Below are 72089 nucleotides of genomic sequence, written 5' to 3' on the forward strand. Positions count from 1 at the left end.
ATCCTTTCTTAAAACAATAACTATCTAGTATCTTTCTAAAACCAAGAGCAAACATTATCTATAGAGGAGATAAACTTGAAGCTTTCTCCATGAAATCAAGAGTGAAGTAAAGATGTCCATTATTATCACTACTTTTCAATATTATATTAGAATTGGTAATTATAGCAATAAAACAAGAAAAAGAAATTAAAAGAATAAAAATAGACAATGAGGAAACAAAACTATCATTTTGCAAATATGATGGCATTTTTAAAGAACTCTGAAGAATCAACTAAGCTGAAAAAAATCAACAACTTTAGTCAAGTTGCTAGATATAAAATAGTCACATAAATCATCAGCATTTCTATGTATTACTAAGAAAAATCAGCATTAAGAGATAGATATTCCAATCAAAATTAATATTTTTGACCACAATATCATATTGTTGACTTATTCACGAAATTATCTAGGAAAACTGCCCTGATCTCATAGAAACAGAGTACCATAGCTTGGATCTTTGAGTTTATCAAATACTGGATGACAATGGTCATTTACTGGAGTCTATTATATGACTTATCTATTCCATGATCTACCACTCTATTTCTTAGCCACAAGAAGTTTGTTTTGATGATTATTATTTTACAATATAATTTGAAATCTGGTACTGCTAAGCTGCTTTCCTTAACATTTTTTCATTGATTCTCTTGATATTATTGACCTTTTGTTTTTCTAGATGAATTTTTTTATTATGCTTTTTTTCTGGCTCTATAAAATAATTCCTAGGTAATTTGATTGGTATGACATAGAATGAGTAAATAATTAATCTAGTTAGAATTGCTATTTTTATCATATTCACTATGAGCCAATTAATGTTTCTTTAGTTGTTTAGATCTGACTTTGTGTGAAAAGTGATATGATATTCATATAATCCCTGAGTTTGGCTTAGCAATGAGATTCCCAAGTGTTTTGTATTGTCTGCAGTTATTTTAAATGGTTAATTTTTGATTAGTTCAGAGGAGACATGATAGCTGTATTCAAGTACTCATATGGAAGAAAGATAGGTGCCAGAGTCAATATTAGGAACAAGAGATAGAAGTTGCGAAGAATCAGATTTGGATTTGATACAAGGAAAAACTTCCCAACAATTAAAACTAAGGAACAGTGGATTTGCTTTGGTCAACAATGGACTGTTTCTCAGTGAATGTTTCCCCAACTGATAGGCATCCATTCAATTTCCAGTTCAAGGATTTTTTCAAAGATACAAATTGGACTAGATTGCCAATAAAGTCCTTTAAAAATTCATTAATTTTGTGGTACTTAAAATTGACAAAGTACTTTTCTCAAAAGAACTCTATATGACAGGTAGGTTCCAGTACCATTAGCCCCATTTTTTAGAGGGAAACATTGAAGTCACTTGTTCAGGCTGCCAGAGTTTATGTGTTGAAGTTAGAATTCAGTTCCAGGTCTCCCAAGTCTGTACAGCACTTTTTTTTTCCACACCAGATTGTCTCTCATAGAATCATTGGTTAAATCTTCTTAGAGGATATTTAGTCCAACCTATTCACCCACTCATTTCATTTTAGGGGAAATTCAGGAAATTCTGAGATAGTCAATAGTTTAACCAACATCACATAGATCATTAGTGAAAGAGCTAGGAAGAGAGTTCAAGTATTTGAACACTCATCTGAGCTCTTATTTATTTATTTATTTACTTACTAAGAATGCTAACAATAATAATAGTAATAATAATAATGTCAACTCAAATTTATATTTCACCTTAAAACATTTGTCTTATTCCACTCCTATAAAGGAGGTGCAGCTATGTAGATAATGCTATACCCAGAAATCTTGGAGCTAGCATCTTCTGAGTCTATATAAAGTCCATTTGTATTATTGCTTGATCCTCTATGTTGGGAACACCTCCTGATTTAGCAACATCTGCAAATTTAATTAACATGCTGTTTATCTTCCTGCTCAGACAATTAATAAAGATATCAGGCAGAACAAGGTCTAACACAGCTTCTTGTAATGCTCTGCAAACATCCCCTCCTGTTGGTTGAGGGTCATAATCATTTATCATGTGGATGATAGAGACATTTGTCTGTAAGGACCTGGGAAACAAGGAGACAAAAAGGTAGTCTGTAGAAACTGGCCAAGGTTTCCAGGCTTCAGATCCTGATTCTACCACTACACATGGGTACAAGTATGGAAATAACAATTCCTTAGAGTCACTAAATGATTATCATACATAGCATGGGCTTCTCATTGATGGCCACTCAAATGTCCAATTTCCTCATTCTCCATTGTCACTAAACTTTAACTTTTCTTATACTTTCATTCAGTCATTTCTTATTCTTTATGACCCCATGGATTGTAGCATGCCACACCCTTCTAATCTACACTATCTCCCAGTCTGTCCAAGCTCATGTTTGTTGTTGCCATGACACTATCAATCTCATCCTCTATTTCCTTTTCCCTTTGCTTTCAATATTTCCCAATATTAAAGACTTTTCAATGAGTCTTGTCTTTTCATTATGTGGCATGACACTTAAGCTTTAGATTCAATATTTGACCTTCCAGTGAATTGTCTGAGTTATTTTTTGAGGATTATTAAGTATTAATTGGTTTGTTAAATATCAATTGATTTGATCTCCTTGCTGTCTAAGGGACTTTCAAAAGTGTTTCTCATCACTGTATCAATTCTGTAGCAGTCAGTTTTCCTTATAGTTCAACTTGCACAGTCATATATTCTAAGAAAAAACATAACTTTGAATATAGACCTTTGTCAGCAGGGTGATGTCTCTAATTTTTAGTATGCTTTCCAGATTTGCCATAGTTTTCCTTCTGAAGAGGAAGTGTCTTTTAGTTTTATAGCTGCAGTTGCTGTCTGTAGTGATCTTTAAATCCAAGAATATAAAATCTGGTACCCCTTCCATTACTTCTCTCTCCATTTATCAAGAAATAATGGGATCAGTTATCATGATGTTAAGCTTCCAGCCAGCTTTTATACTCTCTTCTTTCACTCTCATCAAAAAGCTTCTTAATTCTTTATTTTCTGCCATCAGAGTAGTGTTTACATATCCAGATTTTTGATATTTTACCCAACAATATTAATTCTGGCTTTTGATTTGTCCAGCCTGCCATTTCCCATGATGAACTCTGCATATAAGTTAAATAAGTTGATTAAATTAATTAGTTGTTCTGTATTTGGTTCTAAATGTTGCTTTTTGGTCTGCAAAATGGTTCTATAGGTTTCTCAGGAGACAAATAACATGGTCTGGCAGTCCCATATTTTTGAGGATTTGTAATAACATTTTGTTGTGATCCACACAGTCAAAGGCTTTAGTGTAGTCAATGAAGCAGAAGTAAATGTTTGCTTTTTCCATAATCCAGTGAATGTTTACAATTTGGTCTCTAGTTTCTCCGCTTTTTCAAAAACCAGCCTGTTCTAGTAATTTTTGGTTCATAGATTGCTGAAACTAAGTTTGCAGAATCTCAAACATAAACCTTGCTGATGTGAGAAATGAATTCAATTGTTTGATCATTTGAACATTTTTTTTGGCATTGCTTCTTTAGGAATGGAACATAAACTAAATATTTCTAATTTAGTGACCATTGTTGAGTTTTCCAAATTTGATGGCATATTGAGTGAACCATTTTTATTTCATCATATTTTAGGATTTTAATTAGTTCAGCTGAAGTTCTGTTATTTCTACTAATCTTATTGTTAGTAAAGCTTACTAAGGCCCATTTGACTTCGTTTTCCAGGATGTCTGATTCTAGATCAGTAACCACACCATCATAGTTATCAATGATATTAAGAATTTGCTTATAAAGTTCTTCTGTATATTGTCCTTCTGTATGTTTGTAGCATTTTTTCTTAGTCTCTTCTACTTCTGTTAAGTTTCTACCATTTCTTGTCTTTGATGATGCCCATTTTTGCAAGAAAACATTCCCTTGATATCTCTAATTTTTTGAAGAAATCACCTGTTTTTCCCATCTATTATTTTTCTTCTATTTCTTTGTGTTACTCATCAGAGAGAATGTTCTTATTTTATTTTGGTATTCTAGGGAATTTTGCTTTCAGTTGGATATATCTTTCTCTTTCTCTTTTCCCTTTCATTTTCCTTCTTCCCTCAGTTATTTGTAAAGCCTCCTCAAACAGCCATTTGTCTTCTTGCTCATTGTTTTTTCTTTGTTATTGTTATTATTATTTTGTTTATTATTGCCTCATACAATATTGTGAACCTTTGTTCATAGCTCTCTAGGCACTCTATCTAGGTAAGGTAAGATTCCTTAATTCTATTTGTTACTTCCATTTCATATTCATAAAGGGTTTTATTTAAGCGATATTTGTATGGTATGATGGGCTTTTCTATGTTCTTCAATTTAAGTATGAATTTTGCATAAGAAGCTCATGAACTAAACCTCAGTCTGCTCCAGATCTTGTTTTTAACTGACTATTCAAAGCTTTTCTACCTTTGGCTGCAAAGTATATGAATAAACTGATTTTGATATTGATCATCTGAGGATGTCTAAATATACAGTCACCTTTGGATTGTTAAAGATTGTTTGCTATGACCAGCAAGTTATCTTGAGAAAACTCTATGAGTCTCTCCTCTGCTTCATTTTGGACTCCAAGACCAAACGTCTATTATTTCAATTATTTTTTTGATTAGCTAGTTTATCATTTGAATCCCCTATGAAGAATGTGACATTTTTTCCTGATGTTATTTCTAGAAGATTGACTTTGACTTCTTTGGCATCAGTGGCTGGAGCATAAACTTGTATTGCAATGATATTGAATGGTTTGCCTTGGATTTGAACAGATATCATTGACATTTTGATGATCTTGCTTTTCCTCACGCCTTTATTGACTATCAGGTATAGTCCATATATTCTTAAGGAGTCTTGCCAACTAATATTGTAATGATCACCTGAATTACACCCATCCATTGCCATCCATGAGACTTTGCTTGCTGTGGCAAAGGGCCTCCATAGTTCCCTAAGACTATGAGCTATGCTACATAGGGTTACCCAAGACTGCCTAGTTATAGTGAAGAGTTCAAACAAAACATGATCCCCTGGAGAAGGAAATGGCAAACCACTTCAGTATCTTTGTTAAGAAAATCACATGGACAGTATTGAAATGATAAATATGTGACATCAAAGATAAGTCTCTCAGGTTAAAAGGTATCCAACATACTGCTAGGGAAGATCAGAGAACAACTTCAAGTAGATCCAGTACTAATGAGGCAATTGGCTCAAATTTGAAAGGAAGCTCAATTATGGATGTGTTTGGTGACAAAAGTTCAATGCTATTATGATCAATATTGCATAGGAACTTGGAATATGACCTATCAACCAAGATAAGCTAGATGGGGTCAAATAGAAGATAGAAAAAGCTCTGACTAGGATATGGTAACTTAAATTTTGGTGAGTGGAGCACCAAAATTTAAAAGATGATTACAGCATGTATATTCAGTTGTAAGCATAGAAACAATTGAGTTTAGCACCTATTTAGAAAAAACAATTATTTAAAATAGGTTATATCAGTACTTCTCATCTAAAGACTGTACTCAGGTAAATTTGTCCCTTTCTCAACAGTATTCCAAGTAGTCATCTCAGAATCTCCCTGAATCTCTCCCAGGTGTCAAGGTTCCTTTTTCCTCTAGGGCCCATTTCATGCTGTCTTCCTTTAATTTGCTTTGTGAAACTATCCCCAAGAGGCAAAATTGTTTAATAGAGATATTTTTGTTTCATTGTGAATAAAGGATGTGCATTGAGAATAGAAATGGGGGCCAGTTTTACTATAGGCAAAGTATATTAGGTCAGTGCTTTCCATGCTGTTTTTTTATAGAAACCTGGTATGAATAGATTTCATGAGAAAATGTTCATTTCAGGGAAATTTTTACCTTTAAAATATTAGCAAAAAAATTATGTATATAATGAGGAATGCATACTCCAGAAGTTGTTCAGAATGAAAGATTCCATTTCTTCTACTTTGCTTCTAAATTTTTCTAATTACTTTTTCAAAATACGGAGATTTTTATTTCTACGGATATTTCCAAGCCTTAGGCTCAGTGTTTATAAGTTTCATTAATAAATTTCAAATGGCAGAAATATTCTGAGACCAATTTATTAAAGTTTTGATGATAGTTAAATTTTAAATTTCTCTTGGAGTGGGGGTTAATTTTAAACTGTTAGTCATTTGCAATTCAATGTGAATGAAAGATTTGAGCTGAGGGGAGAAAGAAAGTGTAGGAGTATATCTAGGATTAAGAAAAGAGTTCCACTAAATAGAGTCAAGAATCTATGAGAGGAAATCTGGGAATATAGAAAACAAAAGTCAATAGCCACACTATTTTATCAAAGGACAACTTACTAGTGACTGTGGGGGAGAAAAAAGGGTAGCAACTATTTAGTATGTATGTGACAGAGATATCAAGATGAAGAGAGTGATGGACAGAAACAGGACAAGAAACAAAGAAAGACAGATACAGAGATAAACAGAAGTGGAGAGAGGCAGAGAAACAAAGAAAGAGATAGATAAAGAGAGGCTAAAACAGAGAAGGTGAGATGGAGTGAGATAATAACACCCAAAATCTTCAGTCAGAGAGAGAATCAGACAGAGTTATGGAAATAAGGAGACTAAGAGACACACAAAAGATAGGGGAAACCTCCTAACTAGTAATTTTTTTTCATATAGAATGTGCCAATCAATTTGCCTCTAACTCATTTGAGGGTAACAGAAGTTCTAGAACATCTAGAAACCACTTTTAGGAACATCTTTTTGGAGCTGAGTGGTGGTGCTTAGGGGAAAAAAGGATAACACTGTGTAGGTGTTACGCTTAGTTGTTTATGTGCTACTGAAGGACTGGAAGTATGTGGCCAACGTTTCTCAAGGTTTCATCATCCTGGGGAAAGACCCTAGAAGGGGAGAAAGAGAAGGGGCGGGAGTGAAAAAGAAGAGAGAGGAGAGAGGAGAAAAAAAAGAGGAGACAGGAGAGAGGAGAGAGGAGAAAAAAAAGAGGAGAGAGGAGAGAGGAGAAAAGAAAGAGACAAGAGGAGAGAGGAGAGAGGAGAGAGAGGGGGGCGGAGTGGAAGGAGGGAGAAAGAGAGAGAGAGAGAGAGAGAGAGGAGAAGGAGAGCAAAAGAGAGGGAGAGAAAGGGAGAGTGAGGGAGAGAGAAAGAGAGGGGGAGAGAAAGGGAGAGAGGAGAGAGAGAGGGAGAGAAGGAGAGTGAGGGAGAAAGGGAGAGGAGAGGAGAAAGTAGAGGGAAGGAGAGAGGAGAGGGGAGGGGGAGAGAGAGAAGGAGGAGGGGAGGGGGAGAAAGAAAAGTGGGAGGGAAAGAGGCAGAGGGGGGAAAGGAAAATTAATGAATTATTTGAGGGCTAAGGTAAGGATTTGAATGGAAAGATAGAGAGAAGGGGGTATGACTATGGTGAGTGTTGGGTTATAAATTGCTCAAGAGAATTAGGGAAGTACTGCTTTGACTAAATTCTGAGTTTGAATTGTCCACCAGACTTGTCCTCAAGGGCAGGGACAGATTATCCAGGTCAGTCACCTAATAGAATCATGATTTATGCATTCCTTTTTTTTTCCCTTCTTTTTTTTTTTTCTGCTAAAGGGCTGTATCTGCTCATTCTCTTCTCTCTGGGTCAACGTTCTTGAAACTTTTTGGTTTTGCAACTCTAACATTTGAGCATTTCCCCCAATATATACATATATTTATAAATTAATGAATGAAAAACAGCCCCAAGTATTTAGTGGGGATTCTTAGCACTGAGGATACATATAGAAAAATCAAGACCATCCTTGCTCTCAAGGAGCTCACCATATAGGGGAGAGATAACTCATGAAACATTATAGCTGCAAATCAGATTGTGCCACAGTAAAACAGCTGGGAATACCTCTTCTTCTGTTTCATTTCCACTGATAAAATCCTATCAATTTCTGATGTTGAACCATCAGACAGTGGCAAAGACTTCATCAACATGAAATTTCTATAATTTCCTCTATATATAATATATATATATATATAAACAGTAACTGGGCTGCATGCTTCTAGAATGATAACTGTGGACACTAGATTTAGATTAGTTTAGATTCAGATTCCTGGACTACCTCCATCAGGATATGAGGGTAAATGATAGTTAAAATAGTGGAGGTGTTTTACTTGGTACATGCTATCTTTTATATTTCCTTCAAGATACCTTGGTGCTTTGGTTAGATGCAGATGCAATAACTCCTATCCAATTCTTATTATGTAGAAATTCTAGTGATTCATGAGGGTTTATTTTATATACTGTGGCTTTGTTGAAGTTATGTCTCAATTAGTACCTTTCTTGATTCCCTAAGATTTCCAAGTATGTAGTTGTATCATCAATAAATAGGGATAGTTTTTATTCTGGGTATATCTACGATTTGATGTCCATTCTCCCCTAAAGAGAACTTTAAATTACCTACCCTCTGTATGGGTGAGTGTGATTATGGGTCATTGTGCTCCTGCTAAAAGGCAAGGTGTTAAACTGGGTGCTTTCTATGGGTTCTCCTCACCCCAATTTCCTAACCCTTGACCACATGACTGCAATATTTATCAGCACACAATTAATTAATAGTAGTTCTGGAGATGACCCACAATTGCAAGTAATAATAGAGTATAATTTTTTTTGAGGGAGAGATGATGTCTCTCTCTTTTTTGAATTTTGCATCTCCCCACCTAGCATATTGTTTTGTATATAGTAGGCACCTGATTAAAGATTGTAAAAAAAAAAGAATGAATATTAGAGATGTCATATATGGAACTGTGTTGGAATCCTTACAAAGTGAAAAGTCAGTTGCCTAATTTAACATGGTACTTAGCAAATCCTCTAGCTCACTAATGTATTGAAGTACTCATTGGAGTTCACACTTTTGGGAGATTTACAAGCCAGAAACCCATAATCTCACTCTCAGATCCCATAGTCCCACTCTCTTGGAGAAGGAGTCAACCTTTTTTTTTTTTACACTGAGCATAAAAAGAGCTTCAGTGAGCCAGTCAGGTCAGTTCAGAAGAAGCCCTCCCTCGGAGGTGGAGTCAGATTCATTCCAACTTTCACCTTGGTGCTGGCTGGAGATATTTGGAAGAAGAGAAGCCGAAGCTGGCAGAGGCAAAAGATTAGCTGCAAGAGCTCTTGGAACCAAGCAGAGAGATAGGTCTCTAAGACAGCTACCTGGGCCCAAGGAAGGAGAAAATAAACATTTGGATTTGATCAGCTGGCTGAATTTGAAGTAATTATTGATCTGAACTGAAACTAAGGCTGTCTCCAGAAAACCTCCCCAAGAAACCTGCTCAGAGAGAACCATTATATTTTAAAGAAGAGAACACCATAGAAATGCTGTTTCAAAGCCCATTGGCATGGGGTTCTGTATTGGCAAAGATTAATGTCCTGGTGGAACTGAGTTGGTGAGAAGCAAGAAAATCCCAACCTTCAACAGGCCTTTTGGGGGATCTTCAAGCCCATCCCCTTTGGGACTCATCAAGAGCAAGTCCCTTTAGGGACTTGTCAAGTTTCAAATTTTCTTCAGAATTCTTCAGCCTTCAGGACTCTTCAAATGAAGAATCACTTCAGGAGCTTCTGGTATCAAGAGAGAATATGCTAGAGACCAACCCAGCCTTGCTGAAGGTAAAGACTGATAAGACAAGAGGAGAATAGGAAATGTTTATTGTATCCCCATATCCAGCTGGCTATCTAGAATTTTCCCTTGGATGAGATCCAGGATACACTTTCTTGATTGAGTTATCTCTTTCCCAATGGGAGCTGTTTTATTATGATTTGGATAAATGGGTTCCTTTGCCATTCAATCTATATATTTATTGTGGAACTAATATTTGCTGGTGGGAAAGTGTTCAAGCCTTGAATAGAAAGCCTGGAATTCTCCCTTCCTCCCCCACAAATATCAAACCGATCAGAATCTAGTTCATAAGTACTTCATAAATCTAGTTCATAAACTCAATCATATCTCCTCAACAAACAATATTTAAGGCAGCAGAAATATATTTCTAGCTTAGTGTCCCTTAGCTAAGGAGAGCAGAGTGGTCAAGTTTCTGCTTCCCCTTCTGACTGGAAAGAAAGTCTCCCTTGGAAAAGGGTAGAAGGAGAAAAAACTAGAGGTTTTTGTTTAGTCATCCTTTAAGCCACACATGGGGCTTCAACCTATGTGAGACCCTTCATTTCACTTACATTTTCTCTTTGACTTAGAACCTACTATAAAGCTCAGGACAAAGATGCTCCTTAATGTATGCTTGGTGAATGACTTGAATGCCACCTATGTTTTGTCTTTATATTCTTTGCATCTCGTGCAGTGCCTGACACATAGAATGCACTTAATAAATACTTATAAATTGCAATGTTCAGCAACCAAGTTAAAATAAAAAAAAATCAGTCCAACAATTATTTTGCATTGGAAAGACAAAAATAATTCATTTCACAATTGAACTTTTGAAGGAGGTGGGTTTATAACGAATTAATGACTTGATTCAATTTAAAATGCAAAAGTGGCTTTTGAAACAGGTGGTTATATATGTGTGAATAGGTGAATTTGAGTAAGGGGAAGTATAGAGGACTTCTAATAGGATTTAAAAAGTAATAGAGGGCCAATCTTATTTGCGTCTTGGGTTTTATGCTTTTGACTTTTTGTCCTGAACAGGGAAAGAAGAAAAAAAATGGGGGAAGATGAAAGTTCATCTTGAATCTCCTAGTTTGGAGCAGGTTGCTATTACCTTTTAGTTAAAAATGGATGTGAGTAAGAGTGGGAAAGGAGGTGGAAGAGAAGGCAGATTTTGCCACCCCAGTAAAAGCAGCTGCTGTAGACTAAGCAAGAGTCCATTCACCAGTCCATTTGCATTTCAAACAGCCAGTTTGTTTTATCTGTTAATTAGCATAGGAAGACTCTCCCCAGTCGCAAATGACTCCATTAAACAAACTGTGCTTCAGGCCCATCTCCTCCTTTAAATATTTTTAAAGTGCATGATTAATACACTTCCCCAGCACCAGTCTGGGACTGTGCAGGGAGGTCAGGGAGCAGGTAAATGAAAGAAAATGGCTTCACTCAGAGATGACTGGGCTATTAATCACTGCCCATTTTCTATAAATCATGGCAGATGGCAGGAGCCGGGCAGGCACTCGTGGGAAATGGAGGCCGATGTGCATGATGGGATTCATGGGTAGGTAGCAGCCTGAAGCAGGGAGAGAGGTCACCCTCTGGGCTCCGGACCCGCCCCAGAAAGCCCTCTGAGATCACACCTGTGCTTCACCTCCAAGATGCCAGGATGTCCTCTTAGCCCTGGGGTCTGGGAAACTTCCCTCAGTGGCCCTCATTATTCCCTTGCCTCTGCCCCGCTCTCATCCCTCCAGCCTCATCCATCTGTTCCAGCTGTCCTGAGATGGATGGCTCTGCCTGCCATCAAATTGGGAAGACAGCCCTTGTTAATATTAGCGGCATGTGCTGGTGGGCCTTTCCAGTGGAGAGAGGGGGGCATCAGATGGATGGGATAACGAAGTTATCTCCTAATCAGCAGCTACTCTGGGTGAAACAGGAGGAAAATGATCAGCTATGTGGGTAATGAGGTCATGAACACCTTGAGTCTCCAGGCTAAAGCTGTGGATAGGTCCTCCCTCACTCATGTGGAATTTGATACCTTCTTCCCCATTGCTCACATATTTGGAGCATGTTCACACTGGACATAGGTGATTCCTGAGGAAAAGATGGGAAGATTGTCTTCCGAATTTTCATGGCTTTCCATAGCTGTAAAGGGAAATTCAATTTAAGATCACCAGCTTTTTAAAATTCAGGCTTCTAGAAATGGAGTACACCCTCAACTAATTGAGGCATCCTAGAATGGGGTATATGTTAGACACCTTGCATTCAAATCTCTCTGCCCCCTTATTAGCTTTGCGACTTTGGAAAACTTGCTTAAACTCTCTCTTAATTTCCTCACCTATGAAACAAAATGTTTGGAACAGATGTCTTCTAAAGCTTAATTCTAAATCCAGATATATTATGTGTTCATAGTTATTTGGAATAGGATTTTTCTTTCTATTACTGTCTTTTGAATTTTGTTATTATCTAGAAATAAAACTGCTTTTGTGTAGCCTGCAATTTTTCTGAAGCTATAATTGTCTCAATTAATATCTTTGCTGATTCTCTAGGATTTTCTAAGTAAAACATCATATGATCAGTAAATAGTAACAGTTTTCTCTCCTCTTTACCTACCTTTAAGACTTTGATTTATTTTTTAAAAATTCTCTTGTTAGCATTTTTTCTTAATAGTTTTTATGATGTTTGCCTGGTAGGTCTTGACCTTTTGCCCCCCTTTTTTCTGCTGTCTCATACTTAGAACTAATAATGTCTATAAGTGATAGAGAGGCTATTATTACCCCATAGTAGGAATAGTAGTGATTATGTAATTAATTATTGACTTTTGCTTTCAACATGACAATTTTTTCCCCCATTTGCCTTGAAACCTCTCACTTTTGTGGGTATAAGTTTTCCTCAGGAATGCTGATTCCCTTTCTCTTATGGTAGGATGAATGGTTTAAGCACCAGATTCCTGAAGATTATATTGTACGCTTACCATCTCCCTTTTAAAAACATTTCTCTTTTCCCATGGGAATATTCTTTAGTGTTACTTCCTCCAACCACTGACATAAGAAATCCCCTTTCTTTCCTCTTTCAATACCTCTTTTTGCTTCCTTGCTCATTGTTTTGTAGACTCCTCATCCTTAGAGACCATAAAAGTTGTTTTCCTATCCTTGTTAACCTTTGACTTGATTAGGGTATATTCTCTTTTATCTTCTTTCTTCCATTCCCCCGTTTATGCATTCTTCCTTTCTTTAACCTAGACCTAAAAAATACATTGATTCATCTACAGGTTGAATGTTACAAGGTTTAGTCCATGATGTTTCAGGTCTGTTTCTCCACTATTACTTCTATTTGGCTTTGGTTTTCATGCTTGCTTCCTTGTGTACTTTTAGAAGAAGTTTCTTAATAGTACCTCTATTGTTTTTCTGTTGTTTTCCCTTGATGGCTATATTTGTTTACTTTTCTTGTATTTCTGTTTTCTGGGGTATTTGAAAAGGAATATGTCTTGCTTATATGAAGAACATGTTTTCTTTTAACATTATGGTTTTTAGCTTCTCTTCTTTCAGATTTTCTTTCATTTCTGTTTATTTGCATTCCCAATAAATTATTTTCTCTCTTTTTCCTTTGGTGGTATTTATTGCTGTAAATTCATTTTTTTTTCTAATTTGCCAGTTGTCTCCAGAGGAAAGGCCATAAATTCTCCTTTCACTCTCCTTATTTCTTTTTTAGATCATTCAGGAACATGCTGCTAGGCTTCCATGCTCTCTTATGAATCCACAAGATTCTCTGCCTCAGTAGGTCTTAATTGACTTTCATTTTTCTTACAGTTTATTCCAAGATTTGTGGACTCTTTTAGATGCTCTAGAGGTTGCATTATCTTCTATTATTAACATCTTCCTAACTGCTTATGCTCAAAAGTTTTGAATTTTCTTCCTCCTGAGATCTTTGGTAATTTTAATCCTTTTCTCTCCCCACCACCTCCCCCATATTGCTTACTTTCTGTCTAACCCTTTTTGGAAAGTTATTATTTTATTTTTTAATTAGCAAGTATCCACAGGATTTTTTTTAAAGATCCTGATAACAAATAAGCATTGTCAAGTGAAACAAATTTCCACAGTGGCTATTTCTCATTCTCCATATTGAATCAACCATCTCTTTTCCAGCAGGTAACTATCATAATTTTTTTTTATTATATCAACTACTTGGCACCATGCCTAGTCATTATATTGTTCAGAACTCTTAAACTTTATAAAGTTGTTCATATTTTTAAAATGTAGTTATTGTATAGATTGTTCTTCTAGTTCTGCTCACTGTGAATCAGTTTTTTCAGGTTTTTCTGACGCCATACCCTTCCTCATTTATTATAGCACAATGGTATTTTATTCCATCTATCTACCATAATTCATTGAGGCATCCCCCAATTCCTTAGCATTCAGTTTCTAGTTCTTCATCACTACAAAAAAAAAACTGCTATAAAAATTTTTATGTATATGGGTCCTTTTTCTATGATTTCTGAGACACAGACAGATCAATTATTGCTGGGGCAAAGAACATGCACTTTTTGGGGATAACTTTTGAGGCATAATTTTAAGTAGCTTTCCAGAATGGCTGGACCAATTTATGAATTCACTAATAGTGCATTGGTGTCTTTCTCTCCCAAAACTCTCTTTAACACTTGTCATTTTCCTTCCTTTCCATCTTTGCCAATCTGAATTTCAAAATTGCTTTAATTTACTTTTCTATCTAATTATTAATGATTTGGAGCATTTTTAATTTTTCTTTCTATTTTTTTTTTCAATTTCAAAGTATCTCTGTTTCTTCATCCTCTCCCATACCCTCTCTGTTCCTTTTGATGGTAGTTTCTCTTTAAGGGATTTACCTTAAAGCTCTCAGCCACCTTCCACATTGAGAAATCCAATTTTTCAGACTTGTCTCTGCCCCAAAATGACTTGTAGAGGAGACAGAATTGGCCTGAGCTGGATGCTAGAGTCTTTCCTTAAGGTTTAATGGAATGTCACTCTGTTTTGCTCCAGTTCTCTGACTGAGCTCTGTTGCAGCAGATTTCTGGTATGCCCTTATTGCAGTCTGGTCCTTTCCTACCATTTGGATTTCTAGGACACTAAGAGAGTTTTTGGGAAGGAAAAGGGATTAGCTGAGTTCTGTTGCAAATGAGCGGGTCAACTTGTGTATCCCATTGCTTGAATCAAGGTGGTAGTGATAAAAGGGTGCATCCTATCTGCTATTGTAATGTATCACATACCAAGAATGTGACAATAAGCCTATAGAAGATGAGCTGACATTCTAATACTTTTATTTAAATCTAAGAAGCAGTTATTTCATTTACCAATGCAGTAATCTAGAGAGTATGAAATATTTTTTTTTTTGGTTTTTATTTAATAGCCTTTTATTTACAGGATATATGCATGGGTAACTTTACAGCATTAACAATTGCCAAACCTCTTGTTCCAATTTTTTACCTCTTACCCCACCACCCCCTCCCCTAGATGGCAGGATGACCAGTAGATGTTAAATATATTAAAATATAAATTAGATACACAATAAGTATACATGACCAAAACGTTATTTTGCTGTACAAAAAGAATCAGACTCTGAAATATTGTACAATTAGCTTGTGAAGGAAATCAAGAGAGTATGAAATATTAAAGAATAATAATCTATCAATTTATCCTAGGACATTCTTATCTGTACTCCGTTATAATGAGGTGAAAAGGATGAGATAATGATAAGGATAAAAATTTATAAATTTTCAATAACAATAACATAAAAACATTTTAAAATTAAAGCACTATATAAATTTTGTTGTAATTACTATTTTCTCCCCTATGAATTTAAAAAATAGAGATGCTGTCCTATTTCAGTGTGCCCCATGGTACTTGGTAGTATTTTGAGTTCACAACAGTTGCTCCAACAATACTAACTGAATGATTGATCGCTGATTATCATAATTCTTGAAAGAAATTATTTAGAAAAGGTTTGTGGTTTCTAAGAAATAAGGTGCTGAGTCACTAATCCAAAGATACTAGCTGTGTAACTCTGGGCAAGTGACTTAAACTCTGTCTGCTTTAGTTTTCTCAACTATAAAACATGGTAATAGGTACAATAATTATATCATCTATCTCTCTGGGCTATCATGAGGATAAAATTAGAAAATACTTATAAATTATTTTGTATACCTTAAAGTAGTCTATAAATGTCCATCCATCCATCCATCAATCAATTAATTAATTGCTATTCTAATATGAATACAGGTTAGTGGGACACTCTCCCCCATGCCCCACTACTAGGAAATTTCCCAAACATTCCACTAGTTAAGAGATTCATTTGAATTACTGCCATTACTACCACCACCACCAACCATCCCCATAAATCACTCCATTAGCTGTTAGATGATAAGTTGAAAGTAAATTCTTTGTAGCAGTCCTTGGGTTTTACTTTTATCTTTACATCTCTGGAGCCTAGCATGGTGCCTTGTACATAGCAGTTGCTTAGTAAATGATTGTCGGATTGAATTGAGTGGTAACAATTTAAGCAAACTCTGATGGGCCATGCATCATAATGTTCGATCCTCACAATAACCTTCTGAGGCAGGTGGTGAAAATATAATTATCCTCATTTTCCAAAGGAAGGAACATAAGCATCTTTTTAAATAAGACCAATAAATATTTATTGATCACTTATTACCTTTAGACCCCAAGAATAAAACAAAGAAAATGTTAGATATCATTGGTGCCTTCATGAAAGTCAGGAAGTCAATTCAGCTGGGGAGACAAATCTTAAGGATAAGAAATGAAATAACAATATCAGGTTTTTTGACAATATAGTAAAGATAAAATAACAATGATAAAATGAAATATAGATAGGGATTAGAACAGGAATGGTTTATAATATTGCATAATAATGTATAACAAAATATATAATTTTGCTTATTTATATTCAGTATACATATGTTTCTATACATATACATTCTTATCTAAAAATCTAGTATATATGTAAAAATCTATGAACACTACATATGTGTAAATGTCTAGTGTTTATAAGAAGTATATAAGCATGAACTTTCATGTGTAAAAGATGAAAGGACAGAGCTATACCTGTGTGGGTGCTCCTCATCTCCTCGTCTTTCTTTTTCTTTCCTTTTGTTTGTTTTATTTTGTTTTGTTTCAAGCAATTGGAATAGAATTAGATTTGAAAGGGTTCTTCAAAAGATAACAAAAGTGTGAGCACTAGCTTCTTTTGGTCCAGCAGCCTAGAGGGAAGAGGGAGAGAGAGAGAGACTGGTCATCTGTCTTCCCCAGCTATCTCCCAATAGTCTCTGCTCATTCCCTTAGCTCCCACCTTTCAAAGTCTTCCTCAGCAACCAAAGAACTCAGACCAAAGTGTGTCACAAAGAGAGGCAGAGGGACAAGGGTGCTCAGAGCAGGTACATCTTTCTGATTCTCCCTCTACCATTACCATGGTTCTTCCCACAAATCTCTGTACCTTCAAATAGCTCAGCAAAAAGTTCTATTTCTGTGGCATCTTCATTCTGATTTTCATCTTCTCTTTTCCCCAAGCTCTTTCAAAGATGAAAAATCAGAATGAAAACTACAACTTGGGAATCTGGGTAAAAAATGCCCCTCCTTCAATTCTCTGTGTTCCCTGTGGACATGGCCAAAGGTAGATTTTAATATACATATACCTTTTTTTCTTATCAGATTTTTTATTTCATTGGAATAGGGAACACTTAGTAAGGAACAGATTAAGTGATTTGCCCAGAATGGTCATAGAATCAACATGTGGCAAAATGGCAGAATTTGAACTTAGGGATTTCTGACTCCAAAACCAACTTTCTACCTACTATATAGCATGCTACCTTATAGCATACATACACACACTTTCATGTATGCATCTATGTATGCATGCATGTACACAAAAAACTCTCATGTTGCCCCCAATTTTCAGCTGCCCGGGAGAAAGAAGGAGCAGAGACTCCGTTTAACAAAAAGTGAGAATTCGGGACATCACGAGGGTCTTGAGAGTGGGCTGCATTAGACTGAGTGGGGAGGTAGAAGAAAGGCAGCAATATAAACTTCTTCCTCTTGCAGTTTTACCTGAGATTCTGGTGGCAAAATGAATAGAGTGCCAAGCATGGAGTGAGGAAAACCTGACTCAAGGATTTCTAGCTGTGTGATCCTGGGTAAGTCACTTACCCTCGTTTGCCTCAGTTTCCCTTTCTGTAAAGTGAGCTGGAGAAGGAAAGGGCAAACCGCCCCATTATCTTTGCCAATAAACAAACAAAAAACCTCAAATAGGGTCATGAAGAGTTGGACACGACTGAGCAACAGCCAATTCCGTAGCTTGACCAGTTTCCACTTTAATGTGTTGGAACATTTCTTTCTTCCACGAGGTGGCACTGTTGGGCTTTTTGAGCAAACCCTTACTTTTGCTCTCCTTCCCTAATTAGTGTTTTATGTATTACAAAACGCGCAAGCAGAAAGACTTGAAATTCGCTTTCAGAGAAACTTTGGAGGAGTTAGTTCAAGCAAGCAAGAAAGCCCACCTCGGTAATTGTGGGGGCAGGAGGAGGGTCTCAGTACACAAAGTGCCTGGTAATAAGCCCCCTCCCTTCTCATCACACTAGAGAGTCCCAGCCCTGTCTCAGTACCTGCCTTCCAGCTGCTAAGCATCCCCTCTCCACCTTGTCATAGCATCAGCTTCTCCCTTTGGCGCTGTCAGTAAAGGCTCAGGATGCTCATTGCTTTCTTACCTTTGGCTCTTCCCTGAGTGGAAAAAGGCTACTACCCAGCCACATCTGTTACCCTGAAGAGCCGGGAACAGCACAAGCCTTCATCCCACGCACCCTGGCATATGTGCTCGGGTGATGAGAGCCATTCCTACACTTTTAAACAAACACTGCTGGGGAGATGAGGCAGGAAGCTGCCTTAATGTTTCTCTCTCAATTTGCAAACTGCTGCTGAGAGTCCCCAGGGACTCTGTCCGGGATCAGGGAATGTTAGATTCGGAGGAGACTTGAGAGATCTCTGACTAGTTCACCCCTCATGCCCGACCCCCACTCAGTTCATAGATTCAATTCAATTCAGTGCAATGCATTTCATATTTCTTAAGTGATTCCTCTACCTAAAGGAATGTGCTTAGCACTGGATGTAAAAGGGGGTGGGCAAAGAGCTGGGAGAAAAGATGTATGAATCAGAAAAGATCTTTGATTTAATCAATACCAGGAACTTCCCAGAAGGAGGCCTTCCTCCTGCTACCCAGATTGAAACCTCTTTATAATTTAGGGGATATCAGGGCACATGTCTATGGTTAATGCTGGGAGCAGGCTTCCCATGCTCCAAGCCCAGCCTGCTATTCACTACGCTGCTGATAACAAGCACACCCAGGGTTAGGGTGGAGGAGTGTGGGTATGGATGCGGTCCCCAACTGCAAGGAGCTTTTAACCTGAGTGAGCTGTACAATACAAAGTCCACAGGCTAACTCTGAAAGCTACCTTAAAAGTTATGTAGTATATCTAATATATTTAACATGTATTGGTCATCCTGCCATCTAGGGGAAGGGGTGGGGGGAAGGAGGGGAAAAATTGGAATAAAAGGTTTCGCAATTGTCAATGCTATAAAGTTATCCATGCATATACCTTGTAAATAAAAAGCTATTAAAAAAAAAGTTATGTAGTATACTCCTCATTTTACAGGTCAAATTGGGGTCCAAAAAAGTGATGTCTTGCCCCAAATCATAGAGATAGGAAGTAGCAAAACTGAGATTTAAGTTCAGTTCTTGCAACTCCATGTTCTGTGGGATATGTAAATGAGGGATGGTACATTGTAGAGAAGAGAAAAGATAGAACAAAATTTAAACTTGGGTCTTTTGACTGCAAATCCAGAACTTAAAATTTTGAGGAGGGGAAGATCCTTTCCAGGATAGAGATTAGGTAAGGAGGCTTCATGTAAGAGCCATCAAGTCTTCTGACTCTCCCTCGAAGTGTCATTCTACTCCTCCAGGATAGGATGTCTGCCAAGAGAATACAGGAATGTTGATTCCTCTGGAGCCAGGCTTTTGGTTGAGCCTGAAGTGTTGAAGGCAAGAGTCTTCTTGATTCCAGGATCATCACTCTATCCATTATGTGGATAGGGAAGAAAGAGGAAAGGAAAAGACACAAGATCCTAAAGAACAAAATGGGTAGGATGGTGCCTACATTTGGAGATTCCTGTGAAATTATTCCCTCAAAGCTCCTGCACCACTCAGCTAAGAGAACCCCCAAATCTGCTAGCAGTATGTTCTCCCACACCAAAGGCAAAGAGCAAAAAGAAGATGAAAGGTTTCCTATAGTTATACCAGCTCCCATATGCTGCTCAAAGCCAGAGTTGTCCTTATAAGTGAGTAGAGTGGGCTGTATCCGTTCCAGTTTTATTTTAGAGACCTCAGGAAGCTCCACCCCATCCAAAAATTTCTTTCCCACTAGTCTTTTTCAGATTCAAAGGATGTCATTCTGAAAGGCCAATAGGTTCTTTAGACCCCAATTTCTTAAACTGTGGTTTGTAACCCCATATAGGGTCTCCTAACAGAATGTGGGGGTCATAAAATAAGGATTTATTATTATGTTTGATTTGTATACTTATTTTATATATGCATACTAATATTTGTATATTGATATATTATTTATATTATATTTTATATACCCAAGGTCACATAAAAATTTCTCAGGCAAAAAGTCACAAGCGGAAAAAGTTTAAGAAGCCCTGCTCAAGAGAAAATGATATTTCAACAGTATTTGGCCTATCATACTGCAGCCTTTGCTTCAAGATTTCCAATGATGGAGAGAGAATTCTTTACTGGGAATAACTTATTCCCCTTTTGGACAGACCTTATTGTTAGGATTTTTCCTTTTATGGAATTGAAATCCTCCTAGAAACTTCTAGCCATTTTTCTCTTTATGTTCTCTAAACATACCTAATCCCTCTTCGGAATGATGGCCCTTCAAATACTTGAAGACATATTCATTCTAAGCCTTCCTTTTTTTCAAGTTAAAAAGCCCAGTTATTTCAACAGACACTCTTATGGCCTGAACTTCCATTCCTTTAATTACCTTAGTTGCCCCTCTCTGGATATGATCCCATTTGATAATATTATGTCTAAAATGTTCATATACATATTTCTAAGTTTCTCTAAGACTGACAAGACAGACAGACAAGAAAAGAATAATTTCTACCCTTATAGCAACATTTCAAAATCAAACAACTTTGGAAAACTTAAGAACTCTGATCAGGGCCATGACCACCATAGTTCCAGGGGCCCAAAGATGAAGAATTCTATCCATAGCCTCAATATAAACAGCAAGATATATTTTTGGACATGGCCAATATAGGGATTTATTTTGATTATGCACATTTGTTTTAAAGATTTTGGGTTCAGGGGGTGAGTGAGAAGAGGAAGAAATGAACATTTCTAATTAAAAAAATTTTTTTAAACTATGATTACCCGAACCAAACACAATATAGTAGATATGGCCTGCACATGGTAAAATATTATGAAACTGTCATTTCCTATGCTCTATATGGTGTCATGGAACACTGGGGAAAAGGGCTACATTTGGAACCAGAAGCCCTAAGTTCAAATCTCAGTTCTGACATTGAGTGATTTAGGTAAGCCACTTATTTCTAGGTCTGAGGAGAGGGGACAGCAGCTAGATTGCCCAGTGGATAGAGCTCCAGCCCTGAAGTCAGGAGGACCTAAGTTCAAATTTAGGCTTAGACACTTAACACTTTAGCTATGTGACCCTGGGCAAGACACTTAGCTCCAATTACCTTGCCAAAAAAATAATCAAATCAAATCAAATCAAATCAGGTGACTGGGCCCCAATGGTCTATTACTGTGCCTTTAAAATCTAAATCTATGGTCCTTTGATCCAAGGTATCTGAAGTATTCTTAGGCATTTGTTTCTTTGGGGCCTTGAAGCATAAACCCAATTAAAAGGCAATTGCATCTTGGGCCATTGTCAACATTTTGTGCAGTTATGTCAGTTGTGTCTGACTCTTCATTTGGAGTTTTCTTGACAAAGATACTGGAATCGTTTGCCATTTCCTTCTCAAGTTCATTTTCTAGATGAAAAAATTGAGACTATTGGGGTTAAGTGACTTGCATAGGATCACACAGCAACTAAGTGTCTGAGACCACATTTGAACTCAGAAAATGGAGTCTTCCTGACTTCACACTTGGTGCTCTATCCACTGGGCCACCTGACTGCCCCTTAACCAACACTAGGCAAGATGTATTCATACTAGCTCAGACCTTGGGCTTATCCCTTAAATTCTATGAGCTCCAGTTTCCTCATATGCAAAAATGATAAGTTTGGGTTCATGTCTCCTCAGGTTGTTTACTTCCTACCCTCCTACCCCTATGTTCCCCCTTCTAATATTCTAAGATAGTTGCTTCAGTAGAAGGAAGCAAGCCCTCTAGAGTGGGTTCTAGGCTGTAGAAATTTGGTGTTAAAAATAGACTTCATAATTTTACTTAGAGCCAACCCCATACTTTCAGAAAATTAGACATATACTCTACTTAGATTGAGGCCCTAAGACAGCCCAGACTATTCTAGGAGCTTAATGCTTTAATAGCTATTCATTAAGATTTTTAACAGATTTAATATTTCTTCTCTTCCAAAAGCAAGACATAACACTATGGAGATATTTTTCCTCTCTGAATATGATGAGGAATATCATATCCCATTCCCTAGTTTCTTTACTGGGCCAGAAGCAATAACAATATGGAACAAGTCTCTTGACAGTGATGATATTGTCACCCCTGGTCAGTCAAGCAGGATTTCACCAAGAAAGTCCTGGACAAATAAAAACTTCCATATCAGCAGCAGCAGAAGGAGGGAGAAAGCTGGATTTTCCAAGTCAGTAACCAAAGCAAGGCAGTAATTGTTTAGACTGAGAATTCCACTAGATGTTCTTGAGAGTGGAAGAGCTAGTCCAAAACATGACAGCAGAGAAGGAACAGGAAGCTGTAGGCTGGAACAGAGTGACTAGGAGCAAAAAACAGTAGATTACAATCAGAGATCAGGTTGCAGGAATCAGATTTTTAATTTTGACTCTTCTGCTCATTTTGACCTAGGTGATAATGGACAGATGTTGCTACATTTTCTTGTTGTTTTTTGGATGCAAGAATCTATTTCATAACAACTATATGATAGGCAAGAACGATGTCAAATCCCATTAACAATGGACTTCTTTTGACCTGGAAATAATACTCTCCTTTCCCATCTACCTTAGGTGTCCTTAGTTCTACTTTGGGGATCGCAGGTTTGGAAAGCAACATAGAGGCCAATAGTCCAGCACTCTTACTACACAGATGAGAAAAAGAGATTAAAAAGTCTGAACTCAGATGTTCCTGATTCCAAATCTATTTGCCTTGTCCACCATGCCAGGGCATCTTTCATTTTATTCAATGATGTCTGCAAAGACATCCTCAGCTTCTCTTCTTTGCAAGAGTGAGCCATGTCTACTTTTGTCCTTTACCCTTCTGTGAGCACTTGTTCAAATTTCCCAGGGAGTATGGCTTTCTGGACACAGCACTCACACACAGTGTGAAGCAAAGCATTGACATGTTCATCACCATCCTTTCATGCTTTCTTCCAGAGGCTAGCTCTATTCCCAACATCTCCAGCTCTTTTCTGGATTTCTTAGCATTTTAGTTGGTGAGAAGATAGAGTGTTATCCCCAAATTCCTCTTTCTTGATTTTCACTTTAAAGTTTTGAGACTTTAGATTGGTCATCTTGCTTATGGTATCATTACTTAGCAGGTAGCTTAAACCTGCCTAGCTTTGGCAAATTTTCTTATCCTATGTGGGATAGGATACACAAATAAGCTGGGAAAATTGCCAGGCAAGTGGAAACTTTATAGATACATTTCATTTTAGTCCTACTGTTACCTCCCAACTTGAAGGATGGATTCCCTAAAGAACATTTATTTCAAGTTTTAAGGTGTTCTGAATATCTGCTTTTCTAGAAAAATATAGCTCATGAGCTTCCACTGATCTATTTCCTATAATTGTCAGACATGTAATTAATTATAGACAAGGACATTTAATAAAATGGCATAATAAAAAAGTGATAAAACATTTTTCCTATATCATCCACATTATAATTCCCACAAATACAACAATGGGAAGAATGAATATTAGGAGGAAATACATGGGATAGTACTTATGCAAAGAACATGTGTGGCCCAGTTTCAGCACAATGAAGAGGTATATATGTATATATATGGAACACATGTGGCCAGGGCACAAATATAGAAGAGAAACTTGCATTTCAGATGCTGCAAGCCCACTGAAGTTTTTAAGGCTGTTGCCATTATGCTCTTATGCTGGACTTGTTCACCACTGTTCTTGCAGTCTCTGATCTATGTTGCTTCGCTAGATGCTGCTCCTCTTAATGCTTTTCAGCTGGACATGATAATTGCCAGATGCTAAGATGGGGTGCATGCTACTACCTGTCTCCAGCTTCTAGGGCTGAAACTCTTCCCCATCTCAAGGAAGAGACAGGAATTGCCAGACTCCTTAAACTTACAGCTCACAGGGTTTTTGTTATTGTTTTTTTTCCTGTTTCACTTCTTTTAGAAGAAGACAAAACCCTTTTTCCTATGGGGAAAAAACCTTGGCTTTTTCCCTTACAGAGTAAACTGCCTATTTCTTATATTCTTGGCTATGAGACCTCTCATGTTCCTAGAAAGAGATCAGCTCTAGATGCCTATCTCCTTAAACAAAGAGCAGAGACAATGTTAACTAAGTAGCTAATGCTCAAATCTCTCTGTCTCTTGGTCCTTCTCTGTCTCTCTGTGTCTCTTTCTGTCTCTCTGTCTCCCTCTCCCCCTCCCCACCCACTATAGTTCTTGGTTGCTGAGCTTAAAATCTTTGTGGGTGAAATTAGTGTAGATTATAATGAACATTCCATATACTTCCCAAGTTTAATTTCTGAAAGTTACACCATAATCCAGATTATTATTATTTTTCTAAAAACTACCAAACAGCTCTTAGGGGTGTGGGATTCACAATTCTAACCCCAAACCTTTTCCATTCACTATTGTGTATAAGTGGGCCCAGGAACAGGTGCAGAGACAAAGCTAAACCCAGGGGGCAAGGTCATTTTCTCTTTTACCTGTCTATCTACATTCCTGGCTTTTCATATGGAGATGTGGTCAGCCAAAGACTGAAAAGGGATTTAAATTACACTCTTACAAACCTAATGATATACATTTATTTCTTTTCTACAAGGGAGAAGGAATCTCCCAAATGGATTTGCTTCTATGGTCACACCAAACAAGGCAAAACTTAGTTAAATTGCATGGTACAGTGGAGTATTTGTGCATGTAAGTATGTTTAGAAATTCTACAGGCTTTTTTTTTTTTTAATAGGCAGGGAGAGGGCTGGAGAAGGTATGTGTGGGGAAAACCTCCCATGTAATTTACAGATGTTACTCCTGTTTTACAAGTGAGTACATTGATTTCTCAAGAGACTTAGTGCTTTGCCCATGATCACACAATAAGCAATCTTCAGATCCAGGACTCAATGTGGTTGATATGGAAGCACAGTATGGGTCACCTTGTTTATTCTTTTAATAGTAAGAATGCACATTTTAAAAGTCTCTTTCTATAAAGTCCTTAATCTGTCAGGATGATGGAACCTTACTCTTTTTTTCTAAGCCATCAACTGTGAAGCAATGTCCTTCACTGAAATCTTTTGACTTCATTCTTATTGATGCAAATTATTGTTATTAAATTTCTTTTCAATTATCCTTAATGACTTTCTAATGGGAAGAGGGTCTGTTCAACCCAGGAAGAACTCTTTCCTGAAAACTGATCGAAGTAATGATCAAAGAAGAAGAATTCTTTGATTAATTCAATTCATAGGAGTATCTCTTGAGTTTTACTTTGACCAGGTTGAAAGGGAAATCCTTAAAGGGATTGAATGGTTTAAGGGAAATGATGTCTTGGTCCACAGTGGTTCTCAAAATGTGGTGCAGTGAATCCTGGATGGTCTCTGAAATCCTTTTAGAGGGTCTACAAATTCAAAATAAGGTTTTTTTCTATTTATGATAAATTATCTATTATGTAACCCATATAAACAAAAACTCTTTGGATATATTCTCTATAGTTGTTAATACCATAAAGATACTGAGAAAAAGAGTTTGAGAACCACTGGTATAGGAGAAAGTTGTTGCGATTGTTCTGTTTAACCAATCAAAACCAATACCGGTTAATCTTGATTAAAGAATTTGATCTTTTGTTTGGGAATTTTATAAACTGTGAATAGAAATGGCTCTCATGAGAGAGATTCTCAAGGCAGGATGGATTTCCATCACTTTGGATTTTTTTCTCTCAAAGTAGAAATGCTTATAATTATTTAATTAATAAATTAATTGCTGGAATATTTGTATCTAAAAGATGATGTTCTGAGACTTTCTTCTGTGATGAGGAGATATGGCTAGACAAGTTTGTATGAAAAAAGGTATGGGGATTTAGTAGACTACAAGCAAAATATGGATCTGCACTATACATAGCAATTAAATTAAATTTAAAATGCCTCAATACAAATAAATTGTGCAGAACACAGAACTTGATATATTCTGCTGCTGACATCATTTGGAGTATTATCTTCTATTCCAAGTTCTGGATAATCATTTTGTTGTATCACTGTGCAGTAAAAAATTTATTGCTCCCCCCTCAAGATGTGGATTGCCATTTGGGGGTGGGGGAAGGGAAGGATCATAGACAGAACTAGAAGGACTTCAAAAACATTCTAGACTTTTCTTCTCATTTTATAGTTGAACAATATGAAACTCGGAAGTTATGACTTGTCTAAAGTAAGTTACAAGTTTTTTATTCTAAACATAAAAAAATAGCATGAACATTTCCATATATAAAGTAGAACAGAAAAAAAATTATACATGAAACTGAGTTTCTGTAGGGTATAATTTCCTTTTCCTTTTAAGTACACAATAAATTCAATATATAAATTTCAAAACTAATTTTCTTGTCTGTGTTTTCTTCTGGCCTTTCTTTTGTTTTTATCTGTATATATTTAAAATGACTTTCCTATTTTTCCTTATAACTTCTTTTTTCACCTTTTAATTACTTCGTTGAGAACCCCATTGCTTTCTCTTCCCAATTAGAAAAATAAAGAAAAACAAAATCTTTATAGCAAATATGCATAGTCAAACAAACAAATTTCCACATTGTTTCAAAGGAAGAAATCCAAGTTTATTAGCAATCATATAAAAAGGTTACAAATAATTAATAATTAGAAAAATGAAAATTAAAGTAACTTGGAAATTCCACCTCACACCTATCAAACCTGCAAAGATGACAAAAAGGGAAAATGACAAATGCTGAAGGGTATGTGGTTTCCCACAATTCTACTAGTACATTGTTGGTGAAGCTATGAATTGTTCCAGCCATTCTGAAAAGCAATTTGGAACCATGCCTAGAGTTGTTAACATATTATGTATATCCTTTTATTCTGTTATACCACCAGTGGTACTATATCTCAAAGAAAACAAAGGAAAAGGAAAAGGACCTGTATCTACACAAATATTTATAGCAGCTTTTTTGTGATCACTAACAATGAGAAACTAAAGGGCTATTCTCCTATTATGGAGTGATTTACAAACTGTGATATGTAAATGTAACAGTAATTTTGTGTCATAAGAAATGATGAAATGACTCTTTTTTTGGTAGGAAACTCAAAAGACCTTTACAAACATGCAGATGAAAGTGAACAGGACAAAAATAATCCCCAATTTATGTAATGATTAAAAATTATAGAGAAAGCATCTATTGATGTAATCATATGATTTAAATTTTTTATTATGAATATGATTAATTAAGGTTATCATTTAAAGTAATTCCTATCATATTAAAGTAATTCCTGTTATAAATCCAGCCTTGTCATAATCATAATTTTTGTGATATATTATTTTAACATCTTTGCTAATAACTTATTTAAAATTTTTGCATCTGTGTTCATTAGATACTTCGTTTTACAGTTTTCTTTTTTAATTTTAATTCTAATTTCTGTGTCATAAAAGGGATTTGATAGGGTTCTTTCTTTTGATTTTTTTTGCAAGCAGTTAATATAATATTAAAAATTAATTATTCTTTAGTATTTGATAAATTCACTTGTGTCTCAATCTAGTACTTAAAATTTTTCTTTGAAAGTTCATTTATCCCTAGAGTATTCAGTTTCTTCTTTTAAAATTGGATTGTTTAAATTCTCTATTAGGAGTAGCTAGGTGGTGCAGTGGATAGAGCACCAGCCCTGAAGTCAGGGAGACCTGAGTTCAAATGTTCAAATCTGGCATCAGACACTTAACACTTCCTAGCTGTGTGATCTTGGGCAAGCCACTTAACCCCAATTGCCTCAGCAAAAAAAAAAAAAAAAAAAAAAAAAAAAAAAAAAAAAAAAAAAAAAAAAAAAAAAAAAAAAAAAAAAAGATAAGTAATAAATTTTCTATTTCCTATTCTGTTAATTTGGACATTTTATATTTAATAATAATTGCTAAAATTTGTTTAGTACCTATTGTGCTAAGATTTTACAAATATTATCTCATTTGATCCTTGCCCTGGGAGGGGTATGTTATCATCATCCCCACTTTACCACTGAGAAAATTAAGGCCAACAGAGGTTAAATATCTTGCTCAAAGGTGCACAGCTAATAAGTTCTTGAAGTTGGATTTGAACTCAGATCTTTCTAACTCCATGTCCAGTATTCTATCCATTGTACAACTTACTTGTCACTTGTAAATATTCATTTAATTGTTTATGTTGGTTTGATATTAGGAAACCTATAAACTAAATTACCATATGAGTAACAAAATCAACGAAAATAATATACCCAATCAATAGATTTAGAAAAAGCTTTCAGAAAAATATAACACCCATTTTTGTTTAAAAAATTAGAAAATATAGAAATAAATGAGTCTTTCCTTAAGTATATATATAGTATAAAACTAACTACTACCAATATATGTAATGGAGATAAACTGGAATCCTTTCCAAAACATTCATGTGTTGAATAAGGATGTTCATTGTCTCCATTCTCTGTTTAATATAAGATTAGAAATGCTGGCTAAACCGATATACCAAGAAAAAGAAGAAGGTAAAAGAAAAAACATAAGGAAAGAAGAACTAAAATCATCACTCTTTGTAGAAGATATGATAGTATATTTAAAAAACTAAAGAATCAACTAGTTATGAATTCATTGAAACAAGCATTAATTTCAAAAAAAACTTGTAGGATATTAAATAAATATACAGAAATGATTAACATTTATTTATGAAACTAGCAAAATCCAGTAGGAAAAGATAGAAAGGAAAATTCTATTTAAAATAATTAGAATGTATAAGATATTTGGGAGTCTACCTACAAAGGTACAAGAACTATATATCTATAACTAAAAGTTACTGTTTGCAAGAATATGGATCCAAATAACTGGGAAACTTTATGTAATCTAAATTATACATTTTATTTTCTGTGAGCATCTCTGTCATTCGTTTCATCATGAACTTTTCTTCTATTGATATATTTGATAGGCATTTTCCCACCCCCCCTTTTTTTTACAGCAAATTTCTATTATAAAGATCTCATTTCTTTTTTATTATTATTAAAGCTTTTTATTTTCAAAACATATGTATGGATAATTTTCTAACATTGACCCTTGCAAAACCTTGTGTTCCAAATTTTCTTCTCCTCCCTCTTCCCCCTTCCCCTAGATGGCAAGTGATCCAATATATGTGCAATTCATATGTTTGTGTGTGTGTGTGTATATTTCTATAATTATGATGCTGCAAAAGAAAAATCATCAAAAAGGAAAAAAATGAGAAAGAAGACAAAATGCCAGCAAACAACAACAAAAAGAACAAAAATATTATGTTGTGATCCATACTCAGTTCCTACAGTCCTCTCTCTGGATGTAAATGACTCTCTTCATCACAAGACCATTGGAACTGGCCTGAATCATCTCATTATTGAAAAAAGCCACATCCATCAAAATTTATCATTTTGTATAATCTTGTTGCTATGTACAATGCTCTCCTGGATCTGCTTGCTTCACTTAGCATCAGTTCATGTAAGTCTCTCCAGGCCTCTCTAAAATCATTCTGCTGATCATTAAAGATCTCATTTCTAAGATGTATAAGAAACAGATCCAAATTTATAAGAATGAGAGCCATTCACTAAGTGGTAAATAGTCTAAGGATATGAATAGGCAGTTTTTAAGCAAAGAAACATAAACTATCTATAAGCATGTGAAAAAAATGCTCCAAATCACTACTAACTAGAGAAGTAGAAATTAAAACAGTTGTGAGATTCTACCTCACACCCATTAAATCAGAAAAGATAACAATATACAAAAATGATAAATATTAGAGGGGATGTGGGAAAATAGATATATTGTCAGTGGACCTACAAATGGCTTCAACCATTCTGGAAAACAATTTGGAATTATACATTCCAATATATAACTAATAATAATTATATATATATATAATATATAATAATATAATAATAATAACTTTGAAAAATTATTAAACAGTTACTACTTGAACCAGCTAAACCATTGGAAGACCTATACCCCAAAGAGGCAAAATAATAAAGGCTCCTATATATACAAGAGTATTTCTAGCAACTCTTTTTGAGGTGGCAAAAAACTAGAAATTTAAAGGATGCCCATCAGCTGAAGAGAGCTCAATAAATTATGGTATATGAATGTTTTGGGACATTATTTTTCTTTAAAATATGAGGAAATCTATTATTTCAAAGAAACATGGAAGAAGTTGTATGAAGTGATGCATAGGGAAGTAAACAGAATCAGAATAATCTGCACATCAATATTATAATAATGAATAAAATTTTTGAAGACTCATATACTCAGGGTGAATGAAATGTGCAGAACCAGGAGCACAATTTATACAATAGCAACAGCCCTTGTGAAGACAAACAACTTGAAAGCATTAAGACTATGATTAATACTATGATCATCCATGATACCAATGGATCAGTGATGATCCAAGACACTGCCCACTTCCTGACACAAAGGTAACAGATTAGAGATATAGAGTGAGATATACATTTTATATATGCAAATCTATGTATCTATCTGTGTGTGTGTGTGTGTGTGTGTGTGTGTGTATGCACCCATAATGTATATATAGTCAGTGAGGGAATTTCTTTTACTTGACTGCAAATTTGTTATTGGGAATTTGTTTTTCTTTTCCTTTTTTTTTTTTTTTTTTTTTTTTTTTTTTTTTTTTTTTTTGGTAGAGTAAAAATAGAAAAGGAAGAAAATATGTTTAATAAAAAATCTTTTTAAAAATTGAGAGTTGCAGGGTGCTACAGATGTGGAAAGCTGTATGTACTTTCAGATTGTTTACTACATTGTTAGTTTTAATTAATTGTTTTATTTTTTTACTGGAGAGTTATTACAAAGTAATATGGAATGTTAACTAGCAATATGGAAATGTGCTAGTTACCAATTAGTGCAAATAATGAATTACTTAAAGTAGTCATGTTATTTAAATATGTAGATCCAAAGATGATGGTTTACATAATTGTAACTTTGAATATTGCAAATTGAATATTTGGGACTACTTCACAGTGTTCATTATTTGTACTAATTGGTACCTAAGTATAATGTAAAAGCAAAACATGTCATAAAACAGTTTTTTAAATTTTCAAAAAAAAAAAGACTTTTATACTCTGATAAATGCAATGATAAGACAGAATTCCAAATAATTTGCTATTTGTTTCTCGACAGGGAGGTGATGGATGTGAAATATAGAGAAATATATTTAAATATGGCCACTATGAGGTTTTGTTTTTATCAAACTATATAACTATGTAATGAAGACTTTCTTTTTCCTTAATTTTGTTTTTTACTCAGTGGCAGGCAAATAGTACCATTGGGAAGAAGTTCAAATCAGGTTTTTAATGCCTGTTAATTGGGAAAAAACCCTAAAAATAATAAACTATTAAAAACAATTTCCACTCTGACAGCCTGAAAACATACATTGTATTCTGTACCTTCACTCATAGATATTCAATTGCAAATCTAGAATTAGAATCCAAGTCTTTTGTCTCCATTATTGCCACTATTTCACAGGATTTCTCATGATTATGAAATTCTATCCCTTAGACCAAAGTATATACTTTAAAACTTCTAGAGGGGAAAGAGATATTAAAGTACAAATACTAAGGCTGAATTTACACTTGAAGAATATTTTGATTCATGTTAAAATAAAACAAATCACAAATGAATGAATTCAGTTTCAAGTCAAACCAACAATTTTCATGATTTATGGTTGTTGGTTTTATCTATCTAACACCAAATAAAATCTTTGGTTGGATCTGTAATTCTTCAGGTAGTTGCTTTGGTAACAGATAGATCCTTAATGATTCAGTTTCTCATATTTGACCCTTGTGTATATAATCATCTCTGAAGTAAAAATTTTGGTGATGTTTATGTTCAAGTCAGATCCCCATAAATTCTCCCTGACTGTCCCAGAATGACATCCTCTTTTCTTATTTTCAATTTTTAGGGTATTCACTGTACCCTTCATTTAGTATTTGTTTTATGTTATTTTGTATAAAAGAATAAAAAAGTTGGAGAGTTAGAAGGAATTCCAGTGGTCAACTAGTCCAATCCACACACAAAAGGACTCCCCTACTATTAGATACCACACAAGTTCTCATCTACTCTCTGTTTGAAGACCTCTAAGAAGGAAGAATTCACCATTTCTTGAGGAAGTCCATCCATAGACCTAATTTTGAGGACATTAATTTACTTCCCCCCCCCTTAAACTCATTACTCTTTTTTGGTCCTTTTAGGGCCAAACAGAAAACAAAAAGAATTTAATCTATTTTTTTATAGAACAATTTTTAAAATACTTGAAGATGGCCATCCTGCTCACCCTGCTTTTCTTTCTAGGTTGAATATCTTCACTTCCTTCATCTCATCCTCATGAATCAGGCTCAACACCTTTTATCATCTTGGTTTTCCTTTGTGAAATGCCAATGACAGACCAGTTATATAAGCTCTCGCAAAGACCATGAAAGCAAGAAAAGAAAGAGTCACCTGTATTAATGGTCAAGACAAGTTTATTATTTCTTTGCTCTCCATATTTATACCTTAAAACTGCAAAATTACTAAGGAAACATAGAAACATAAAGCAAATAATCAATCAGTGCATGAAGGGGCAATGTTTTGTGTACTAGTAGAAACTAGGCATTCTCTATAGAAACAGCTTTACTCCCTTGCCATCCTGACTAATGATACATGCCCAACGCACCCATTCCTTATTCTTCTCAATCTTTGTTGGTCTGCTGGCTGACATTTTAGGGGGGCTTCAGGGGGAGTCCAAAGTTAGGTCAAGATGACCTTGAATCCTGCAGCAAAGCAGATGATACTAGGTAGGTGTCATTGCCTGGAGAGCACATCCCTTCTCTGGAAACTTTGTACTTCATCAAAGTACTTCTTAAATAGTGGTACTTAGAAATGAACCTGTCACTCTAGTTAAAGTCTGAGGAGTATGGAGTAGAGTGAGATTGTCACCGCCCTATTTCTGGGAGCTATGACCTTCTCCTTTTTCTCCTTTTTGTGGGGCATGGCAATTGGGGTTAAGTGATTTGTTCAGGGTCACACATCTAGAATGTGTTGTATCTGAGGTCAGATTTGAACTCCATGCTCTATTCATTGCATCATCTAGTGGCCCCAGAGTTATAGCCTTCTTAATGAATCATAATATCACATTAGATTTCTTTGGCTACTGCATCATATGGTTGACTCATATTGAACTGAGACCATTTTCCAAACAATTGCTATCTAACCATTCCTCTCCTATATTATATTTGAGAAAATTTTTTTGGTACTCAAGTCTAATATATTACATTTATCTCTACTGTTTTTTTTTTTTCTTATTAGATTAACCTAGTTCTTTAGCTTATCAAGATCCTTTTGTATTCTTCTTCCCTTTATCATCCACTTTGTCTGTCTCAGCTTGGAGTCATTAGCAAGTTTAATAATAAACATGTTATGTTACATAAGACCAAACACAAATTTGGGGAGTAATTTACTAGAGACCTCCCATTATGTCTGTCTATATTGAATGATTAGCAACTTCTCTTTGATTCCAGCCACCCAACTAGTACCAAATAAATCTGATTATATTATTATTTAATCCATATCTTTCCATCTTCTCCAGATCAGTTATATAAGATCCTTTCTTTTTTTTTTTTAAAGAATTTAGATGCTAATTGATAAAGGGTCAAAGGATATGAACAATTTTTAGATGAAAAAATTAAAAATATTTCTAGCCACATGAAAAAATGCATTAAATCACTATTGATCAAAGAAATGCACATTTAGATAACTTTGAGGTACCATCACATACCTCTCAGATTGACTGAGATAAAAGGAAAAGATAATGATGAATGTTGGAGGGGATGTGGGAAAACTGGGACACTGATGCATTGCTGGTGGAATTGTGAACTGATCCAGTCATTCTGGAAAGCAATTTGTAATTATGCCCAAAGTGCTCTCAAACTGTGCATACACCTTAATCCAGCAGGGTCTCCACTGGGCCTATAGCCCAAAGTGATCATAAAAAGGGAGAAAGGATCCATATGTGCAAAACATGTTTGTGGCAGCCCTTTTTGTAGTGGTAAGGAATGGGAAACTGAATGGATGTCCATCTGTTAGAGAATGGCTGAATAAGTTATGGTATATGAATGTTATGGAATATTATTGTTCTGTAAGAAATAATCACGAGGATGATTTCAGAAATTCCTGGAGAGACATGAACTGATGCCAAGTGAAGTGAGTAGAATATAACATTATACATATAAACAACAGGATTATGCAATAATCGATTCTAATGGACTTGGCTCTTTTCTACAATGAGGTGATTCAGACCAATTCTAATAGACTCGTGATGGAGAAAGCCATCTGCATCCAGAGAGAGGACTGTGGGAACTGAATGTGGACTACAACATAGTATTTTCACCTTTTTTATTGTTGTTTTCTTGCTTTTTATTTTTTTTTCTCATTTTTTCCTTTTGATATGATTTTTCTTGTACAACATGATAATTGTGGAGATATGTAAACATTGTGGAGATATGTTTAATATATACTGGATTGCTTATTGTCTATGGGAAGGGGGAGGGAGGGAAAAAAGATTTGGAACACAAGGTTTTACAAGGGTGAATGTTGAAAACTATTTTTGCATGTGTTTTGAAAATAAAAAAGTATTATTAAGCAACAAGAATAACAAAGAATTTGGATGCTATTATCATTTGCTATGTATATTTAGCATTGATATCATTCATTATCTATTGTACCTTTTAGCAAAATGTATTTTCCCTGCTTTTCTCTTTTAATTAGACATATTTTTGCTTTTGCTTTGCCTGAGATCATGATTGCTATTCCTGCTTTAAAAAAAAAAAAACTTCAACTGAAGTATAATGTATTCTGCTCTAGCCACTTAATTTTTACTGTTTGTGTCTCTTTACTTCAAGTATATTTCTTGTAAACAATATATTTTAGGATTTCTGTTTATAATTCACTGTGCTGTCCACTTCCATTTTATGGGTGAATTCATCCAATTCACATTCACAGTTATGATTATTATGTATTTCTCTCCATCCTACTTTCCCCCCATTTATTGTTTTTTTTGTCTCTCCTTTCACCCTGTCCCTCCTCAAAAGTGTTTTGCTTCTGACCACTGCTTTTTTCAAATCCCCCTTCCTTCTGTTAACTCCCCGTCCTTCCTTGTTTCCCTGCCTTTCTACTTCCCTATACAGTAAGATAAATTTCTATACCCAACTGAGTGTGCATGTCATTCCCTCATTGAGCCAATTCCTGTGAAAGCAAGGTTCAAGTGTTGCTCAGTCTTCCCAATTTCCTCCCTTTATGGTAAAAGCTCTTTCCCTTGTCTTTTATGTAAGGTAATTTATTCCATTCTATCTCTTCCCTGCCCCTTCTTTGAGTGCATTTCTCAGTTCTTTTATTTTTTTTTTTTATATCATTCCATCACAGTCAACTCATACCCCTGGCTTTTGTCCATGTATACTCCTTCTAATTGCCCTACTAATGATAAAGTTCTTAAAGAGTTTTAAGTATCATTTTCCCATGTAAGAATGTAAACAGTTTAACATTATTAAATCTTTTATGATTAGTCTTTCATGTTTACCTTTTGATGTCTTTATTAAATCTTGTATTTGAAAGTCAAATTTTCTATTCAGCCCTGGTCTTTTAATCAGGAATGGTTGAAAGTCCCCAATTTCAGTAAATGTCCATTTCCCCCCCTGAAATATTATACTAAGTTTTGCTGGGTAGGTGATTCTTGGTTGCAATCCTAGCTCCTTTGCTCTCAAGAGTATCATACTCCAATCTCTCTAATTCTTTAATATAGAAGCTGATAAACATTGTTATTATAACATTATGTATTATCTTGACTGTGACTCCATAATATTTGAATTGTTTCTTTATGACTGTTTGCAATGTTTTTTCTTTGACTCAGGAGCTCTGGAATTTGTATAATATTTCTGAGTTTTCCTTTGGGGAAGTCTTTCAGGAGGTAGTCAGTGGATTCTTTCAATTTCTATTATACCTTCTGATTCTAGGTTTTAGAGCAGTTTTTCTTGATAACTTCATGAACATGATGTTTAAATTCTTCTTTTGGTCATGACTTTAAATAGTCTAATAATTCTTAAATTATCTCTCCTGGATCTATTTTCTAGGACAGTTGTTTTTTCAAAGAAATATTTCACATTTTCTTCTATTTATTTTTCATTGTTTCTTAAGATCTCAGGGAGTCATTAACTTCCACTTGCCCAATTATAATTTTTAAGGAATGATTTTCTTTAGTGAGCTTTTGTACTTCTTCCATTTGACCAATTTTACTTTTTAAGGAAATTTTTCCTTCGGTGGATTTTTGCGCCTCTTTTTATTATTCCACCTAAATTGTTTTTATTTTCTTTATTTTTCTTCATTAATTCTTGTGTCTCCTTCATCAAGCTATTGAGTATTTTTAAAAATTATTTTCTTGTATCACTCCCCCTCCCACTTTTTTTTATCTCTCTTATTTGATTTTCAAAATCCTTTTTGAGCTCTTTCAAAACCTGAGATGATTCACATTTTTATTTGAGGCTTTGCATCTAGCTGCTTTGATTTTATGGTCTTCTGAGTTCGTGTTTTGATTTTTCCTTGCTGCCTTGGTAACTTATATAGTCAAGTTCTTCTCCCCCTTTTTGCTCATTTTTTCAGCTTAATTTTTGATTTTTACCTTATGTTAAAATTGGCCTCTGTGTCTAAGATGGAAACAGCACTGTCCCAAGCTTTGAGTTTTCTCACTGTTTTTAGAGCTAGCTCTGGTGGTCTATGAGCTCTGTTTTTCCAAGGTGGAATGATCTAAGAAAAGGTGTGGTCACTGTGTTCCTGGCTTGAGCTCATGTCTGTAAGCAACCACTAGCATTCTTTTCTGCTCTGACACCATAATCAAGGTTCCTGCTCCTCCTAGTGTCCTGAGACTGTGACCCAGAACCACATATAGGCAATGTAACAGAGTCCTTTTCCCAGTGCCTCCTTTTGACCATTTGTCTGACCCCCACCCTCATCCCCACTTTTACTGTCTGTGGGTTGAGAGTTCTGGAAGCCACCAATGATGATTCAGTCATGCCTTAAGGTCTGCTGCTTGCCGGCCAGGACCCAGCCTGTGTTGGACTGTGCTGCATTCTTATCCCAGTGAGACACACTTTTCCTGTCAAATTTCCAAGTTGTCTTAGACTGAAAAATTCTTTCTTCCTGTCCTTTTTGTTGGTTTTACTACTCCAGAACTTGTTTTGAGGCATTTTTTCAAAGTTGTTTGGAGGTAAATTTGGGAGAGCTCAGGTGAATCCCTGACTTCATACCATGTTGGCTCTACCACCTGAGAGTTACTTTTTTCATGGCTTTGCTGCAATTAAGATAAACTACATCCATAACATTTTCCTCATTTGCTAGTTTAATCCTATTAAACCTATTATTATTATGATATTAATATTATTATTATTAAATCCTATTAGCCTTTCTTTAGTAATCCTATTCTTTCCTCTACCCCCCCCCCAAAAAAAAAGTGGAAATCAAGTTATATTTAATTGATGAAACCATTCTGGTTCTTTGGAATCATTGATTCCTTTCCAGATATGTGACTGCCACATCCACAAGTGAAGTCAGTAAGCAACTATTAAGTACCTACTATTTGTTAACCACTGTGCTAAGCACTATGCTAACCATTTCTTTAATAGTTCATTCTAGAACCTCCTCAGTAATTGATGGTAAATTTACTGGTTCATCACTATAGACTTTGTTGTCTTTCTTTTTCTGAAAGTTAGGACACTACTTGCCCTTCTCCAGTCTTATGGAACTTTATTTCTTTCCCAAGATTTTTCAAATATCAATTATAGGGCTACAACAATCATTCCTTCCAGTTCAGTCAGAATTTGAGGATGCACTTCACCTGGAACAGGAGGCTTGACTTTTTCAAGGGTAGCTAGGGGGTCTCTTATTATCTCCATGCTCCTCCCCTTCTCTCCCCCCATCATTTCCAGTGTAAAAATAGCTCTTTGCAGAGAAAAGTTATATTTTTTGGTAATCTGTCCAATCTCTCCAACTGAATTGAAAGCTCCTCTAGGACAAGAACAATTTCTTCTTTCTTTCTACCCCCAAAACAAACAAAAAAGTGCCTTATACACAGTAAGTATTCAATAATTATGTTGATTGATTAATTGAGAGAGTAATGTCCATAAACAGAGACTAGCCATTTGCAAGTTCATTCATTTGGCTCATGTTTATACTTCTGTCAACTCTAATCACTTGTTTGTTTAATCTGAGGTCTCCTTTGTTTATTGTTTCCTTTTAGTGCTCTGAAATTCCCTTCTCTGATCATAATCTCTTGTTCTTCCATCTCTTCCTCTTCCTCATTCCCTAATCTATTTTTCTTTTGTGTCCTCTCCATGACCTCTCCTTCACTCCTCTTTATTCTCTCATACCATCAACCCTCTTGGTTTCACTTTGCTCCCTTCCCTGTCTTGATGCAATAGTTGACCAGTTAAACTATACACAGTCCTTAATTATTGAATCTCTTACCCCTTTGTATTCATCACACTGTCAGTCATCAACTCTGCATCAGTCCCACCATACACTCACCTTATTTCTGGCACTTGCTCTTAAAATGGTAATCAATTAAATATTACCATTACCAGTTGACTGCCTTATGACTCCATTCATCATCTAGAATATTCTTAGATCAAAATTCCCCTCTCTGGTCACCACTCCTACACATTTCTTATTGCAGTATAAACTCCTTGAGAGCAAGTGCTAAATCACTTTTGAATGTATATGTATCAGCCCAGCCCTCTTTCCCTTCCCCCAGTACTTATTATAGTGCCTGGTACACAAAAAGTGCTTAATAAATATTTTTTCCTCCATTTATCCATTTATTGAAAAGATCTTCACTTAATACTGTAATCCCTTCAAACAATTACTCGAGAGCTCTTCTTCTTCTTCTTCTTTTTCTTTTTCTTATCCAAGCATTCTTGCCTTCATCAGTCTCTTCATGATAAGGAACAACAGAAAGCAAGGTCTGATGTTTTACTTCTAGTCTATCCCACTGAAGCTATTTTCTCAACTGTGACTTTTTAACTGCTAATCCCAATTATTTCCTCCTATTTTTCATCCTATTTGAAGTCTCTGAAGGTTTGATATTACTATCTTCTCCTTCCTAATTCCTTGACTTCCTTAACACTGCTTTCTAATCATTCTCTTTCTTTGTGTATGTGGCTTCTCACTCTTATATGCTATATCACCCCCATCTCTAATGCTCTAATCATAGGTATGCACTAAAATTCTGTCTGCCATTTCTCTCCAAAAGAAAGTGAGCTTTTTGACATTAAGAACTGTATCTTTTTTATCTTAGTATCATCAGTGTAATGTCTTTCATATCATAGATGTTTAATGAATGTTTATTAAATTGCATTGGATTGGTGAATTCCCATGGTTCAAAGACCATTTTTACATGAGTACCAAATCTATATATCTAGCTTTATTCTTTCTTCTGAACTCTAGACCTTCTTGCTAAAGAAGGAGATTGTTTTAAACATCTCCACTTGGATATCCTTTCCTAAATTCAATATAAGATCATAGATTTAGAAATAGAAAAAAATCTTAGAGGTTACTTAGTCCTACTTCATTTTTCAGAGGTATAAACTGGGGCCCAGAGACATTGTGAATTGCCCAGTCAATTATGTTTCAAATCATACTCAACATATTGCCCACTAAACTTAATTCCTTCCCCCAACAACACTATTCCTCTTGAGAATACTACTTCCTATTCTCTCAGTCAACCAAGTTAATAATTCTAGATGCATCTTCAACACTTTCTACTTCCTTAGTCCCTATACCTAACATTACAAAGTCTTGTTGATCCAGTCTTTGCTCCATCTTCTTCTCTACCTCCACATTCCCTCCTATATTAATTAAGTCCTTTATTACATGAAATAGAAAAGAGAAAGACAAACTATTAGAGAATTAAGTGGATAAACATGTGGTACAGAATAGATATGTCATGGGAATTCAGAAAACAGAGAAAGAGATTAATGAGGAATGCAATAGTTAAGGAAATCCCCTTTGAGGAAGTAGATTTTGAGCTGAGACTTAAGGATAGGTAAGAGATAGATAGGAAGATATTGGGGAATTTTTATAATAGCAAGAAGTTATTATGGATTACTTTCTCTTTTTCCACTTTACTTTCTCATTAGTAGTTGCATCAACTTCCATGGATTCAATTCTCCAGACACCTATATGACACAGTCAAAAGAGCACCAAATTTTGAGTTAGGAAGATCTGAGTTCAAATTCTGCCTCTGATACTTACTGACTGTGTGAAGTTGAGCAAGTCATTTAACCTTAAGCCACAATTTCTTCATATGAAAAATGGAGATAATAATAATAGTATCTACCATGTAGGGTTGTTGTGAAAACCAAAGAAGGTAATACAGGTAAAGCACTTAGCAAATCTTAAAGCACTGTATAAATGTGAATCTCTATTGGTCTCAATTTCCTCACTTGCAAAAAAAAATGAGGACAATAGGATCAACGTCACAGGGTGATTATGAAAATCAAATGAGATAATATTTGGAAAGTGCTTATCACAATGTCTGGAACATAGTAGGAATTTAATAAATAATTAATATTTGTCTCCATTCATTCATTCCCTCTGGAAGTTCCTTTTCTTTTTCCTACTTGCTAACCTCATTCTAGGATCATAAGATTTAGAGCTGGAAGGGAATTTAAAGAAAATGTAGTCTAATGCTTTAATTTTGCCCGTGAGGAAATTGATGTCCAGAGACATTAAGCAACTTCTCCAATTTCACACAACCAGCAAGTAGCAGAGTAGGGATTTGAATTCAGGTCCTTGGATTCCAATAACCATGTTCTTTCCTTGACATTTATGCTAACAACTCTAGCAGTTTCTTGACTCATTCCTTTATTCTTTCCTTTAGCTGTTCTGAGATTTGTGTGCCTAAAGTCAGTAAAAGTTAATTCATTTGGTTAATGTACAAGTCAAGGATAATTCATTAATTTGGTAATTGTTCAAACTTGATGTAGACATAAGCTGCATCTAAAGTCTTTATTAGCCATTTACTTAAGGACTCATGAACTGAATTCCGTTTAAGATTAAATTAATCCATTGACCATTTGGAGGGGTCTCTATGGCAAACAATGTCTTGGGCTGTTTTTTAAAAAATGACTTCAGTCTTCCCTGCTCTTTGTGGCTTACTATGAGGAGAGGGAAGTAAATGACAAAGGAAATTTTTCTAAAAAGAATAATTGATTTCAAGCTACAAAAGAATGTAGAGATCATTTAATCCAGGGATTCTTAACCTGGATGTCTATGATCTTGGATAGGGGAAAAATACATTTTTTTATTTTCACTGACCTCTAACTGAAATTTAGCATTCCCTTCAATTATTTAAGAACATTATTCTAAGAAGAGATCCATAGGCTTCACCATTCTGTCAAAGGGATCCAGGAAGCAAAAAAGGTTAAAAACTCTTGATACTCATCTGACCCCTTCATTTTATGGGTGTAAGCACTGAAGTCCAGAGAGATTGAGTGACTTGCTTATAAAGATCACTCAGCTTTCAAGTGCCAAACTCAGAACTCAAGCCTTCACTTTCTGACTTCTAATATAATATGCTTTACATTCCCCCATGAAGTATGATTATTTATGTTGTGCCTCAGCCTGTGGTATCTGTGCATCCCCATGCCTACTGTCTATTGTCTAGTTATCTCTCCAAACCTTTGGCCTGAGATCTGTGGTTCTGATGCTCCTTTTTATCTTTGTGTCCAGGCTCTTTGTGTTATACAGTGACACAATGGTGTAACACAAGAAGGGGATGACTAGATTTACTCATTTAACAGGACTCCCATCAGAAAGAGGCCCACAAAGCTATGCATCAGACTAAAACCATTAGAGAAAACAGAACACATTGACCAGACTCCTACTGAGCTGGCCTTAACAGCATGCTGCACTGAAGATTTCCAAGTATGATGATCAAGGAGACCCAGTGACACAAGGGGTCACAGAGGCCAAATCTACATTCCTCTTGCAAAGCTGAAGGGAAATTACCTTGGGGATGGCATATGGCCCAGCCTACCTAATTATCTGGGAGGAATTTCTATCCAACATCTCCTAATCACCATCCATGCTAATCACAACAAATTGAAATTTATCAGCCTCCAACACCCAGAGGCTGCTGGGCATGTTAACAAAAACCAGGACTAAAATATGTTCAACAAAATAAAAATATGGCCTGAAACCCCTTTGCAATAACTGAGCCCCTTTCTTTCTTTCTTTCTTTTTTTTAATAAGTCAACCTCATTATTCTCACATAAATATTTTCCCTTAATTATGTTCAAGTGGTGGTGTGATGGTGAAGCTATGTGTCTTATGCTTTTGGCAGTCAGGATTCCTAATAAAAAGTAATAATAATAATTAAAAATAACCTGCTAGGCTCTACTTTTTCTCTCACCCCCTGTTGGCTGTGTCCCGATCCAAACTGGCTCTGAACCAGAAAGGCTGTTCCTCTACAAAGACTCTCAAACATTTATTCATAACATACAGCCATGGAAAATGACTCTAATTCTCCTGTTCCCTGCACACTAACGAACATCTGCTAGTGTTTCTTGAGTTCAAGGACTTTGTGGGTAGGCAAGAGAAAGGAAACTTGATTTTAATATAGCTAAGAGGAGGGAGAAGGAAGAGATAGTATATAATGTGCTGTGACCTGGGCATCGGAAATGGTGAGTCAGAAGTCCCGACCAGCTCTCTGAGGATATTTCAGAATTGGTGGGGTGGCATGTGGCCCTGACTGCTTAGTTTGGTGGGTTTTGAGACAATGCTAATGAGCTCAAGTTCATCAGCTGGAACCTCATGAAGGCTGTTTTTTTGTTTGTTTGTTTTTGTTTTTGTTTTTTGTATTCCAAGGTCATAGTTTAGACCCATAGCTGTATCAAATCAGGTCCTAAATGCATGCTTTTTGTCATGAGAGTTGAGTGTGTTGGGAGGGGGGACTAGGTGAAAAAGAGTAAAAGATCAATACAAATACAAACATTCCTGGAAAAACAGCTTATAACAAAAGTTCAAAGATGGTGAATCATTAACTTTATTGTCACATACAAATAACAAAAACTTAGCATTTGTAAAATTTATAAATCAATCAACAAATACTTAATAAGTGCATACTATGCACCAAGAACTTCCCTAGGTGCTGAGAAGATAAATGCAAAACAGGAAGCCCACTATGTGCCAAGCACTGTCCTAGGTACTGAAGATACAAAAGAAAAACTTAAAGCAATTCCTACTTTTAGGGAGCTCATATTCTGTCAAAGTACTCTCCTCACAAGAGTCTTATGACATTATAGTAATATCTCTCTAACTTAAAGATCAGGGAATTAGGATACAGAGAAGTAAAGCATATTTTCCAGGGCCATACATCTGGGACGTGTCAGATTTGGGACTTAAACCCAGGTCTTCAGACTTCAAGATCAAAGTTCTTTCAACTAGCACTTATCCTAGCATTTAGTTAATAAAATTGGTACCAAAGAATGCTTTGTAGCAGGGGAGAGATTAAATCCCAACTAAGATGGACCTTATGATTTCATTCACATATATGAGGTCACATCTCATTAAGATGTGAGTGGTTAATATATTATCTTTAATGAATTAATTCCCAGAGTCAAGTGAGGCCTACAGTTTATGCTAGACCTATTAAGAGGACATAAGAAGCATGAGGAAGGTTTTTCAGGAAAGGAAAATGTATCTAAGTATCATAGGTTTAGACATCTATGCAGTTCAGAAAGTATTTATGTAGTGCGTTTTGTAAGCCTAGAACCATGCTACTGCTCTGAAAGATACCAAAGAAGTATAAGGGGTAGATTCTTACAATCCTTACAATCTTAGTCCTTACAATCTAGTTGAGAGAAAAGATTAACATTCAAAAAATAGTCAAATAATATCATATGGCAGTACATAAGAGCCGTGAGAGGTGTATAATAAATGCTTGTTGACTTGGCTTTAAAATATTTTGTTATGTTTGGCTTAAATATGATTTCAGAAAAACTACTCTTGAACTTTTAGAATTAAAGGACAAAGAACACATAAATTTGCTAATTATTCTTTCCTATGGACTCTGATAATTATTCTTTCTAATGTGCCTTGGTAAACAAACATTAGCCACATTTTGCCATTAGCCTTACCACAGATGTATTTGAAGACTTGACTGATCAAATTACTTTGGTTTAGTTTTTGTTTTGAAATCATATTTGTTTGTATTTATGCATAAACACAGCATGTGGGTCTGTGCTACAGTCAGATACTGGTGGCTTTGCTTATTGACATAAAGATTATGAGATGGAATGTTCGGAAGGGAAAGCATTGGTAATTGAGGGAAAGTAAATGAATATTCTGCAGGTCCAACAAAATTTCTGTGGCCAGACAATCTTTGAAAACTATTTGCATGACCACCGGATGACAGGAGAAGATGGGCATTTCCTGCCAAGGGATCATGTCTAAATATTTCTTCCCTTCCCGTCTGGAAAAACTGCAAATTGTTGACTTCAGTGGAGCCAGGAGTAACTTTTTAATCCTGCCTTTTCCTGACTGACACAAATTACCTAGCCATGCAGGATGATAGAGATGAGACTAAAAGTCTCTTACTCTGTCTGCCAGCTGCAATGGCAACAGATTTTAAGAAATTAGAAAGAAGAAGGGACCACATATCTGATCTGACTGCTAGACAAGGAGCAAGACTCACTGTCCTGTGAATTCAAGAGCCCATTTTCTAAATAGACCATTGAGAGCCATGTGATGTTAGGGGAGTCTTTTAAGCCCCTTGAATTTCTTGCAGCTTCTTTGTGGTTTCTTTTCCTTAAAGAAAATCACTTTCAGAGGTTAAATAATGTTGGAATCTAATTATTTTCATTGTTTCATCTAAGGTTAGCCTGGTGGAAGTAGACAATTACAGTATAACAAGGAACCTGGGACTAAACTCTGAAAGTTATGCTTATTCTATTTCAAAGTCATCCTTCCATAGGAAAGTGATAAGAATCTAGTGGTTCTGGACAATATGAGGTTAGGGTGAAAGAAGACAAGATATAAAAGGATAACTCAATTTAAAGATTATACTCAAAGAAAGCAGCCTAGAAAACAAATTACTGTATAACAAATGAAATAACACAATATATGCAAGCACTGGCAAGAATTTAGTTGGAAATACTTGGTTTATCACTTACAAATTCTGCTCTGTAATCTGAAGAACTGAACTTATATTGCCAAAAGTTGTTTCTGTTGTTTTCTTCCCTGACAACATCCTAATTCAGATCAACCTCTTTTCAATATGACTTAGCAAGGTGTGACTGTACTCAAACTACCACATAATATACAGAGATAAACCCAGTGACTAGCCAGAACTATCCTTCCTTCTCATCTTATTCTCATTTCTGTGCTCAGAGAGTAAAGCTCAACCTTATCTAAGGAGGAAATGATCACATGTTATCTAGGGTGGAAAAGACAATCATGCCATGCTATGTCCTTTGAGATGGCCACCCAAGTCTCAAAGTGGAGCTATTTTTTTTTAATGGATATCAGCCTGCTCTTAAATTAACCTTTGGCCCTCACCTGAAGACATTTCTTATTAGAACCGTATTTTCCCCAATTGGCTCGGCTTGACCTTGTACTTTAACTTCAGAATCTGGAAGCTAAGAAGAATCTCTGGCTGTGACACAAAATAAATATTGTCTTCAAAAGTGCCTAGAACAATACCTTTACTATCCAAATCCTGGGCAGACGAAATGTATAATTATAAATTTATTTGTTTTCTGATAATCAAAGTCATAAGTAGATTCACCTTGGAATCCCAAAAACATCTATTAGAGACAAAGAGACAAAGTATGGGGAGATCCTGGGGAAGCTACATGTACATCTCTGAATATGTACAGAATCTTAAATGGCATGAAACTTCATGAAGACTTTCGGGACACCCTTTAACTACAAAGTAAACAAAATATAATTGTTGGGGGAGGTATTGGGAAATAAATCAAGAAAGGCCTCTTTGAAGGATGCTAGAAGAATTCTGAAATAAAGGTAAGGACGAAACACATTCCAGGCACTAAGGACAGTCAGTGCATAGAGACCAGTGCATGTGAGGAACAGCCAAAAAAAAAAACCCAACAGTTTGATAGGACTTTAAAGTACAAGAAGGGGAATAATATACAACAATGGTGGAAAGATAGATGGTGATCAAGTTATAAAGGGAATTTAAAAGTCCAAGTTATGAAGATATTTAAAAGTCAAAAAGAAAAGTTTTTAAAGTTTTTATCATAGAGGTAATAGGTAACCAAATGCACTTTATTAAATAAAAGAATGACATAGTCAGAACTGCTCTTTAGGAAAATCAGTATAGAAGTTATATAGCAGATAGAATAGAGAAATATGGTAAGAAGGCAATTACTGCAGTTCAACAAGAAGTTTGTCATGGGAGAGTGAATTAGGGTGATGGCTATGTAACCAGAGATTATGAATGGAATGACAGTTTCTTGAAAATTTTAAGACATAAGCGACACTGGCAGAGTACCAATCAGCATGGTATGTCCATATCCAACAAGGCTCTGTGCTCTATAAGCAAAGCACAGTCGTAGTAGCACAAAAGAAAGGTGAGATGTACAAATCTAGAGATATCTCCATTCCAGGATGAACATCAAACTTCTTGAGGGCAGGAGACTTTAATTTTAATCTTTGTTTAACATAGTACCATCTATATAGTGGACAGTTAATAAATACTCATTTATTATTTTATATATGTTAAGGAGGAATTAATCTTAATCTTTCTGGCCTCAAGGAAGAACCAGGATCAATGGGAAGAAGTTACAAAAAGGCAATTTTTGCCTCTGTATAATTCTTACCCTCCAAAGTATTAATAATACAATGAGTTGTGCTAGGGTGAATATCCTATCATTAGAAATGTTCAGAACCATCCAAGAAAGATACTATAGATGAAGTTCTCATCCACCCCAGGGTGGGGGGGTCAACTGGATACTTTTAAAGTATATGATTCTATAATCATGTAAAAAAATTGAATTTTAACACTTAGCTCTTTAAGCTAAGCATTTTGAAGAATACTGGCACAATAGAAAGAGAAACAAATCTGCAGTTGGGAGAGATATGTCTTTGAATTCCAACTTTAACACTTAGCATGTTTTACTCTAAGCAGGCTACATAAATTTGGTTAAATCTTACTTTCCTTATTTGTAAAATAGGAATGAAGATAGTTGTGTTATCTACTTCATAGGCTTACTGGGAGAAAAATGTCTTGTAAACCACAAAATACAATATAAATGAAAGTTGTTATTAAAGTCCTTTCCCCTTAGCAATTTTTCTCATCAACAGAGCAATTAGGTAATACAATGGATAGAGCAGTAAGCTAGGAATCAAGAAGACTCATCTTCATGCCTTCAAATCTAGCCTCAGACATTTACTAGCTGTGTGATCCGGGGAAAGTCACTTAACTCTGTTTGCTTCAGTTTCCTGTAAAATGAGCTGGACGAGAAATGGCAAACCACTCCAATCTCAAGAAAACCCCAAAAAGGATCATGAAGAATTGAACACAACTGAAAGCAACTAAAACAACAACAAAACAGAGCACAGGTATTTTTAATACAAGCAGTCTTCCCACACCCTTAAAATCATATCACATAAGAGTCTGCCACCTTGAGAAGGTGTGATATAATGGAAGGAATTATGGACTTGGAGTCAGAAGAGACCCGAGTTTGAATTACAGACTCTCCAGGATTAATTAATTATGGTATAGTCAAACCTCATCCTGGAATATGAAAATTCTCTTCAACATAATAAATAAGATCATCCAGCATTTGCTTGAAGATTTCTAGGGAGGGAAATCCCACTATGGCTCTCCCAAGGCAACATATTACAATTTGAGGCATTTCTAGGTAGGTTAGGAAGTTTCTTCATCTATCAAACCTGAATCTATGTCATCATCACATTTAGAATGGTTGCACTAATTAACGGCTCCACTAATATGACATGTGTTGGTCTTGCTACAATCCCTCCAACATGACCTAGTCCCATCTTTTGTCATCTTCACTAATTTACTGATTGTAAAGCTTTTTAATGCCCTCATTTAAAAAAAAATAAATGAAGGGAAGTTAAATCACACAGGTAGTATCAAAAAGAAGACTTGAACCCATGTCTTTCTACCCATTGGTCTTTATTCTACCCCCAGAGCCCAAGAATAACAACAAGTCCAATTACTCTTCTTCATAACAGGCCTTCAAATATTGGAAGATAACTCTTATGTTCTCTCCCGATTCTTCCCAATTTGGTCTGGAGAAATAAAATGCCCCAGTTCTTTCAAGTCATCTTTACACAGTGTACTCTCAAGTTTCTTATACTCTCCTTTGCCCTCCTATCATGAGCTCCAGGTTATCAATGACCTTTCTAATAAGGGGTGCCCATAAGTGAACAAAGTACTCTAAATGTAGCCTGACTAGGGCAGATTAGAATGAATCAGTTATATCCCATGACTTAAATACCATGTGTCTCTGAATGCAGAACTGAGATCACATTCGTGTTTTTAGGTCTGATGTCGAGCTTGCAGTTCACTTAAACCTGCTTATTTATTTTACATGAACTGCTTTCTAGTCATGCATTTCCCATCTTGAATCCTGCTTCTCACACCAAGCTGTGTGACCTCAGATAACATACCTAAACTTCTCTTAGCCTTGGTTTCCTAATCTATCAAATGGGGATAATGACGTTGGCCACATTTAACTTATACAGATATACTGAAGCTCTAATAATAATAATAATAATTTATATAGTATGTGCCAGCACTAAGTTCTTTGATATATATTATCTCATTTGATCTTCACAACAACTCTAGGAAGTAAGTGATATTATTATGATCACTATTTGACTGCTGAGGAAACTAAGACAAATGGAGGTTAAGGTACTTGTACAAGGTCATGCAGCAAGTGTGTAAATTAGAATTTGAACTCAGGTCTTTCTTACTCCAGATCCAATTCTCTATCCATTACACCATCTAGCTGCCCAATGAAATATGTGTATAAAGTTTCACAAACTTTGAAGCATTGTATAAATGTAACATTATTATTATTATTGTCATTAATATTGGTAGTAATAATAGTAATAATAAGTGACTTTGTTCTGCCTGGCCCCAAAGGACAAAACTACCTTCAATAATTATAAGTTATAAGGAAGCAGAATCTGATTCAACATAAGGAAAGCTGTATCTTTAAAAATATATATTGCTATCATTTGCCTAGACATCACCTTCATCTTCAAATATATCCCTCCCTTCTCCCTTCCCTGGAGAGCCATCCCTTGTAATAAAGAATAAAAAAGTATGAAAGAGGGAAAAAAGCTGTTCAGCAAAACTAACCACCACTTCAGCCAAGTCTGACAGCTTCTGCAGTAAGAAAAACCATTTCTAGCATCAGAGCCTATCCTCAAATAGAACAGGTTGCCTTTTAGGGTTGTGGAAAACTTGTCATTAAAAGGATTTAAGCAAAGGTTGAATAACCACTTATCAGGGCTGTGTTGAACAAGTCAATCCAATAATAAGCTTTTATAAAGTGCCAATGATGCTCCAGTATTTGGGACTGGAAAAGACAGAAATGAAAGCCTCTTCCCTCAAAGAGCTTATATTTTATCATGGGACACAAATTAAATATACGGGTATGTACAAAAATAGATACAAGATGATTTTGAGGAGCAAAGGCATTAGCTGTTGGAGAATCAGGAAAGATTTTTTGTAGAAAGTGAAGTTTGAGTTGCATTTTGATGGGCATAAAGAATTTAAGAAATAGCAGTGAAGAGGAAGGGCATTTTAGGTATGGGGAATGGTGAATGAAAAGGTATGGAGGTGGGAGGTGAAGTACTCTGTACCTTGGAGCAAGAAGTCCAGTTTGGTTAGATCTAATAGTCTATTTAGGTAGCTAATTTATAATAAGCCTGGAAAGTTAGGTTGGATTCAGGCTATCAAGAGACTCAAATGCTAAATAGTTTGTTTTTTATCTTCTAAGATAAAAAGAGTCATAGAGAGTTACTAGGGTTTATTGCTGGGGGAACATCATGATCAGAACTATGCATTAGGAAAATCACTTTAGTCTCTCTGTGGAAGGTGAATGTGGTAGGTGGTATCCATGACTTGGAGACTCTCAGAGTATATTATTACACACCTCCCTCTCAATTTTTCTGCTTCTTTTGTGTTTACACCTCTACCTGCCTTCCTCTTCCCATTCTTATTAAGTGCCCCATTACTACCACCACTACAACTCTCATCATCATGGTCATCAACATTATCATCATCATAGCTAACAGTTATAGAATGCATTAAGGTTTGCAAAGCACTTTTCAGGTATCTCATTTGTTCCTCACAGCAACCCTATGAATTATATTAGTATTTATCCCTATTTTACAGATGAGGAAACTGAGGCAAACAAAGCTTAAGTGACTTGGTCAGAGTTACACAGCTATAAAGTGACCCCCTAGATGTTACTGTAAGGATACTACCTTTAGTCAGAGAGGAGTCCTACCTAGAAAGGCAGCAGCATGGAATGTTTCAGAGATTCAGACTTAAACCTTTTTTTATTTGCTTTGTGAGCCTGAACAAATCATCTAACATCACTTATATTCAATTTTTTCATTTATGAAATGGAGATAACCTAAATTCATAGAGTTGAATAGAGCAGTGTACAGCCCACGACACTTCCAAGAGTTGCCCGAACCAGATTAAAATGGAATTGGGAAATATTTTTAGCTAAACAAAAATACAATAAAGCATAGATAATATTTTATTTTAAAATTGTCATATGTGGCCACAGCATTAGTGACCCCCACTTCTTTTTTCAGTTCGAAGCCAATGTTTTAGAGGCCCAAGTGAGATAATGGGAATCAAATGCTTGGAAAACTTAGAGCAATCTACACAGGGGTAAACCCAAAGTTCTAGAGGGGTCCTCAAACTACGCCCACGGCCCAGATGTAGCAGTTGAGGAGGTTTATCCCCCTCACCCAGGGCTATGAAGTTTCTTTATTTAAAGGCCCAAAACAAAGTTTTTGTTTTTACTATAGTCCAGCCCTCCAACAGTCTGAGGGACAGTGAACTGGCCCCCTATTTAAAAAGTTTGAGGACCCCTGTTAGACTATGAGATATTATCTAGAAGGACTGGGGAGGGACTTGTGATTTCATGGATTTAAGGAACTCATTGTGAAGAAAGTCCCTCTATCAATTGAAGTTAATACCTTATAGTATTCAGAAAGTTTTCTGGAGCAGCAGGAGTGACTTAACTAGGATTATATGGCCAATACATCTCAGAGACAGAGGATGAAAGCAAGTCTTCCTGGCTTAAAGGACAGCCTCAATCCATTGTAGCCTGCTCCCCTCAAAGCATTATTTGTGCTGACACAGACCCACATTTATTCACACATACACACACACACACACACACACACACATATATATATATATATATATGTGTGTGTGTGTGTGTGTGTGTGTGTGTGTATTACATATATGTATATATAATATGCCCACTCACACATACACATATTTATAAAGGATGCTCTCTTTGGAAAGGAGCATGGACATAGTATTGGTTTTATTCTAATACAATGAGTGAATGGCTTTGCTGAGTTCCACCAGCCTCTCAAGGCCAGGCTATGGCTACACGCAGCTGCCCTGCCAAGTGGCCATTGCCATCCATGCCCTCTTCTAGAATAGCTATGGCCTCTGGGTTAAGTAAAAGCCCACTTTTCTGGGCTCTCCTTAGAGCCATGATGGTGGCCTGATCACACTCTGGCAAAAAAGTGTGGGATCAGGTTTCCTCCCAGCCATTCAGGGGTCATAATTGATGATCTGTCTGCTTCCTGCTCTGACAGCTGCTCTGACATTCTGACGGACTCATCAGTCTTCCAAACTGCCACCCATACCCCAAACTAGAAGAAGATCTGGCTCTCTCCATCTGAGGATGGAAAGTTCCAGCTTTTGGTAGATCAAGTCCTGAGAATCAAGGGATAAGAGACATGAACTGTGGCAAGACAATAGGGAAGTCTCATCCACCAGGTTTCCTTCCTTCTCATTTTTCTGGGGTGAAGGGCAGGGAGTCCGATTGAAGGTGAATGTTTCCTGGGCGACTGTCACTCAGAACCCTAAGGAAGCTGGGTGACAGTGCTGAGTTCACACATTAATGCAATAGCTGGGTAATTCAATCACTTTATAGAAGTTGATCTGTCCTTTTTATTACAATTACTGTCGGCCAGGGTGTTTCATTCCATCATGGAAAATAAACATCATTTATCATACTTGTAAAGATTAGCCCCCGACAGCTCCAGCTCTTGCTTTGCATAAATGTGTATTAATGTCGGGCCTGCCTGGAGTGGGGAGAGAAGTCTATATTTCACAAGAATGATTAGGCACTGTCACCGCTGCTTTAAGTAATGTCTTATCATGACTGATATTCCCTGACTACAAAACAAGGGCCGGGCTGGGGAGGGAGGAGGTTGGGAGGGAAAAAAAATACAATTTATTATTGAACCAGAATGAAAAACAGTGGCAGTGGGGCTAGCATCCATTCCCCCTGGGCAGGGACTCTCCTTGGAAAGCTTAGCTCCCTGATTATTAATGGGGTCCTTTCTTATTAGAGGGGAATGTGTGGTTCTTCAGACTCACCCACTGGCAAAGGAAATGATTGAGCATTGGATGACCAGCTCTTAGTCCTAGAACTAGCTCCAGGCCAAGCTTGAGTAACCAAATCCCCAAAGTGATCCCCAGCCCTGTTCCTGTTCACCCCTGCTACCTCTGAGATAGAAGAGGGGGAGAAGGGAAGAAATTCATCCAAAGATGCGTCAATCATTGTGTGCACAATGTTTTATTGGTCACCCATGGTAGAAAAGTTTTCTTTCCTAGATTAGATTCTTGCCACTTTGTTAAAATAATAGCTAGCATTTATATATCATTTATTATGTGCCAGTTACTGTGTTAAGTGCTTTTTATACATAGTATCTCATTTGATCTTCACAACAATGCAGAGAGACAAATGCCATGATTATACCCATCTTACAGATAAGAAAACTGTGGCAGAGCTTAAGTCACTTGTCTAAGGGCAATTTAGCTGGTGCCTGAAATAGGATTTGAAGTTGTCTTCCTGACTCTAGGTCCAGTCCTTTATCCACTGTACCATTTAGTTGCCTTTTATAACTAACAATTATTAAATGCATTGGTAGAAAGCATTTCTTCACCTAGGAGTTTCCTGTACCCGAAATTACAATGCCAGGTCCTGTCCCTATTAAGCATTTATTATGGAGTATGGGCCTGGAGACCAATTAGTGAAAACCAGTCCAGTTCAGTTCAGAGGGACTTCTTACTAGGCTAGTTCTAGAGTAATGAATTTTTTAGCTGGAGTTATTCAAGAAGATCTATTAAGTATGAGAGGGACTGAGATCTGCTTTAGGGAAGAGAGTAGTCTCCTCAGTAGAATTAAAAACCCTTGAAATATTAATGTAAGTGTTCAGAGCACTCAGCTAGCCACAGGGAGACACAAAATTTGCCTGCTGTACTGTAACAAGACTATAAATCTCTTCTTCCAGTGTCATCTCCACCTGCCTCTCTCCTTCTCTAGGGTTTAGTGGCCCAGTTTCTATTTAAGTTTGACATCACTGATTTACACAGTGGTCAAATTGATGTTTATAAAGAACACAACTGACCAAGTCACTCTCCAGCTCAAGAAGCATTGATGGCTCCCTACTGCCTGCAGTATAAAATAACTACTCTTTTTGGAGCATATTTAAACCACTTCACAATATGACTCCAGCTAACATATTTCTCTTCCTCAAGTACTCTACTTTCAAGTCGAATTGGCCCATACATAACCTTCCACCTAATATTCTGTAGCAGTTGTTCCTTGTGCCTGGAATACTACTTCTTCATCTCTATTTCTTGGAATCCTGAACTCTCTTCAAAAGTCAACTCAATCACCTCCTCCCATGTGGGATCTTTCCTGATTATTCTGTTCTTAGTATTCCTCTTCTCCAAACACATTTTTTGTCTCAATTTTTAATTTAATTACATATTATATATGTATGTTTGTATATATGTGTATTTATTGTGTGTATCTGTAAGTGGTATATACACACATACATACACACAGAATACAAGCTCCTAATGAAGAGGTACTAGTTTTTGTTTTGTCTTTGCAAATTTAGGTTGGCATAGTGCCTGGCACATAATAAGTAATAAATGTTTGAATTATATTGAATTGGATTAAATTGAATGATTATTTTAAGGGGTGAGGGAGATCACTTTTTCTGGGCCCCATGTCACTCCAGTAGAAAACAAAGCTAGATTTATTGTCATTCAGTCTTCTCTTCAAACCATTTATAGGCCAGATTCTTGTCCCCAAATCTTGGATGCTTTGGGTTCTAGTTACTCAAACACATTTGTTTTCCCACAATGCTAGAGAGCTACATATTAGAATCTAGCACAAAGGGAATGTGTTTTTCCTTTGGAAGAAGGGTCTTTTAATTGTTCAGGTGGTCTGAATCTAGAGCCAGAGGACCTGGTTTCAAATTTCCATTTAAAACCTACATAACTTTGGACAATTCATAATTTCTCTAGATCTCGATTTCCTGAGGGGGATGGTTGGGAATGGTGTAATAAATGAACTTTAAGGTGCTTTCCAGTCTAAATCAATGATCATGTGACTTTCAGAAAGTGTGGGGGGGTTGTAATCAGTATCTGGGAAAGGAACATCCTCACCAATAAGAATATTGAACTATTTAACTGAACAATTCAGATGCTCGTGTATACATATACTAAAATTTATGGTCCTGTAGGTGTCTCAACCCATTGTTTTTAGTTCTTCATTTTGGATTTTCTGAAAACCAGAGGAATCTCAAAGAGTTTTAGACTGTTTTTTTTTTGCCCCCCCCCCAAAAAAAAACTCAGTGGGGGGGGTGACTCAGTGGCCGAAAATGACTGTTGCTTTCTTCAGGATCTTTCTATGGAAAGCCATTACATAAATATGTTTGATTGAGTATGGCTTCAGAATTTGTGCCTAGTCCCCATCCTTCAGGTTCCCTGCTTGCCTCACATAGGTGCAGAATTGACAAAGACAACTTCTTTGAGAGTTTGTTTTTTCAGTTCTATGAAAGGAGGGTTGCTTGCCCCCTGATCTGAGACTTGGAGAAATCACAATTTGGTCTTTCAATGACTTCATGAAATTCTAACCCCTCATTTTAATAATGCTTGATTAATCTGACTCAGAAGTTGGAGTGAATCCAAGCAGTTCCTGAGGGTTGGCCTCTAGAAAAAAAAAGAAAGCAAGAAAAGTAGCTGCATTTTGGGTATACCAGAAGACTAGCCCCTTCCAGAGAATGAGGTTTTGGAGAACAAAAAGGGAAGGAAGGTTTTATTCCCAATTCTATTACAGCTGACCCAGTAAAGACCACCAGCCAGAATTCTTACTTTGTTGGATCTCTTAGATTGCTTCTATTTTTAGTTGTTCCATGGATCAGTTGTATGGCATTGAGACCATTGGTTCACCTTTCAGGAACCTGATTTTCTCAAATAAAAAATGATGGAAATAGACTATTTTAGAGTTCTTTAATATGGGTTCTAAGAACTTAAAAAATTCTGATACTTGAATTTTGATATAATTGTTTTTTTATCATATATTTTGTGCATTTAAAAATGTTATTATTCAGGGTAAGGGATTTCTAGGTTTCACTCAGCTGCCAAAAGGGGTCTATGGCACATAAAACTCTGGGATTAGATATTCTCTAATGTGCTTTCCAATTCTGACATCTTACATTTTATGGCTCCTACCTTCAAAGAGCTTATGGTCTGCTAATATGTATTAGTTATATACATAAGAGTAACCAAGCATTAATTGGTGCAGATCACATGTACAATACAAATTGAGAGAAGAGAGAGATTAGTGTGAATTGGGATAATCAAGAAAGATTTTTTGGAGAATGTGAAAGTTGAATTGGATTTTGAAGGAATGGGGTACAGATAAACCAAAGGGCTGAGAAAGGATATCCTGGGCAGGAACAACAGACTGAGCAAAAAAAGCAGTAGAAAAGGAGCACAGTATGTTCTCTCTCCCAATCTTTGCCTCTGAAAATCCCTGGCTGCCTTCAAGGTTCAAGTATCAAATAGGACTTCTCTGATTCCTCTAGATGTTAAAAATTCTCCTTTCCTACTGCTTTCCCTCTCCTTGTCCCAAACCCAAATTCCATTTGGAATATATGAGATATTTCATTCAAGTAGAATGTAATATCCTTGAGAGCAAGGACTTTTTGTTGTTGTTTGTCTTTACATTTTCAGTGCCTCATACATGGTAGGAATTAAAATAAATTCTTGTTTAACTGAATTGACTAGAATTCTTGACTATGTTTCCTAGCTCTACCATTACTTCTCTAAGAGTAGTCTTGAGCAAAGCTATTCTGCTGTCAGAACCTCAGATTTCCCATCTGTAAAATGGGAAGAATCATCTTGGTCCATACCTGATTCATAAGAAGAGATATTACATGCCAATTCTCTGAGTTTCTCCAAGAAGAACTCAATAGCTCAGGTGAATGGTTCCTTTCTGAACTCTTCTAAGGGCTAGAATGGCAGCAAGTAATTCCATCAGAGCTAACAGCTGCAGCCAGGATTGTTTCATTTACAATTTACGATGTGTGCAGACCCTAGCATGTCCTGGCAGACTTTGGACTCATTTAAAATGTGGTAGGTTTGGGGGGGTGGGGTAGGGGACTTGGAAGGATGGACATTCCTCACTTGCTTTACTAATAACAAACAGCCTTCATGTTTCACCTTCCCTCCCCCAGTCTTTATTCCTAGACTATTAAAATAGAAAAAAAATCCCCTCTCAATCTTGTTTAACCACCATCAGCTGTGCTGTCTTTTAAGCACTCCCTTTTCCTATTTCTTTCCCTTCTCTCTCTTCTTCTCTCTTCCTCCCTGTCTAACTCCTCCTCATCCCCTTCTCCCTCCTTCTCTTCCTCTCTTTCTCCTTCCTTTCCTCTCTCCCTCTCTCTCTCCCTCTCTCTCTCCCTCCCACCCTAACTTTCTCTTCCTCCCCTTTGCCCTTTCCCTTTCCTCTACCCCCTCTCTCTTTTTCTGTAGATGTTGCTATTTATCTATCAGTCTCTGTCTGTCTCTTTCTCTGTCTCTGTCTATGCCTTTCTCTCTCTGTCTCTCTCTGTCCCTGCCTCTCTCTTTGCCTCTGTCTGTCTGTCTGTCTCCTTTTCTCTGTCCTCTCCTTCCCTTTATTTATTTATCTCCCTATCTTGGAAGCCACACAAATCTATTTTATTCTTTCTTTAGTTTGAAGATGTTTAGTTGGGAATAATATGAAGATCTCCCCACAACCATTTTCTTTTTTTTTTTCTCAGCATTTTCTTGACAAGATCCTAGAGAAATTCATTGCTTTATCTTGAGAACAACGAGAAAGGAAGAATAATAGACAAAATTACAAACTTAGAGCTTTTTTTATGTTGCTAAAGTCTTGCTAAATCAAGCCTTCGATCTTGATAAATTGAACTTGATAGTTAAATTTCTAATTTTACAGATAAAGAAACTGAGACCTCGGGAAGTGTAATAACTTGTTCAAAGTCACACTGAAAATTAATGTTAGTCAAGGCTAGTATCCAGGTCTCCTGATTCCTGAACCAGGGTTCATTCTAACTTGCTAGGGACATCATTAATGCATATGTAGAATTCAGCATAGCTCAGCTGCAAGGATTCCCATGTGGTACACTTGAATTTTTAATGCCTCTCAGAGTAGACCTGAACAACTTTTAAATGTCCAGGGGCTTTCTTTTCTTTTCTTCAGGTCAGAAAATATTACTCATTTGCTTATTTTTTCCTTGCCTCTGATCTCTCCTCATTTTAGTCTATCCTATTCACAACTGCCAGATTGATCTTTCTCAGGCACTGCTTTTAATATGTTCCTCTCCTATTCAAGAAATTTCAATGGCTACCTACTACCTACAAAACAATGCACAAACTCCTTATCCTGGTATTCAAGGTTTGGCCCTAATTTACTTTTCTGGGTATATCATTCATTACTCTTTTTTTAAATGAGTACTAGCCTCTAATCTTCAGCTTCTTAAATTATGGTTTGTGATTCCATATGGGATCTTGTAACTGAAAGGGGGGTCATGAATTTGTGATTTATTATCAGTAAATGTATGATTTGAAATACCTATTTCAAATACCTTTATACCCAGGACCACATAAAAATTTCTTGGGCAATGAGTGGAAAAAGTTTAAGAAATCTTGTTCTAATCTATTCACTCTTCCTCCCCAATTATTTCTAAATGTTTTAAATTTAACTTTAAAATATTTTCATGCCTTTAAAACGTTTCTTAATTTACAATCCATCTTTACCTGCCAATACCCTGCTCATCTTTGAAGTCCTAACTCAAACAGTATCTCCTCCTAGACATTTTGACTCACCTTGGGCCACTATGCTCTTTTCTTTGTCTAAAGGCCTATATTTCCCTGTACTACTTATGTGTTATTTATTGCTTGGTATGAAACACATTGGACTTCTAGGTGGCATAGTGCTTAGAATGCTAGGCTTAGAGATAGAAAGACTCATTTTCCTGAGTTCAAATCCACTTTCAGATACCTCCTAGCTGGGTGATCCCTGGGCAAGTCAATTAACTCTGTTTTCCTCAGTTTCCTCATCTGTAAAATGAACTGGAGAAGAAAATGGCAAACCTGTATCCTTTCCAAGAAAACCTTAAATAAGATCACAAAGGACACAACTACAACAATAAATATTATATCACATTATGTATTTTTGCTTATATTTTACCTCTTTGACTAGACTTGAAGGTCTTTCAGAGCCCGGATCATGTTTTAGTTTTCTTTACATGTCCTTAAGGGAACACAATAAGTGCTCTGTAAACGCTTGATGAGTACAAGAATGAACATGTCTAGCTCTTAATTGAGAATTTCCTGAATTTTGTTGTTATAGGAAGACAAGAAACTAGGAGATCCATTTTCTCTCTATACTCCCACTCCCAGGGCAAGAATAGCTGTCTAGGATGTCTTATTGCACATATAACAGCCCCTCTGGAGTAGAGAGTTTATGATGAAACTTCCCTAGAATTCCTAGTTAGATTCAATAGGGGACTTTTAAGAATCCTATGAAGCTCATGTAATGGGAGCAGGGACAGCTCTATGAATAGGCAAAATAAGTAGTGGGATAATCTCAAAGGCACTAGAAATGCAGAAAGCTGGATAATGTCCAAAACTGAGAAGAACAACCAGTAAATCTGTTAACTTGTGTTTCTTTTTATACTTTTATCCTCAATTGTAATTGTTCATATACATAAAACCCTCTGTAATTTTACTACTATTAATAAATGAAAGGTTTGTCCAAGGCAGCCTCTCTGGTATGAAATACAAGGATTTTGAAATTCAAGCATATCAGACCTATAGAAATGCAAACATATTTTCATTTTAACTGCTAAAGTCAGGGGAGAAAACACAGTTTTAACAGTGTTTTAAAAGATAAATATCTCGGGGAAGTAAGATCATAAACACAATTCATGTGTTTGATGATTTTTCTTCCTTTCTGGGGACGTTAGCTATCATTTTGTCTTTAGTCAGGATTTAGGTATTTATAATATTTTTTCAGATCATAAAAGACTCTTCTATGTTATCAATTTCAACCTAATTCTGAATTCATAATTTAAAGGCAGTATGATATTGAGGTCACCCTCATTTAAAGTATGAGATGTGTTTCTGTAATAAGTAACTAAGTGGACACATGAATCAGTCAACTTTAGCTTTCTTAAGGACTAACTTTTCATCAGACCTCCATAGTCAAAAGAGACCAGATCAGTGTACATAAGGACTGGGAGTTTATCTGACCAGGATACAGGAAGCCAATGTTTCTGGAAAGTTAGTGTCTGCAGTATGAGCTGCCTTAAATGGTAGCTTCTGAATTGAGGGAAGCATTGATGGAACTAAATTATTACCTGGTGAACTGAGAAATGAACATCTAATGTCAATGTCTTGGTCAAGCAGATTCTACATTAGATCAATACATGTGAAACCTGGTCATACTTACTGATTTTATTAACAGATGGCTTATGTGAAGAGTCTTGGCTGGGCATGCCTTCTACATAGAGTAGAGAATTCATGAATTCAAGGGCACTAGGAAAGTTGTTACATTTCCTATTCTAGTTTTTTCCCAAATGATATGCCTAATATATTGATACATCTGAAATTCCTTTACCAGGAGTAAAGCCTTTCTTTTTATAGTGAAAAAGAGATTGTGTAGAAAGCAATTTCGTCTAGGATTAACATATTCATATTAAGGTAGAAATGAGTGATGACAAATCTTTTCTTGATAGTAAGTTTTTTTTTTTTTGAGGCAGGGAAGGGGCTTTATATATTTATAGCATTTGAGAGACTAGAACATGATGAACTGTGGAAATTAATGAAGGTTGGAAAGCTTGGATGTCAGAAGGCAAACTATTTCCTTTTTTTAATCAGAAGAAAAGTATTTATTTTAATACCTTTTTATTTACAAAACATATGCATGGGTAATTTTTTCAAAATTTACCCTTACAAAACCTTCTGTTCCAAATTTTCCCCTCCTTCCCTCCACCTCCTCCCCTAGATGGCAGGTAGTCCAATACATGTTAAGTATGCTAAATTATATGTTAAATCCATATAATCATGGATATAATTATAATTATATATATACATATTTATATAGTTATTTTGCTGTACAAGAAAAATCAGACCTAGAAAGAAAAAACCTGAGAAAGAAAACAAAAATGCAAGGAAACAATAACAGAAAGAATGAAAATGCTATGTTGCGTCCACACTCAGTTCCCATAGTCCTCTCTCTGGGTAAACTACTTCCTTTTCATCTTTGCCAGCCTCAGACACTGGTTGTAGAAAACCTTGATCTGGGACACAAATGATCTAGACATGTGTACATATGGAAGGGAAAGAATTGGAAGAGGAAAGAAGTAATCAGAGCCTCCTTATCTATGGCCCTAATCCAATCTACATTTTAGCTTCTATATATGAGTTCAACCAGTCCAAGTACTACCCATAGCCAAGTCTTATTATTGAGCTATTCACAGAGCTATTTCTTGGCTCCACAGTCAAGTAAGGATTCATGAGGGAAGTTGTGGCAAAGGTAAAGACTAAATTATGGATGGTACCAAAGAACAGATAAGAATCCTCTCTCTCTGTTGTCTTTCTCTATTAGAATGTAGACTCTTCAATAAGTCTTTTGTTAATAAAATCAATAGAAATGGCTAGGTTTCACAAGCATAGACTTTATATGGAATCTGCTTGACTAAAACACTGACTTTTGAGTTTTATTCCCCAATTCATCCGACAATTTTCTAATTCCATTAGTGCTTCCCTTAGTTCGGGACCATGCTTTTGTTTTTGTTCCCAATTTTGTTCACAATTATTTAACATAGTGATTTGCCTTGATATGTGTTTAACAAATAATGGGGTAGCTAGGTACCCAGCCTGAAGATAAGAAGATCTGAATTCGAATATGACCCTAGATACTTCCAGCTGTGACCTTAAGTCACTTAATCTCTGTTCATCTCAACTTCCTCATTTGTGAAATGAAGATTATAACACATCTTCTAGGGTTGTTATGGAATCAAATGAGATAATAATTGTAAAGCGCTTAGACTGTCTGGCACATTGTAATGCTATATAAATGTCTATTATTATTATTATTATTATTAGCCAAGAGTGTAAGTAGCTCTATTGCTCTTGTATGTGGTTTTTAGTAAAAAGAACCTGGACTTGGAGATGAGAAGACCTGGGATAGAATGCTTCAGTTTATCTACATGACCTTAAAGAACTCACTTTTTGCCCTCTTTCTCTTTAGTCTTTTTATCTGCAAAGTGGACATGTCAATACTAACCCATCTTACCTGCCAGGGCAGCTGTAAGGATCAAATAAAATAATGCATGTGAAAGTGCCTTGTAAACTAAAAAGGCCTGTGTAAAATGTAAACTAGCGAGAAGCTTTGGTGAGCTCAGAGCAATGATTTATGATCAATAACTCCACTCAACAGGGAGGCTTACGAAGAATTTCCACAGTGGAAAAACAGAACCAAACCAAAAAAAATGACCCTTTCTGGTGGAAAAAGCAGGATTCAGTCATGGGTAAAATTTAATAGCCCTTAGTTAGGTGGTCACTAGGCCCTGAGTGGTTCACATACAATCCTGTGCCAAGTGGCCAGATTGTTAGCTGTATATCAGCCCAGAGTTCAGAGATAGAAATTTTGGACATGGCATGTATGGGCCTGATCCTGCCCTTTGACTTACAACTACATAAAGATGTACAGCACAGCCCCTTTCCTGGTGAGGGGAAAGCGAGCCCTTGATGAAGGTATAAAGAATTAAACCCCAACCTGGCTATTAGGGAATAATTCTAATTGTAGAGTTTTTTGACCTGTCATTTCTCTAGCATCAGTTTTTATCTGTAAGGTCCCCAGTGACATTTCTAAGAGCCAGGGAACCCCAAAGCAAAAGTTGCCACCTTGGTTTTTCCTCTTTCCACGAAAAGCATTTCCATTTTGCCCACCTTGGGTGGTAGGATCTGAGGCTCCATCACAAAAGGACATTAAGGTGAGACCTTGGGAGGCATGTTGTACTCTCATGATGTAATCTAAGCTCTGAATGGCTTCTTTTCTTTGGGTCTTGTTTTTACCTTCTCCACATTCTGGAGGCATTGAAGGATAAGGGAAAGCTTGATTTGGAGTGTGAGAGTTCAAATCTTGAATCTGCCACTTATTTGTGACCAAGGGCAAATCCTTTCCTTTTGTAGTGACTTAATCACTTCATCTATAATAAAAGGCAATGGATTATGGCTTACAAGGTCTATTTCAGTTCCAAAACTGTAATCCTATTTTCTTTTTATTCAGTAAAAGATTATTTATTAAATGTAAGCATCTTTCCATCTGTCCTGCTGATGCCCTACTTCCTCCTGCCTATAACTTCTCCTTTCTACCAGATTTCTAGAAACTATTATTCTAGATCATGGGGGAAATTAATCCATTCAGTTTTGCAGTTCCCTACAGACTGTTCTGTCATTTTTCAGTCATGTTCCATACTCTATGACCCCACTTGTGGTTTTCTGAAATTGTTTGCCATGTCCTTCTCCAGTTCATTTTACAGATGAGGAAACTGAGGCAAACAGAATTAAGTAACATGCTTGGGCCACAAGCTATTAAGTATCTGAGGTCAAATTTAAACTCATGAAAATGAGTCTTCTTGACTTCAGGCCTGGTACTCTATCTACTTTGCCACCTAGCCGTCATAATTAGTGAGTAAGAGTGTGCTTATTTAATCAGATCATCTTCCACATCCCATCTTTTCCTCTTCTCCCCATTTGTTTCTCCCTTCTCCTGCCCTATCTCTTGACTTTCTAACATTTGCTCTGGACACAACAATCAAGCTAATATTACCATTAATTCTGGAAAAACTTGTGTGCCATCCTTATGACTTCTTCAGTCAAAACTTCCTTGGCCACCACTTCTCATATTGTGTATGTCATCTCCTCTTATATAATATATAAGCTTCTCAAGGGCAGGGACCACATTTTTATGTGACTAGCACTAAGCACAATATTGGGACTTAGTAAGTGCTTAGTCAATACTTTTTCAGTCATTTGACCCTAAAATGGATCAATAAAAAAGGATTTTAGAGCAAGCTTCCCTTTTCCACTATTTATGCATCTTACAAATATAATCAAATAGAAAATCCCTACTTCTTAGTAGGCTTTTGAACTATCATAAGTTTTTGAGTATTACAAATTTTTCAAAAATCTCATGGTTTCCAGAACAAATCTTAGATCCTATCCAGAAACATGGAGAGAGCATACCCGGGTAGTCATTCCATTAACACATTTTTATTGAGTATCTACTGTATATTAAACTTTTAGGTTAAGGACAGTGGTCTAATCAAATCCCTCAAGTATTTAGCTGAGAAGAAAAAATCACAATATAAACAACTTTTAGAAAGTCAATATGGTATGGTAGTTATAGAACTGAGTCCAAGTCTCACTTCTGACACATATTGATTGTGGGATGCTGGGCAAATCACTTACCTTTTCAATGTTTTGATCAACTTCTGTGTTTATAAATGGAAGAGAAGGTGCCAACTTCCATTATTGCAAGGTTTTATCATTAGTGAAATCCTCATAGCCTCATCATTATAATCTTCCTTATCTTATCCTTATAACAATAATATCATAGGTTTAGTCCCCATTCCATAACAAGTTTAGAATTACACAATATCAGTATTATAGTACCTCAGTAGAAAGAGAGATTAATCCAGATTATAGTTAGAGAAGAAAGGCTTCATAGAGAAAATGGCACCTGGGCTGGGTCTTGGTAGATAGAAAATATATGTATAGATGAATATAGTCATATAGGTGAAGGATATAGCCCCACTCTACCCATATAATTTTATCTCCTCTTTCTCTCTAGGTGGAAGTAGTGTAGTATAGTTCTAGTTATCATTCTTGATTCTCATCTAGGGTCAGAGGATTAATATTCTAATTCCAGCTAATTCAGAGTTCTAAAGGGTCTGGCAGTCATACCATATGAAGATCAGATGAGGTAATGGGGGTATTTACTCTGGAGAATAGAACACTTAGTGGGATTTGTTAGTTATCTTTAAGGGCTTGAAGGCTTGTCATATTGATGGTAGCTTAGAGTTATCCTGCTTTGTCTCTGGAGAGAAGAACACAAAGAAAAAGGTAAAAGTTGCAAAGGGACAGATTTAGGCTTTATATAAGGGAAAAACAAAAACAACATCAACAGAGTTATAGAGGGATTGGGAATGCTATTTAATGGTTCATACATATTTCCCATAGTTCTTTCGCTGGGTGTAGCCGATTTTCTTCATTATTGAACAAATGGAACTGATTTGGTTCATTTCATTGTTGAAGAGAGCCACATCCATCAGAATTGATCATCATATAATATTGTTGTTGAAGTATTTAATGATCTCCTAGTCCTGCTCATTTCACTCAGCATCAGTTCATGTAAGTCTCCCCAGGTTTTTCTGAAATCATCCTGCTGGTCATTTCTTACAGAACAATAATATTCCATAACATTAATATATCACAATTTATACAGCCATTCTCCAACTGATGGGCATCCACTCAGTTACCAGTTTCTGGCCACTAAAATATGTCTGCCACAAACATTTTTGTACATATGGGTCCCTTCCCTTCCTTTCAAATCTCTTTGGAATATAAGCCCAGTAGAAACACTGCTGAATAAAAGGGTATGTACAGTTTGATAACCCTTTGGGCATAGTTCCAAATTGCTCTCCAGAATGGTTGGATCCATTCACAATTCCACCAACAATGTATCAATGTCAGTTTTCCCACATCCCCTCCAACATTCATCAATTATCTTTTCCTGTCATCTTAGCCAATCTGACAAGTGTGTAGTGGTATCTCAGAGTTGTCTTAATTTGCATTTCTCTGATAAATAATAATTTAGAGAGCCTTTTCATATGACTAGAAATAGTTTCAATTTCTTCATCTGAAAATTATCTGTTCATATCCTTTGTGGGTCTCCATTATTAATGGTCTTCAAACAAAAGCTAGATAATTATCTTCCTTTGCTATGATTGATGTAGAAGGGACTTTGATTAGACAGGAATTAGATCAGATAGTGTCTGATTTTCCTTCCAACTCATGAAAGTCTGTGACCCTGGGAATGAATTAATGCCACTATTCAGTGAGTCCTTACTCTGTATTTAGCTCTCTGCTTGATGTTGTAGGGATATAGAGAAGTATAAGACATATTCTCTGCCCTCATGGAACTTACTTCTTATTGGAGAGAGAATTGGCAGAAAAATTCATGGCACTATATATTTCATTACCCAGCTGGATGCATGGTCTAGATCAGGGGTCCTCAAACTACGCCATGGGCCAGATGCGGCAGCTGAGGATGATTATCCCCCTCACCCAGGACTATGAAGTTTCTTTATTTAAAGGCCCACAAAACAAAATTTTTGTTTTTACTATAGTCTGGTCCTCCAGCAGTCTGAGGGACAGTGAACTGGCCCCCTATTTAAAAAGTTTGAGGACCCCTCTAGATTATAAGGATAATGAGAATCTGGAGAAGAGAAAGGTCAGTGTGGGCAGTCAGTCAAGGTAGGAATCATAGAAAAGATGGTACTTGAGCTAGACTTTGAAATTTTGCATTCTGACAATGTTCTTTTCCAAATAGCTGAAGAAGATGATATGCACATTTCTAGGGTGTTTCCACCTCAGATCTCAGAAATAGTTTGAAAAAAGAACAGGAGAAAAATTAATCAACTTGGGCTATTAGTTCTACAATTCTCCCCTTGTTCATTGTTCATATCCATATCATAGAGGAGAAAACTGAATCTCAGGGATGGTTTGCCCACAGTTTCATAGATTGGAAGTTTCCAAGTCAAGACTTAAATCACTTCTCTGGATACCTAAGCCAATCCTTTTTCCACAGCACTATACTGCTGCACAGGTCCCGCCTAGTCCTGTGAGAGGCTTGAGAAGTTTCAGGAAAATTTTCCCCCCTCCCAATATAAATTTATTTCCTGATTTTTCCAATAGTCATTCATTTGGGGGACTATTTTTTAGATGGAAGCAAAGTGAAGTTTCAAGGAAGTTCAGAAACCGACCATTGTGGGCTGAGCCATGTTCTTTCCACTAATAGGCATCTTTCATTATCATTATCCCTATTAGCACTTTATTGTATTAGTTATAGTTAATTTACATTTTACTGAAGCATTGAAAACAGATTGCAGATGTTTGGAAACAGATGTTATTTTAATGTTAAGGCAAAATCATGAATATTTATGGGGATTATTGCCTGGATCAAATTACCTTGCTTAAACAGTGAGGTATGTTCTAACATCTTTAGAAGGAACACTTAGAGAGGAGACAGAAAAGTATTGATGAACTCTTGGGCTCACTTCAATTTTCCTTCACGTGGGATTCATTTTTTTTCTTTCCTGTGCTCTTAGAAACAGAGGATCAGTTGTTACAGAACCAATTTAGGGATTTTCCTGTTGCTCATATTAATTTGGCCAAGGCAGGATTTTCCATCTGGATTTTTCCACCTTCTCCTTCACAAGAATGAGCCTGCCAAAGTCATTGGTACCATACCTTAGTTATGTGGGTGGATAGACCATTCACTTCTGCTTTACTAAAGATGTCCTTCAACCGAGTCCTAGAATATAGAAAGATTGGTTAAATGAGCTAGTCTCATGGGAAGAGGAATAAGATGTCCTGTAGTTAGGATAATCAGAGGGGCAGAAGTCAAAACCTCAAATATGCCTCCAGTCCCTAGTGTTTTAATTCTAGTACAAAATATTCATCCTTTTCGATCTTTAAGTATCTGCTATTAACATATGGATATTGTGGAAGGGAAATCAGCTTAACTTTTCTCTGTTCAAAGGCAGTTTGGTAGCTCAGAAAAAGCAAGGGTTGCATGCAATCAAAAGCTCCCACTCACCCTTAACTTCTGATATTACTTAGGTGATCTGTATGTCCCACCTCTACTCCCTGGACCTCAGTTTCTTCAACTTTAAAATGAAGGAATTAGGGCTAGAAGTCTTCTGAAGTCCATTTTAGCTCTAAATTTGTGAGTTTAAGTTTTATTTTAATTTAAAAACTTTTTTCAAGTAACAAATACTTTTTCAAAAAATTAATTTGCCCCTTTTACTACCTTCCGATGTTGATCATTTGTTCTTCAATTACAAATTCCCACAATAGCCATGTCCAAACATGTTTGTTTCTTTCTATATTTTAAGCTCATTATTTCTGTCAGAAAATGAGTGGAATATTTCATTTTCATTCTTTTGGACTCATGATTTATCACTGCATTGATTTAAGTTCTAAAGGTTTTTAGTTGTTTTTCTTTGTAATTTTATCATTGTATAAATTGTTCTCCTAATTCTATTCACTTTGCTCTGCATCAATTCATACAAGTCTTCACTGTTTCCCCTAAAAAAATTCATTTCACAATTTCTTGTGGCAAAATAATATTTCATTGCATTAATATGTCACAATTTTGTTCAGTCATAACCCATAAGAGAGCAGCCTCTTCATTTCCAATTTTTGACTACCATGAAAAGAGTTGCTATGTGTCTTTGTATTATTTTTCTCTTTCTTTGCCTAGGCCTAATGATTCTATAATTGGGCTAAAGAGTATATATAATTTGTGAACATTCTGAGTAGAATTCAAAATTGCTTCTCAAAATGAATGAGTAAATTCACAGTTCTACTATAAGTATATTAATAATGTCTATTTTCCCACATTTCTTCCAACATTTTATTATTTTTACTAGTCTGATAGGTATGAGGTAGAACCTCAAAATCACTTTAATTTAAATTTCTCTAATTATTAGTGATTCAGAACATTTTTTTCATATGATTGTTAATAGCTTTGTTGTGTTCCTTTCAAAACAGTCTGTTCATTCATATTCTTTATTTGTTTATTGGGAAATGGCTCTTAGTTTTATAAATTTAAATCAGTTCCATATATTTTGAAAATAAGACTTTTATCAGTCACTTATTAAAAATTTTTTTCACAATGCTGTTTCCCTTCTTATATATCCATATACCTATATATCAATATATATATATATATATATATACATATATATATATATATATTTTTTTTTTGTTGAGGCAATTGGGGTTAAGTGACTTTCCCAGGGTCACACAACTAGGAAGTGTTAAGTGTCTGAGGCCAGATTTGAACTCAAGTTCTGCCGTTCTAATATTTACTGCATTAGCATGTTTGTACACAACCTTTTAACTTTTATAGGATCAAAATTACCCATGTAATCTCCTGTGATCCTCTACCCCTTGTTTATTCATAAATTCTTCATAGCTCCAAAAAGTAAGTTTTTCCTTGTCCCTCTAAATCAGGGGGACTGATTTAGTCCCCCTCAAATTATGGTCCGCAGGCCAGACACAGCAGCTGAGGACGTTTATCCCCCTCACCCAGGGCTATGAAGTTTCTTTATTTAAAGGCAAGCAAAACAAAGTTTTTGTTTTTATTGTAGTCTGGCCCTCCAACAGTCTGAGGGACAGTGAACTGGCCCCCTATTTAAAAAATTTGAGGATCCCTGTGTCTAAATTGTTTATGCTGTGACCTTCATATCTCATCCATGTTTCCATTTGAGCTTATTTTCAAAGACCTTACATTCCAATGAAAAAGACAACAGAAAAAAGGGAGTGGAGACCAGGGAGGAACATTTCAGTAAGGCAAGTGACGAGGGATATTAAAGGAGGCTATAGGAAAGTAGACTCAATTTGATCATGTTTCTTGGTTCCAGAAATGCTCTTCTCCATATCCATGAAGCCTTTCATTGGCCACTAGAGATGTTCTTGCCCCTTTCTCTCAAAATTTGGTTTGGAGACCTCTGGAAACAAACAGCCTTTGTAGCAAATTCAGGTGACTTGGGTAAAATTACCCTACTCTGAGCCCTTTTTCCTTTGAATAGTGTAATTAATTCTGAAAAACAGAAGATGTATCCCCTTAGGTATTTGCTGCTCAGTAAATTTGGCCAAAGGGCTCGACTTGAGTTCATTCTAGTCTCTCTTTGGTCTAAAGACATCAATAATAGCTTCCATTTACTCATATGTAAATATTTTTAAAGATTTGTGATTTCATCGGTGTGCTTGTTTCTTCCCCTGGTGTGAATTGTAACTTCTCCACACCTTAGCAGATGATTTTATGAGTTTCTATGGCCAAAAAAATAATTCATCACCTCATGGTCACCCTTTCACTCACTGATGAGCCTGGCTAGACTTTGTCAGGTTGTCCTCAGAAGACAGAAATAGAGTTTATTCCCTGATCTGTGCTTGAATGTTTTCCATACTTTCCAGAGTCAACACTCTGCTAACACAGTCTTCAGAAACTAGATTCCCCTCCACTTCCAAGTTATTAAAACATTTAGCCAACCATCCTGTAGATATAGTGTACTCTAGTGGAAAGAGCCCTGGATTTAAAAATCAAAAAGCCTAAACCCAAATCTGTGATCTGCTGATTACTGACTTGGTGGTATAGTGGAGAAAGTGCTAGGTTTACAGTCAGAAAGATTTGAGTTCAATTCTAGCTTAAGACACCTATATGACCCTGGGCAAGATAGTTTGCTTTAATTTTTCAGCTGTAAAATAGGGATAACAATAGTGGCTATCTTGCAGGATTGTTGTAAGGTTCAACTGAAAAAATATCTGTAAAATGCTTAGCACAGTGCCTGGCACTTTTTAAGTACTTAATGCATGCTTGCCTCTTTTTTTCCTCCTTACTACCTAGGTGAATTTAGGCAAGTTGGTTCTTTCCAGGATTTAGTTTTCTGAAAATGTGACTAGTTGATCTCTAAGGTTATTTCTGGCTCCAAGTGATGCCCTGTTAGTGGAGAGATGAGAAAATTTTTTAACATTTCTTTCCTGCTTTAAGTTTAGCTTGCCTTCCAACCAACATTTATTAAACATCAGTAGTGTGCATGCCAAGTACCATATGAGATGCTGAATTTAAAATGACATATACTAAGTAACAACTGGAAAACACATTAGAAGGGAAGTAAAAGAGATATAATTCAACGCTGACAGAGCACCCCAATGTTCCCTGAGCTGGGCTGCAGAGACAGATAGATGGCAGGATGCTAGAATTTACAACACTTACAGATTTTTCTTTCAAATTGGCAGCTTGAATAGACTAAGACATCCCAATCACTCCATTTCAAGTGTCATGGAACTCATGCGAAGAAAAGTTGCTTGTTCCCTGCTGCTATCCAGACCTAAAGGATCTGAAATACTCATATATTCACAGAGTAAGAGAATTCTGGGAAGGAGGAATGTGAAGGAGGTTTTGATTATGAGAAAGAACTGTTATTACTATTTAAATTTTTTAAAAGCACCATTTCCTCCTCCTCCTGTCAGTATGATTGCATCTTACATGAGGTTGCAGAAATACATGGCAAAGGTCACCAGGGCCAGGTTTGCCAAGAGTCTTTTTTTTCCCTGAGGCAATTGGGGTTAAGTGACCTGCCCAGGGTCACACAGCTAGGAAGTGTTAAGTGTCTGAGATCAGATTTGAACTCAGGTCCTCCTGACTTTAAGACTGGTGCTCTATCCCCTGAGCCATCTAGCTGCCCCTCGCCAAGAATTTTTTTGAGGCTCCCTAAAGCTCCAATGTAGTTTGTGTGGTCCTAGAGTCAACCAGGGGGTTTGTGGGAATTGAAAGTCAATTCCTTCACCAATGAGGGGCAGGTGAAATTGTTGGGAAAGGAAGATGAAGTAAATAAATGAAAAAGCATTTAAGCATCTACTATGTGTTAGACACTATATTAGGTACTTAGATAAAAATGCAAAAGTAAGAAAGTCCCTCCTCTAAAGGAGCTTATGTTCTAAAGAATAACAAAAAAAAAAAAAAAAAAAAAAAAAACCCTTCCTTTGGTAGCCAAGGAAGGGAGATTTGGTCTAAAAATCACAGAGAATGGTAGTGGACACATAAGGTAATTGCTTATATTGCTCTTCCCAGTAGTAAATAATAATTATTTGGTTACTGTTTGCAAAGCCAGAAGTCAAACATAGGTGAGTCATAACAGGGTGTACAACCCTGGACAGATAGTAATTTGTCCAACTTAGGCCAGGTTTCCCAGTGCATGGCTGGAGGGGATATGAAGCATGGTCTGAGACTAGATAGATATAATTGGTTAGGCAAATTTGTATGCTCTCACTTACTCACGAAAC

Source organism: Sarcophilus harrisii, chromosome 3, assembly GCF_902635505.1.
Source record: "Sarcophilus harrisii chromosome 3, mSarHar1.11, whole genome shotgun sequence".
NCBI lineage: Eukaryota > Metazoa > Chordata > Mammalia > Dasyuromorphia > Dasyuridae > Sarcophilus > Sarcophilus harrisii.